This window comes from Megalops cyprinoides, chromosome 17 (genome assembly GCF_013368585.1).
Source record: "Megalops cyprinoides isolate fMegCyp1 chromosome 17, fMegCyp1.pri, whole genome shotgun sequence".
Taxonomy (NCBI): domain Eukaryota; kingdom Metazoa; phylum Chordata; class Actinopteri; order Elopiformes; family Megalopidae; genus Megalops; species Megalops cyprinoides.
In genome coordinates, this window is record NC_050599.1 from 18,582,989 (window position 1) to 18,654,877 (window position 71,889).

General features: G+C 42.9%; 3 protein-coding genes across 3 annotated transcripts; 2 read left to right on the forward strand and 1 right to left on the reverse strand.

Annotated features, from left to right (window-relative positions):
* Positions 1 to 7,931: 7,931 nt before the first annotated feature.
* On the forward strand, positions 7,932 to 21,697 carry tmem63a (transmembrane protein 63A). The gene is made up of 23 exons (XM_036549692.1): positions 7,932 to 8,024; positions 9,790 to 9,959; positions 10,577 to 10,656; positions 11,574 to 11,652; positions 11,763 to 11,800; positions 12,723 to 12,865; positions 13,133 to 13,184; positions 13,461 to 13,569; positions 13,783 to 13,853; positions 14,590 to 14,670; positions 15,119 to 15,242; positions 15,662 to 15,795; positions 16,004 to 16,180; positions 17,175 to 17,328; positions 17,850 to 17,956; positions 18,046 to 18,132; positions 18,900 to 18,965; positions 19,094 to 19,256; positions 19,364 to 19,469; positions 19,771 to 19,938; positions 20,099 to 20,214; positions 20,335 to 20,391; positions 21,074 to 21,697. The coding sequence occupies exons 2-23, from the start codon at positions 9,798 to 9,800 to the stop codon at positions 21,227 to 21,229; spliced, it is 2,430 nt and encodes an 809-aa protein (XP_036405585.1). The 5' UTR covers positions 7,932 to 8,024; positions 9,790 to 9,797; the 3' UTR covers positions 21,230 to 21,697.
* An 8,896-nt stretch (positions 21,698 to 30,593) lies between these two features.
* rsph9 (radial spoke head component 9) lies at positions 30,594 to 35,891 on the forward strand. The gene is made up of 5 exons (XM_036550617.1): positions 30,594 to 30,820; positions 31,380 to 31,548; positions 31,732 to 31,861; positions 32,178 to 32,324; positions 35,701 to 35,891. The coding sequence occupies exons 1-5, from the start codon at positions 30,594 to 30,596 to the stop codon at positions 35,853 to 35,855; spliced, it is 828 nt and encodes a 275-aa protein (XP_036406510.1). The 3' UTR covers positions 35,856 to 35,891.
* A 122-nt stretch (positions 35,892 to 36,013) lies between these two features.
* mrps18a (mitochondrial ribosomal protein S18A) lies at positions 36,014 to 39,646 on the reverse strand. The gene is made up of 6 exons (XM_036550438.1): positions 39,474 to 39,646; positions 39,067 to 39,098; positions 38,419 to 38,523; positions 37,683 to 37,806; positions 37,506 to 37,578; positions 36,014 to 36,602 (listed from the first exon to the last, which is right to left on the reverse strand). Exons 1-6 carry the CDS (start codon positions 39,625 to 39,627, stop codon positions 36,458 to 36,460), a joined length of 633 nt encoding a protein of 210 aa, XP_036406331.1. The 5' UTR covers positions 39,628 to 39,646; the 3' UTR covers positions 36,014 to 36,457.
* Positions 39,647 to 71,889: the final 32,243 nt, after the last annotated feature.

Sequence of the window (71,889 nt, forward strand, 5' to 3'; positions counted from 1 at the left end):
GTATAAATACACAGACTGGTGATGAGAAAACAGGGAACAGGTGTGCAGGATGGGCTTCAGGTGGTGGGTGTGGCAGCAGGGCAGATGGGCGGGACAAGGGGTGGGGTTGGAAGGGCTGAAAACAAAAGAAAAGCACATGGACACAAAAAAAAAACCCAAACAAAAGACTCACCCACATTGATAGATGGGACGACAGAAACAATACAAGCAGAACCTCACGCGGAAACAGATACAGTAGTTTGAGTGTTGACGGGATGCCTAATATAAGACATGGATTATTGCCCATTTTTCCCCAGATGTAAGTTACATTACATTACATCATTTAGTAGACGCTCTTACCCAGAGCGGCTTACAAATAAGTGCATCAAAAAAAGTTCAAAAAGTTTAATTTGTCACTTTTATTCCAGATTTGAACAAAATAGTATTGCTTACATAAATGGTTAAATCTTTTGACAGTCACTTAATTGTATAATATATTGAGTGTGTATATATTTATACCTGTATTATATGTTGCTGCATGTTGTCAATGTCTATATAAGAAACACATTTAACTGTACGTTAAAGTACAAAGTACATTTGGTTAGCTACATATAATTCGGTCAGTGCTGATTTTATGTTTGATGTGCATTAAGTATTTGCAGAACGTGTGTGCGTGTGTGCGCAATGTGTCAGTGGTAATAAATGCGGTGTGTGAGGATGTTTTGGTCAGTGAGAGCTGAGGGGTGTGAAAGGCCCAGGTTGCTGCAGTAACCAGGCAAATGAATTCAGCCTCTAATCAATTGTTTCGGCTCAAACTCGCTGGAGGGAATGTTGGGAGGGGACCAGATCCAGCCTTAACGAGATTAAAGCTGCTTCAGCTGCATATCTGGGCTACTGTCAGCTACTCCAGCACACTTGAGAGCGTGGTGGAGCATGGGAGGGCAGAGCGAGCACGAGAGAGAGAGAGAGAGAGAGAGAGAGAGAGAGAGAGAGAGAGAGAGAGAGAAAGTGAAGGGTGGAGCAAGGGTGAGAGAGGGTGAGGAGAGGAGAGGATGGGGATAAGACTTCTTTTTCCTAAAGATAGATAGATAGATAGATAGATATGTACTTTATTAATCCCAGTGGGAAATTAATAATTAAAGGCCAAGATTGTTACTCTTTTAAAGCACACAAACAATGTCTGTGGTCAATGCATCTTACAAAACAAGACAAATTGGTCTGTAATGTTAATCAGTGGAGAGGAGGTGACATGTAAATGCTTTTTTCCGTAAGTGTTGACCCCCCCAACACACACACACACACACATGCACACACTCTCCTACATTCATCAATTCCTTTATTCCTTCTGTCTCTTCCATCAATGTCCCCATCCCTCCTTCCATCCTCCCACCCTCTCCTCTTTTCTCTCCCTATAGATCTTTTAATTCTCATTCATCCTCTCTTGCTGGGCATAAAGTGCTTCATCTCCAGCTTCAGCCTGATCTTGACACCAAAAAGAAAACGGCTGTGATTGACAGCTGATCAGTATCCTGGTGATATCCGTGAGCTCACGAAGACCTCGCTCACCAGGGCCGGCGCACGCCCCCCGTCACACATCCACATGATGCCCAAATTAACCTTCTCTGCGAGCTGAAGGAGGCACAAACTCTCCTAATCAGCCCCTGATTACGGTGCCGCCGCCTGGTTAAAGGGTCGCGGTAATTGTGCCATCAGAGGCCTGATTGTTTTCCATCAGACGGTGGCCAGAGTGACAGCTGGGGGCCGAGCCTCGGCAGCCTAATCAACAGCGCGGGGAGGAAGGCATGATTGTGAAAGTGAACAATCACACTACTCAACACTTTCTGACACACACACACACACACACACACACACACACACACATACAATCTCTATCTCTTTCTCTCTCTCTCTCTGACACACACACACACACACAATAAATATGTATACTAATTCTCTTTCACACATATGCGTATTCACTCTCTCTCGCTAAAACACAAAAAACACACAGGTACTGTGGAGCAGCGCCGTCTTGCATCTTTCACAGTTCTGTTTGGTTTACCTTAGAGTCACGCGGCATCTGCTGTGTCTGTATCTGAATTCTGTTCAGATAAGTAAAGTTTAGACACATTCTGCTGACACCACCACAGACCCAGCAATGCCTTTGGAGAGAAATTACACTGTAGTCAACTGTGCAATCAACTGACAGGGTCTGTTCTCCACGTGAAGCAACCTCACAGTGAATGTGAAAAAAGGATATAACATACTGACAAATGCCACTAAGAGTAATAATGATTCAACATTTTTCAAAATATTTCTGCTGAGGGCTGTCCAAGGTCATATCTAGGGTTGTATGAGGCTTATGTGTCATAGAACAGATACCCTGTCTACAAAGTCAAAACATTATCAAGATTGAGTTAATTGTTAATACCTGCAAATACAGACTCTGCAACTCAATGGTGCACCTGGCATCTACTTGTAATATTGTTTTTCTAAAAGCCTAAACTGAGTGGATCAAAGATACTTTTAGGAGGGATAATGGTGGAGGGAGTCTAGTCTTCTCCATACTGAAAAAAGTCAGAAAATTAAATTTGTTTTAGGACAGGACATATTTCCACTACCTGCTTTCAATCCTCCTCATTGGGGGTTCCTCCAAAAGTGGTTTCAGATCTTTCTCAGTGTTTTTTGGAAGAACATAGAGCTCTTCAATCCAGCAATGCTACCACACTGGAGCTAATTTCTTCTTTCTGGTTCCATTTCCTCTTTTTTTCCTGAATTGTTCAACTCAGGGCTGAGTTCCCTGTTCGCTTTGAACTTAAATGTAACAAATTTCATAGAGGTTATCTGTTTTGATTTTAGTTTTTTTTTTTTTATCTTTCACCCCTCCCCCTCCATGCAGAATAGAAACAATGAATGGCACTGTGACAAGGAGCAGAGTGAATCCAAATGTCAAGACACTCAAGACACAAGATGTTTGGTTCAAAGAAATTAAAGATATCTTCACTGGAGATTCCTGAAACCCAACACAGGCTTAAGCAAGAGTACACACTAAGTATGACAGCTCAAGACTAAGCAAAAGCATAACAAGGGGCAGGGCTTAAATTACAGAGAGAACAGGTGTAAACAATAACCAATCAACATTGACAAAAGACATTAACTAAATGTGACATAGGAAACACAGGAATTTATGTGGCCATCTGGTGGCTAACCCGAGAAGCAGCAGGTACATTTCTGACCAGCACAGCCAGAAGGAATGTCAAAAAGGACGTTTCCTGACAACCATAATTAGTGCATGGATTTTTGGTTCCTACTGGGCTGGTCAAAAGGCATGAGGAATTAAAGCAATGAACAATGATGACAATGGATACATTGACATTTGCAAGGAAGCCGATTATCCAGACTCTATGGCCAGACACAGACAATCCAGTCAGATGGGTTTTTCTTTGAACAGGGGAGTATATGAATTCATAAAACAACAGAAAACATGATGTAAAATCCTTCTGCCTTCCCGTCAGCCTTTGTTTTCAATTTAGAAACTGCTTCCTGAAGGACAAAAAAATATAGATTTTTCATAGAAGTCTTTGATGGGAGCCAAAGAACAGAGTGATGATGAGAATTCCTCAGCCTGAATAGATGTACAGATGTACAGTGTTAGTTACAGTATGCTGGTGTTGTGATAGTTCTGTTTAACAGCACATTCTGCAACAATTACTGCATCTTTCATAGTATGACTGTACTGCGACTTGATAAATGTGTGCTACTCCTCATCTACACTACAGCAGAAATCCACACCAAAGAGTCTTTTATTTATTATGCGCAGGTGGTGTGTGTACCACTGTTGGTTGATGCACCACACTTGTAACAAACAGCACGAACAAAAGCACAAAAATCAGATAATTCATTTAAAAAAAAAAAGCCACAAACAAGCTGCTTAGTGCCAAAAAAAAAGTCTTTTGAGTTGCAGCCACATACCTGCTTTAATCAGCATTCTTTAAAGCAGGTGGAGCTTGTTGACCATTTGTTGGGCTCTCCGCATTCACTTTTACAATTAACCAGTTTGAAGACAAAGTAGATGGAACGAGTTCAGTTATTGACAAAGCTGCAATGAGAGAAACATGGATCCTTATGAACACAAACCTACATTCATTTACACATAAAATGAACAATTTCAATGCCATGACCAATGAACAATTTCAGTGTCAATAAAGTTTTTTGGGGGAATATATCTTTGTTTAAAATCAGTGAAGGCTTCTCCTTCACAGTGTGTTTGACAGTTTTTACTTGCTGTCCTTTTTAATTTTCAAAACAAGACACAAACTTGACTTTGAGCTATCTTCTCATTACCCAGAGCCAGCCATAGGAGGGAGCCCAAGAGCAAGAAGCTCATTTACTCCTCTGAAGAATCTTGAGATCTTAAAGAATGAAGAAAGAAACCAGAGACTTTTTCTACATCTTTCCTTGATTCTTGGGCACAATTTAAAGCCCAATTGTTATATAACTTACAGAAAACAAAACTTGACATCTCCTTCATGTTTCTGGATATTTTTCTTGTTTCTGTTTCCTTGTTACCTTGGTAGCTGTCTGAAGAGTGAAGAATGAGGTGTTTTTATGGATATTACATTCAGTTCCATTATCTTTACATTCTGTCAGATTCTTACATTCTAGCAGATGCTCTTACCCAGAGATATTGAGAGAAAAGAGGATATGTGATTGTAAAAATGCTACAATAATGAAAATGTGCTATTTTCACTGCTTAGTAACTTAAGGTTGTCTTCACCTGTTAACTTCCTCACTAAATGGTAGAATACCAGAGCTGCTGGGTTGGCTGTCTTGTTTTTTGTCTTGCCTGTTAACAGTGTGGAGTTGCAGGATCTACATTTCACAAGGGGATGTTTAAACCAATTTTACTACTACACATTCAATATGAGCACAAAAAACAATATGCAGTAGAATAATTTACATTTCATGTTGATCAGATCTAATTCCAAATGTAAGAACTGTGTACTTAAGCTTAATGTAAGTTTGAATGATCTTTCCATAAAACCAATAATATACCAATATTGTGGTCAGTATTGATTGTTTCAGAAACGATTATGACGTCGTGATCATTTCTGTCTGCTTAAGGAGATGGAACAAGATATAACTATTGAGAGGCATCAATGTGTTATCATAGGAACTGTGTAGAACTAAATAAATAAATTGTTAGATATAACTGGTGTCCTAGTAATATGCTCTCTACCTGTAATATATAGTAACTTCTAGGAATGAAACTGGTGACATAGTTTAGCTGCATTTGATGCATGGGATACAAGTAGCTCTCTGTTACACACTGCCTCGGATGAGGCTGTCTTAAGTAAGAAGTCCTTGACAAAAAAGGACCCAAGTTAGAATGTTTTGCCTGTGAACTGAATATTTGCGGTGTGGCAATTGGGGCAGGATGTTAAACATGTGTTTTCTCGTTGCTTTCTTACAAAATGCAGAAGTTAAACACATGCAAAGCAGTAAACACAATTCCAAACAAATGACACAAAAATCATTTAAGTAAGTCATATTAAACAAAACTGAGGAGTTCTGTCTCAGCTGAAAATGCTACCAGAATTGTAGATCTCTTCTGTGTGTGTGCAAATCCTCTGAACATTTATTTGCTCAACAATCAGTCATTACACATGCATAAAAGAGATCACCTATAAATTGGCATTTGCAAGAGTAGAGCAAGTTAGAGACAAAGAAACTTACAGAATAAGGGAGCTTGAAGCCAATGCAATGCAAAATATATCTATATATGTGGATGAGGCAGACCTAAACTTGTAAAACATAAGGAGACATGGAAGCATGGAACGGCACTTGTCAAACAGGCACTTTAAATGTGCCACAAAAAAGGGGGCCAACATAACCGTGTGTGCTGCAATCCCCAGAGAAGGTGTTCTTACTTGCATTCCCACGATTGGACCATACAACACAGAGTGTCTTATTACATTCCTTCATGCTTTGAACCAGAGCATTTTGCCACTAGAAGACTAGCCAGGCCTGGTATGTCATACTTTGTAATCAAATTAGACATTGCTGGATTTCATCACACCCATCAGGTCACTGCATGGTTTGCAATTCACCTACGCGTGATGATGCAACTTCTCCCCCAACACTCTCCATTTCTAAGTCCTGTTGAGGAATCCTTCTCTTCACGGAAGCGTGAGGCATATGGCCACTGTCCATATGGCCAGATGTTCCTCCTTGGATGCAATGCATGAAAGCAATGAAGCAAAGAATCACACTCCTCTACAGAAATGCAATCTTCCTGATACTCTCAATACACAGAGTGATAAATCTGGCATGATGCCAAGCAGAGTCCCACACATGCTCACCCTGCACTTTATCACTTTATTCTTTCTTGCTGCCTTTTCTAATTGCTGTTAGCAGAGGGGCATAACAAAACAAAAACAAACACAGCCCCATCTGCTTGGGCTGTCTTCAGTTCTTCAGAGCTTTATGCATGTATGGCATGGGGTTGTGCTTGAATAACATTATTAGAATTACTTTGTTTAGCGCTGAAATTTGTGTTTGCTTTTTTTGATTACTCACCTCTGTCTTATCAACTTCTTCTTGTCACTTCCTGCTGCGGTAGCCCGCTCTGTGTCTCATGACTCCACCTCATTCTACTCTTCGTCTGATCTTTGCAACCCCGCCATAGCGTAGTGCTGCGTTTCGCCTGGATTAAGCCGCAACTGTCCCCCCAGATGACCACAACCTGTCCTGCAACCATTCTCTGTCTTTGCAAACATTACCATCCAGACCAAAAATGTGGTGCTTTGTCTGGAGAGAAAAATCTTATGAGAACAAAAACATCCACCAACAGCAAATTGGATTTTTTCTACTGAACTCAGAAAACTTGGTCAGTTCCCTACTAAAGCCATGATGATCTATGGTGACTGTCATGTTGCTGACATCACTGCACTCCTGCGTGCTGATGCTGGTTCAGTCTTGGAGACTGTTCCCGTAGGCATGCGGCACACGCTGCTTCTGTGTGCTAGGACAGCTAAGCTCTGTCTAAGGCAGCATGTGGTGGTGAAGTGTCTTGCAGGTTGGTGAGTTTGACAGCACCATGCATTATTCATGGGTGGACACACAGCAACACAGCCTCAGAACGACTGCAATAACCAACTGGATAATAAATCTTTACAGCTGGATGGGGAAGCATGTAACACAATAATCCAAACCATGGCAGGCCATCTAGCGAGTGCTCTTCAAGACCTGTGAACCAATTCTGCAGCTTTTATTCCTCCCAAAGTATATCCATGGACCAAAAATGTAAAATCATACCATTGTGCAGTATGGGTGTCGCCCAGTCATAACATCTGACAGCCTCAAGACAGTTGCTCAGAGGCAGTGACAACTTGCAAATTCATATCCTGTTGCCATTTCTACTTTCAAAATCAGCCACAGACTTTCTCCATCTGTCAGTTATTGGTAACACTACTGAAACGGTTAGGTCAGTAAAACCAACACTCCTGCTGCATGATATTTTGATGTTGGGAAACTATCATTAATCCAAATAAATGAATAATTATATTCCAACTGGAAAGCTGCCTGCGCAGTACACAAGAAGAAAAAAATACCTTTACGGTTACCGTACAAAGGGATGTGAGCGGTAGGGTTGTAGGAAGATATAAGATAGGAGGACATGGTTTAATTTAATTATGAGCATCAGCTTGTTGACTAATAGTTTGGGATAGTATTATAACCAGTCGTGTAAAAAGGTCAATTGCGTTTGTAAGTACGTGCTCAAATGTGCATAAGTTTCTCAAACTGGCATTAAAAAATTACTGTTACCGAAAATAAACATCAAAACCACACAGTCTACTGTAAAAGTTTCACCGACATCCACGTCTACAGTCCAAAAAGTAACTGCAACTTGCGGGCGCTGTTTCGGATTTGGTCTAAAATGCGCATGTGCGGATGTATAACTCTCCGAACTTTTCTACTGTTTTAGCGGCCGCCCGTTGAAAGTACCGTATTGGAACTACATAAAGATCAAAGTGAACTGAATTCAGGTAACATCATGAACGTTCATGTTGTGTCGCTCCACGTCTAGAATCAAACAGATAGATAGGCATTAACAATTAACTCATGCCATGAAGTATGACAGGCTTTATGGGTGATCAAGTTGGGGGTGGAAGTTAAAAGTACTGTATATCTACACAACCATTGGCATTGCTAGTTAATAAGAAGATTGAACTTAGTTTTCTTTTAAAATTTGTTTTCATAAAGTTCAGAGAAAGGCGAAGTATTAAGATCAACACAAGACTAACATGTGCAACAATGCTACATTTTACAGGACCTCCAGCAACAATGGCAACAATGTAACAGCTGTTTTGTGAGGTCTTTAACGTTAGTTAGCTAGCAAATATTAGTCTACATATTTAAAGAAATCACGAGGGAGAAACAACGTAGAGGAATAAGTTTAAATCATGCTATGTCTTTTATTTGGTAGCTAGCTAGGTAGCTTGCTTGCTTAGTAGGCTAACTAGCGACACTTATTATAGGTATATTTGGTACGCTCAGACGGATCAAGCAAATCTGAATTTTTAGCATTGCACCAGGGCGAAAAGTTTCCTTAATAATCAGCTGGTGTAGACCGGCAGTTGCAACAACATGGGTAACGTCAGCTTGCTTGTGAAATTAGCCTACTCTTCAGAGTTTAAAGTTAATGATAGTTGCTAAACGGGATGTAATAGCATTGAGAGGCTAGGCTGCCTGTAGGAGGTTTACCCGTGACTTCCCGTCACCTTTCTATTTCAAGAGAGGCTGTGTTCGCTTCAATGGGATTTCGCAAGCAAACTCGAGTAGCTAGCTTCGCTTCAAAGGTATGGCTGTCTTGTACTACGTCATGCTGCACTCACTAATGTTTTTTTTTTTTTGTGGATCAGCTGAAGCGAGCACAGTAAATTAGATTAACCAATCAAATCGTTTAAGTTCAAAAGTGAATCTGTGTATGTTTCTGCGTAGAAGCACCCCTAAAATTAAAAGTGTTTTGCGGTTTGAACATCTCAAAGCCGTGGTCATTATTCTTCATTTTAAAGTGATATGAGAACCATCACATCGAGACGGATAGTGTCCTGTAGCGAGTACAATAACATCCCAAAGTTCTTTTTTATTTCGCAGATTTTTATGACGATATTCAATTTCAGCCGCGACGTTTTGCATGTCCCACTGCTTTTAAGAGTGAAAGTGTAAGTTTTATTATGATTAAAAAGTCGTGTCCAACAACACACCAATGAAATTTACTGGGAAAGAAATCAGAACGTTCTGATCACGTGGATTTTGTAAACGGCGACTTGAAAAGTCATCCTAGCGAAAGCGGATTTTGCAGTAATAACATTTACCACTAGAGGCAGTAGAGGACGAAGAAAACACCATCAGAAGAGTCACAGCCTATGTCAACAGTGTCTGTATACGTGGCTCTCATATCAACGCTTGAAATAATCGACGAACTGTCCTTGAGGTGATGAGGTCTGCCTCAGCTCTGACAGGGAGACTGCAGTCGATCGTAGCAACCATTTAATTGGTTAGAATTGAACGATGCCAGTGGAAGACATAGTCAACAAGCCTATGATGTTCACAAACATATGTGACGTTCCTGAGGTGAATGTTGTTTGATGGCAAATGTTGATTTGCGTAATGACAAGATCTATGTCACGTTCATTTCAAATAGTGTCACTGCATCCTCTACAGAAGATATGTTTTTGGTAACTGTTTGTATATACAGGTTATGCTGTGTTTTGATGCCTAAAGATCTGCCCATTTTGCATATATCAGGTTGGCTGATGGGCTCCCCATGGTGGGAACGGTTCCCCCTGCTGTCGGACAATGGCACTGTGCGCAAGGATAACAGCTGCTTCAGCGCTACAGAGGAGAGCACGGTGCTTGGGGGGGTCAGCTTTGGTGGTGTCCCCGTTGTGCTGTTGCTTGACTTCATCGTCTTCCTAGTGAGTGTGCGCTTTGTGTGGGTATGAGGGGGTTGGTAGGAGTGCGGCTGTGTCGATCATATCTGCCTGGCGCAGGGCAGGGAGTAAACACCGGGTGATAGCTGCAATACCATGCTGTTTACTGGTCAGCGTTCAGCAGTAAGTCCACCTTTTAATCTGCTGTCATCATTCACCTGATTATTAAATTGCTGATGGCAGAAGACAACATATTTAAGGCACCAATATGATTAGATATTGCTAATATATATTGGTATAGGGAAAGGGAGTTACTGACCTATGGTCTCACAGCACAACACCAAGTCCCATTTTCACATGTGCCAGTAATAGCTAACTGCTTTTACTGCAAGTGGCTGGCCAGCAGAAACATTATGCAGTGATTGTTTGCTTGCTAGAATAGATTGAAAAACCCAGACAAAAGGAGGCATGTTAAACATTGTCTGAGTAGGGAGTTGCCTACAGTCAAACCAGTGCCCCTCTAGCTATGCCCTTATTTTAGTGGTGGGTTTTGTACCTGCAATTATAAGTAAGTTATGTTGGCATGCAGTTCATTGAAGTGGGCAGTTCTTCTTTCTGAGTTCTGCGGTGGATGATGCTTGATTTGTTATTTGCCCTTCAAGGTGCTGCTCGGCCTTTTCACTTGCATCAGGAGGAAGCTGTGGGACTATGGAAGGCTGGCCCTGGTTGCTGAGAACAACGGGTCAGTGTCACTCAAGATTGGTCACATGAACAGGTTGCAGGTCTTTTAGAGGCTTTCCCGTTGTTCTTCAATGTATCTACCACCCATAACTGGGTCATATGGTGTCTCTCTGTGGTCAGGTCAGTCATTATGCATCTATGGTGAGGTTACATGGTGTGGTCACAGGGTGTATCTCTACAGTAAGGTCATGCAGTCAGCTCACAGTGCCAGACACAAGGTACATATCTGTGGTCAGGTTCCACAGTCAGGTTATATATGACTGTGGTGAGGTTAATTTGTCAGGTATTAGGGTGTAGAGATTTTTACATAGCTTAAAAAAGCAAAACATGCAAAAAAAAACATTGATTCATGCATGCATGCCATCAGTGTGCCCGAAACAAATTCTGGTTGAAAACAGTATAGTTTTCAAAATGCTGATCCCAGCACAGTGTGAAAAGAGTGATCCATAACAGCTAGCCAGCACTTGTTTTTCCTCTTTTGCAACAATACTGTGCATATTCCTTGACCCTAAAGTCATCTTTACTGGTCAGCTTGTTCACTAAGCCTATTTTCTGAGCCAGTACACAGCAGTGATTGATGAACCACCATATTATTGATCCAGAAACAGATTGAGGTTGAAAATATTCACCTGTTTCAGACTCTGTCGAACACAAACAAAATGTATGTGCCAAAACTGGAAATTAGTTCTAGTATTCAGCCATTGACTTCATATTGTTTTGTACCAAGCATGAGAACGTTTATTACAGTGAGTACATTTGCATGACAGGATAAGTTGTTAGCTATGCAAATTTTGAGGTGTAAGCTCTACTGTAAGCGCAGGACAGACCTGTGTTCCCTTATTGTGCATTATTGTGTGTGAAACTGCAGTGACATACTCTTCCTTGTTACTGTTTGACTGACCTTGTTGATGACCTTAGGTTCAATGGAAACTCGCATCATCGCTACGACCGTATGTCATCCTATTTGTCCAGTGCCGAGGAGCATGAATATGAGAGGGTGAGGGAACGACCTAATCTTCATTCTTCTCCTCCTCATTCTCATTATTATTAAGAGCTCTACATTAAAGTAACAGCAGTTATACTGAATGCTACTGTTCCCTCCCATAGGGTTTCTGCTCCTGGCTGCCTTTTGTGATCCGTATGGAGTAAGTACTGATCCTGGATCAGCCTGATATGATCTGCAAAGTGTGACACATCTTTATGGGGCCTTTGTGATCCATGCAGGTTTACAGATCCTGGGCCAATCTGTGCATTGTCTTCATTCGAACCTTGAGGCAAAGTGTGTTTGGGTGCCTAATTTGCAACTGTATCTTGGTTGCTAGAGACTTGATGTTTTCTGTGTCAAGATCCTGATGGCTCCCTTACCTGGAGTCAGCTCTCATGTAGTGTAATCGGTAGATCAGTGCTCGACATCGCACTGACAGTAGTGTGATTGCAGTATATGTAGATCTTAAGGTTGACTTTAATGTTGGTTGTTCCTTTGTTAGGTACTGTCTATGCTGTGAGCTGAAGAAATGGCTTCTTCTCCTTTTATAATTTTAAGGATCTGATTATGGAATAGTTACATATTTAAATTGGCATTGACTTTTGGCTGTCTGCTTTGAGAAGAGGGATGACATTGAATCTGCATTTTGTAGTTTTTCTATTTGTGCATTTTTTTTCTTTTTTATCTCAATCTGGAGTTATCAGTTGTACAGTAACCATGCCTGCAAACCTCTCTGCGGAAGTGGAGGGCATAGCTTGTGTACATGCATTCCACCCTATGCTACAAGGAGACTCTGTCAAAGCTGTGTCTGAGAGCTCTGTGATATTTTCATGGTAGACTCAGTGGGAATGTGGCAACTACTATTGATAACTGTTAAAGGGCCTGTTACCAGCCAAGCATATGTTGTACTCCACCACATGGTTCAGAGAAGAGCTAGTAATGGAAATGTTACTAAATGCAGGAATGCACAGTATTGTCTCCCCTCCACCCCACTGCAGTGTCATCCAGCATATAGTGCATGTCGCCTCACTCCCAGATGCGTGGTGTTGGCTCACCTGTGTGGTGTGTGTTGTGTTGCATAGCGAGGAGATGGTCAAGGACAGGTGCGGCAGCGATGCCGTGCATTACCTCTCCTTCCAGCGTCACCTGATCGTGCTGATGGTCATAATCTGCGTGTCTTCCATGGCCATCATCCTGCCCGTCAACCTGTCCGGCAACCTGTTGGGTGAGCCTCACCAAACTGCCAGCACGGCACTGCCAGCACTGCACTGCACAGCGTAGCATAGCATGGCTAGTAAATTACTACCAATAACTCTTAGTGTAATTCATTCAGTACAGCACTAAAGGCAGAATATTCTGTATATAGCACCGTCAGTACCTTACCTCCATCAATACTATCCATGTTGTGAGGAGTACACTGCTGAAGGAGTCTTTACTGACTGATGTCGTTGGTTCTTCATTTGTGAGTGATATAAAGGCATGTTTGCTCCAGGTAATGATCCTTACAGCTTTGGAAGAACCACCATTGGCAACCTTCAGAAAGAGTAAGTGTGTGCTTTCTGATCAGTGTGATGTGTTGATGTTTTAGTGTTACCATAGTGGGGTATTATTCTTCTCAGGTAAAAGAGACAGTTTTACCACAGTCATGTCTGGGCCAGTGTTAGGTGGGAAAAGACGTTTAAAGCAGGTGCCAAACCAAAGTGTGTGTACAACAATCCATTTACGTTAACCAGAGTTGTTGCATTTTGCCCAGATCAGAAGTTAGAGATGTTGCAGCGATCTTATGCAAATTATAAAGCAACATGTCCACTGCATTCCAGTGACAAACTGATGTGGCTGCACACAGTGTTTGCGGTTCTCTACCTGATCCTCACAGTGGCGGTACTGAGACATCACACCTCCCAAATGAAGGACATACATACGGACACAGTGAGTCCCTTACTTCCCTTCCCGCTGGACCACATGCCCTCCTTCCCCTACACAACATTCACTGCATCTCCCACCTTTCCTTACACCCTCCACATTATACCCTTCTCTTACCATGCTCTTATACAAGTCCCTCCACATAGTCACTGGTTGTGCAGCACAGTGCATGCTGGGATATTGGATCCTATTCATCCTATACTGTGATGTTCTCCTCAGGACAGAAGAACCCTTTTTGTGTGCTCCATTCCCAAAGATGCCAGTGAGGAGAGTATAAAGGTACACTTTAAGTAAGTGGCTTTATGACTGACTGTGTTAATTCTAAACATGAATTTTGTTGCATTATTGTGTATGCATGGTCAGCTGTGCTTTTGGCATGTGGCTTCCTCATACTACATGCATAGGCTGTATGCATACATGTGGTACATCCATTTCTGGATTTCCATCTGAAGTTGTAGGTTTAGCTGAGGTTAAGTGTAACTCACTGTTAGGCATGTGTGCACAGATTATCTCTGTCTGTAAATATTCTTGTATGTATAGTAGTTTGTTCTTCCAGCAGTTAAGGAACCTACAGACTTGAAGGTGAAGGTTTTTGCAGTGGAAAATTTGCAGATTTTATAGGAATACAGAAATGAAACTTAAACATTAAGTGTCATAGGAACAATATGCGTTAGGATATTGTTAAAGTTGTTATTGATGTGCCATTAGATGGATGTTATTGGGGACAGTAAACAACTGGATACTTTAATCATATTTTCAACTTGTTTCCAACATTCCTTTATATCAATATATCAATTCAAACAGTTAACAAAGGAACTTTTTTTGGAGCAATATATGTAATGGTGTGGGGTTTGGAATGGTTGTTTTATTCCTATCTAATCTAGAAGGATTCACATTGCAGGATATTGCTCTTTGTGTAAGGTTAAGCACAAGGAGGCTATGAGAAAAATTATTATAATTACGGATGGAGGTACACTTGAAGTTGCTTTACCTAACCAGGCGCTGTTCTGTCCCCCTTCAATACAGTGAGGCATATCCTACCTGTCGTGTTTCAGAGGTGCGCCTGTGCTACGATGTCGCCAAGTTGATCTACCTGGTTAAGGAAAGGTATGAGCCGTAGCACTTATGTGCTTTTGTCTGTTACCTGTTACCCTGTTACTCTCAATGGAGTTGGATGTCACTGTCAGAGTAACTGACAGTCATTACTGCAAATTCATTTTCACCCTCAGGTTGACTGTGAAAGTGCTACTTCATTAGTTCTGGTGCTTTGAACAGGAGTAGCTGGGATTGACTCAGCAGAGCAGTGTTTTTGTTTTCTTTTTGGTTTGTGGTGTGATGTCAACATCCATTGCGTGTTTTAGCAATGTATGTTCCACTCAGGAAGTGATTCTAGTGATAAATGTGTAGATAGCACGTGTAAGTAGCTTGTTTAATCAGTCATTTGAGGATATACTGCTTTCGGCTTCTTTTATGTCGTGTGGTTATCCACTGTGATGTCGCTAGTTGCTTGGTGGTGTCTGCGGGCTGGTTGAACTGGAATGGCTTCTCCTGGCAGGAACCGTGCAGAGAAGAACCTGCTCTACTACAGGAAAGTGTTCGATCGTCACGGCAAACGGGAAGTGATCAATCCCCGTCCGTGCGGACACCTGTGCTGCTGCGACGTCCAAGGCTGTGAGAGGGTGAGCTGGGCTGTACCATTCAGTGTTAGACAGGGGAGTCAGTTTGGCTGTACCATGTTGAGTTAAGCAAGGGATGGACTGGGCTGGTCTCTACCATGTTGAGTGCTGGATTGTACCAATGTTAAATTAGGAAGGGGATGGTACGGTACACTCAGTTTATCTTGAGTTAGGCAGGAGCTAAGATGAGTTTGACAGGGGATGGGCTGAGTGGACTGTTGGTTGGAGTGGGAGGTGGAGTGAGCTGGCCTGTACAGTACAGTATTGGGCAGTGAGGACATGGGAGTCAGTGGCATCAGTACACTGAAGGTTTGTTTCCTGGGTCTCACTAGGATACAGTACTTGCATTACTCAAGTGTGTGGCAATGTGTAATATGTCTTTGTGTGAGGAACTGTTTGTGGTGTGTGCTCACTTCTGTAAGGTGGATGCCATTGACTACTACAGTGCGCAAGAGGTGGCTCTACAGGAGGAGGTGAAAAAGCAGATGGCAGAGGTGCCACAGCGCCGCCTAGGAATGGCTTTTGTCACTTTGCACTCTGAGGCCATGGCAGCTTAGTGAGTATCTCCTGGGAAGGACAGACAGGGGCACAGGGATTGGGCTTCCTGTATGAATTTTCTGTTCACAATCTTTTATTAGTTCCTTCTTTTTAATATCTTCATCATACTACTGTCAACACTGTGTCCCTCGAATGAGGAGTTTATCTGGGATCATGAATACTTGTGTGCTGTGTCTGTGAATGACAGGCCTTGTCTGTGTTACCAGTATCCTGAAGGACTTCAATGCCCTGGACTGTGCGGGCGGGGCTGGGGGTGTGTCCTCGGGAGGTCTGAGCGGCGGGTGTGGGTGTGGTCGAGAGCCCCAGCCTTCCTCCGAGAGCCAGGCCCTGAGAGTGTCCCGCTGGAGGGTCGGCTATGCCCCCCACCCCAGCAACATCTACTGGTCAGTCCCCTCTCCTGTCCGCTGCCTCTGTCCACTAAGCCTGATGTCTCTCAGGGCTCATCTGAGGCCTCTGTGTGTGCTTTGAGATTTAACTGTTTTCAATCAGAGCCTTCATTTAGGTAATACGATATCGACAACAGCTCACACGCAGTTTCAATGTCAATGCACATCACATCACACTGGCACGGCAAACACAAGCATTCAATAGACATTAGCCCGCAGGTGAATCGCTGAATTTGAAATTGTAATTAGAGGAAAAGCCGAGAACCATCTCCCGGTATTTAAACCGGTTTTCCCAGTAGAGGTATTTGTGTGACATTTGCACCAGGTGATCTCTTAATGATCACTTTTCAGCCTCTTCAAGCAAGATTTTGCCAGGCCCTTTTGTGTCTGTTGATCTGATGAGCCAGTCTGTCTCTCCCCCACCCTTCCCTCCCTATTCATGGATTCAGTTCTTCTCTCTCCCAGGTCCCTACTGAGACATAACACTGAGATAGACTTGCGCTAACCGAGAGACATCAGGATAAATGGGTAGTCATAGAGATATAATGAGAAGATAATAGTACCATTGTTGAGTTACACCAGGATAAATGTGTGGATACAGAGCTATACTTCATGAGTTATACTGTACTTAGATAAATATGTGGTTGTTGAGATAAAGGCAGAAGAATATGGTTATTTAGATACACAGAGATAAATTTGTAAGGTCAGGAAACTAAATTATGAGTCCTGAATTACTGGTTTTGTACCCTAGAGTAAGGTGCTTAACTTGAGTTGCTTGTGTAAATATCCAGTGCTATCAGTGTATATATTACATGGGAGCTTTCTGAATTAGCCTGCACAAAGACTAAGCAAATAAATAATGTACTACTAGTGGAAATGGTAATGTTAATGTTATGAACATATAATTTTTTCTGACAACAGCCTCTCAGTCTTGAATTTTTTTGACTCTGTTTTTCCCTTTCTAAACCTAACATTTTTCCCCTTCTCCCAGGGAGAACCTGTCATTGCAGGGCTTCCGCTGGTGGCTACGCTGTCTGTTGCTCAACTTCTGCCTCTTCGTCCTCCTCTTCTTCCTCACCACACCATCCATCATTATCAGCACTATGGATAAATTCAATGTCACCAAGCCCATCCACTACCTCAATGTAAGTATGCTGTCACTAAACAAAACCTATTCACAACCTCAATGTGAGTATGCTCTTACTAAACAAAACCTATTTGCTACCCGAACACAAGTGTAATGTCTCTAAAAACACCTATCTACCACCTCGCTGTGAGTGTGAAGTCAGTTACATTTACATTTTTTTCATTTTATCCAGAAAGACTTACATAGGTTGCGGTTTTACCTATTCATACAGCTGGATATTTACAGAGGCAATTGTGGGTTAAGTACCTTGCCCAACGACAATGCCCCAGTAGGGAATTGAACTGGCAGCCTTTCGGTTATGAGTCCTGCGCCTTACCACTATGCTACAGTGCTGCCCCAGTTAATGTGACAGTTGAACTTGCAGGAGTGTAACCTCAGGCAAACTTTCTGAAGTAGCAGAACTATGGAAGGGGTGTTTCTGTGTGCTGCTGTGTCCCTTTATCTGTGTTACCATGTGTCTCCCTGTCTCTGCGTGACAGTGTGTCTCTGTCTTTTGGTGACTGTGTGTTTCTGTGACAGAGTGCAGTAATCAGTCAGTTCTTCCCCACGGTGCTACTGTGGTCCTTTTCTGCTCTGCTGCCCACAATAGTCTATTACTCCACCCTCGGGGAGTCTCACTGGACCAGGTAACGGCCCGACACCTAGGGCGCTGACCCAGATCATACTGCGGTTTGTAGGGCAAGAACACTGGTGCATGACATCTGTCTCTTAACAGGTCTAGCGAGAACAGGTCCATGATGCACAAGCTCTACATCTTCCTCCTCTTCATGGTGCTGATTTTGCCTTCACTGGGCCTCACCAGGTACTGTAACATCACTGACAACGCCAACCAACCACACCAAGTATCCACTGACACCTCCCACTAACCTTCCCCTTCATCAGGTACTCACTGGTTTCACCCTTTAACCACACCCTTCATAAGGTAATCACTTACCCTCCCAGCCAAATGTCAACAGCAATGGCATTCATTTTATTGATGAGAACCCCTGAAATAGAAAATGTAGTTGGTTTCTTTGTTTTGAAGAATGTTTGTATGTCCCCCAATGCACATAATAAAGTCACTGTTTTATTATATTATATTATATTGTTATTGCTATTATTATACAGTACCAGTCGAAAGTTATGATACACCTGATTAAGATAATGGGAAACAGGCATTCAAAGACATTTTGATCTAAAGGGTTATGCTTAAATGCTTGAAATTTGTTTTTTAGGCATCAACTTCACTATTATATTTGTCTATGTATTAATTTCGTTCCAAAAAGATATTTAATTTAAAAAAATATTGAAGTCTCCTTTGAAGAATCTAAAATATAATAGTTTTATTGTTTAACACTTTTTTGGTCACTGCATAATTCCATTTGTGGTGTTTCATAGTTATGATGTCCTTACTATTATTTTAAAATGTGGAAAATAGTAAAAATAAAGAGTAAAATTTGTGTCCCAACCGGTACTGAACATAATTTCATTGTTGATAAAGGCTGAATGAGTGTACAGGTAATGTGGGAAGATGAATGGATGTGGGGTTCTACCGGGGATAACACTCTAATATAAGCCTCTCTTCTCCAGTTTGGACGTCTTCTTTCGATGGCTGTTTGACACAAAGTTTTTGTCTGACGGAAAACTGCGGTTTGAGTAAGTCACCCCCCCCTTTCTGTGTATTCCATAAATGCTCCTCTCTCTCTTTACCTGGTGCATGTGTGTTGTGTGAACCCCTCTCTGTGGATGTGTGTGGCGTAACCCTAATCTCTGTCTTTCTGCAGGTGTGTGTTCCTGCCAGATCAGGGGGCGTTCTTTGTGAACTACGTGATTGCGGCGGCGCTGGTCGGCTCAGGCATGGAGCTTCTGCGTTTACCTGGGCTGCTCCTGTACACTGTGCGCATGGCGCTGGCCCGCTCCGCCGCTGAGAGGAAGTACGTTAAGCAGGTGAGCCCCCCCCTCGCCGCCCGCTTCCCTTTCTGCCCCTCCCTCCATGACTCAGCAGCGGTCTAGCAGCTGTCATTCACTCAGGGCTCTTCTCTTTCTCTCCTCAGAGTCAGGCGTATGAGTTTGAGTATGGCGCCATGTACGGTTGGACTCTGTGTGTTTTCACGGTTATCATGGCCTATAGTATTACCTGTCCCGTTATTGTACCCTTTGGTAAGTGGCCAACAGCTGCCTGCTCCCCACACACACACACACACACACACACACACACACACACACACCACACACACTTTGTGTCTGCATACATGGTTATCAGTCACACACACACACACCACCAAATGCTCCTATGCTCCATTTCCTGTGGCCTGTAAGCTCATGAAGAATTTCAACATGAACTGAAAACCAAGAAATGAAACTGAGACCCGAGTCTCCCTCCGTGGGCCAAAGATAGTCTTCTCGCTAAAGAATCAAGATGTAGCGTCTCAACTTGTAGCTCTCTGTGTCACATCTCCAGGTCTTCTGTATGTGATGCTGAAGCACTTAGTCGACAAACACAACCTGTACTTCGCATACCTGCCCGCACGCCTCGACAGGCAGGTGCACCTGAGCGCGGTCAACCAGGCGCTGGCCGCGCCCATTATCTGCCTGCTCTGGCTCTACTTCTTCTCCGTCATCAGGACGGGTGAGATTCCCAGCTGTTTGTGCCTTCCAGTGCCGAGGCACCTGTTGATCATGGGCCTCCTGTGTCATGTGACTGTTTCTGCTCCTCTTTAGCCGAGCCTCAGACCCTAAGCATCCCGTGCTGCTGGGTTTACTTACTTGCTGTGTTTTTCCTGAGTCAGGCTTCACGACGGACACCTCCCTCTTCACCTTCATCATTCTTTGCGTGACCGTCGCTATCGGCATCAGCTACACCTGTTTTGGACACTTCAAGTACCTGAGTCCCCACAACTACAATGTGAGTGCTGAACTCACCTACTGAATGTGTGACCTCTGACCTTACCCCCAAAACTGTTACCTCTGACCTTACCTCTGAATGTATGAGCACTGATCGTAGGTCTGTTTGGCTCTCTGGAAGGTTAAAGAGGACAGCAGTGAGGAAGTAGATGGAGTGGAGTCAGTGGAATCATCTGCGGTAAGTAACCGCACACGCTCAGTGGCTCCCCTCTCTACATGCTTAACGGCTCCCCTGTGCACATGCTCAGTAGCTCTTCTCTGCACATGCTTATTGGCTCCCCTGTGCACATGCTCAGTAGCTCTTCTCTGCACATGCTTATTGGCTCCCCTGTGCACATGCTCAGTGGCTCACCCTTTGCACACACTCACAGTAGCCATGATTCCAGGGAGTATGAAAAACGAATCGCTATTACTTATATACACCCACCAAGACAGGTGTTTCAGTTAAAAATAGCTTTATTTCAAAATAGTGGACCCACACGCTTTGAGAATAGCAGATTTTTCCATGAAAATTTTTAAGTTTCGCATGAATTGCAACTGCTTCCTTTGTCCTTCGTGCAAATTAATCAGGTTAATTCAATACATACATTTTTGTAAAGTTGACAAACCTTAGTTTTCATCCACACAATCCACATTTCCTTTGCTTAGTTCCACAAACTGAAACTTGACTCTGAAGTCTCATGAATTCACAGCATGAAACATAGCTAGTGACCCTCTTGTTTATACAGAGACTCCGCTGTGTTTGCTTATACCAGGGGACTTGTGTCTGTTTATACATGCTCAGGCGCTCCCCTGTGTTTGCGGACTGTCGGTGGCTTCTGTCTGTTTGCACATGCCCAGTGGTTGCTCTCTGTCACCAGGCCTATCTTCCTGCGGTGCTGCAGTCGTCTTCCCCGACGGCTTCCCCTTCCCAGAGCAGACAGGACCAGTCCTATGGGACTTTGGAGACGACCCCGCCCTCTCTGCAGTTCACCGGGGTGGAGCCAGGAGGCTCACCAGTGGAACAGGACCAATGACTGCAGAGAGCTATGAGCTATTCAGACGTGCCCTCGCGATCCAGGCAGTCCAAACTGCGGGTCATTCACACAGGACCAGAACAATCAACGTAGCCTGTGCCAAAATCAATGTGTCAAATGGAATAGACCAAAGCAAGCAAATAATCCAGTACATCACATAAATTGCATAGCGCCCTGATTTAACGATCAGTACTCAAAGTGTCAGATAGACTGTTGTGCAGAAATATCTCGGTTTGTCCTTTGTTTCGCTTAGTGATTTAGCTAGTGGATCATGTGACCATATGAATGTGTTTCTCTATGCTGTAACTCCCACATTCTGATCCCTTCCACTCTCCCCTCTCATTTTGACCCCTTCCTGTGCTCCCGTTTTGCTGCGACCCCCTCACCGCGTCTCCCTTGCTGGGATCGCCTTAGTGTGTTGGTGTCTCCCCCCTCCTTGTGCTCCCCCTCCCTGACAGTCTGACCCCCTCCCCCCACCCCCCCCGTGTGACCCCCCCCCCCCCCCCCCCCTTTACCGTGCCCCTTCACTCTTCACTGCCCCCCTCACTCCGCTCCGTCCTCACTGTGTGCCCTCTCGCTGTGCCCCCTGCGTTTCCGTGACTATATCTGTTAAATTGCCTCGTCCTTGACCATACTCTGAGAAATGGAGTTGTACTGTTAAAACGGTTTATGATCACTGTGTAGTCAGACTAACAGAATAACGTTAGCTGTTAGCTTTTTAAAACCTGTTAGAGAAATGAGGAAAACTAATGCATATGTTGTATAATGCTGAGACATCTATAATGTCCCTAATAGCGCACATATTGAACCGAGAAGTTTGTGTTCAGAAGGTAAACTGGGCGCTGCTGTTCCCAGGGAAAGTGTTTCTGTCCAATGCATACTTTCACATCACTCCAGAACCCTGCATCTGGCACTATTTATGCAGGTTAATTAATATTTATTTCTTTTAAACAAAATTGTTTATTAAATTAATGTATATATTTAAAGACATGTTGAACTGGTAAAACATGCCTTCAAAAATCCTATTACAAAAGTGTTAACTTTGGTATGTATTTTATAAAGCATACCATCATGTATAAATTATAAATTGTGTTTTCGATAAGTTACCCAGTGTTTGCAGCAAAGTGCATTCTGGGATTGACATTGTGTCACTGTTGAAGGAAGTTTGTCAGTATCAGTCCTTACCTTTTTGTATTGTGGGAATATTAACAACGACAGAAATATTGCCTTATTGTTTTGAGCCTGAATATTCGTCAACCAAGAAAATGGAGTTTGTTTCAAAAGACGACACTGTTACTAATGTTACCAGTCATTCAAGAACAATTAATATTATTTGATTTGTGTGTGTAGTGAGTGCAGTGAAATGCCATTACAGAGTGAGTGTATCTGTTATGAAGAGCTGACATTTTTGTCCAGGATGATGAAAGCCATGCCCTTTGTTTTGTTTATTTTAAAGGAGAATTCTGGTCAAAAATGAAAATGTTATATCATTTATGATATGAATCAAGTACTTGCATGAATGACAGAGCAATCAGAACCATGTCCTTCTTTTGTAGTCAGTGAAGCAAGCTGGATGTGCTTTTTTTCAAGCTTTTCAGATGAAACACAAAAACTTATCTGAGTAAAACCCACCAGAGTCACCAAAGAGCCATGCAGAAAAGCTTTGGTTACTGCGACTGACAGTAGTGACAGTTTCATTTCATAAAAGAGTCCTGTGATGACAAAATCCTGACTAAAAATCCTGTCAAAGGAAAATGACTTGCCAGAAGGCCTTATAGTCCTCAAACCAATCAAATGGTTGTTGCTTTGATAAGCAGTACAAATCTCTGTCCATTCCCGACTGTCAGTGAGACTGGATCTATTCACACCAAAGTAATATCAAACATTTTGTTCACTAGGGGGCACTGTTGGCCTATGGATGTTAAAGGGCTGTGTAACCGTGTACTTGGCCCTATTTCGCTGCAAGTCCCTATGCTTCCTAATCTCGCTCTCCCTCTCTTAGGTCTTTCTCAATTATTAACCTCTCTTCTCTATTCCAGACCCAGTCTCCCTCTACTCCACTGAGGAGACGTTACTGTGGTTAACTTGTGAAAATAACCTAGTAGCTTGAGCGTGAAATGTGGGCAGAAGAGATTTGGATATTGTTCCTGATTGTTAAAATACTCTGACAGGTTACATAACTGGCATTACTCCAACATTACTAATAAATCCTCTTGCATCAAAAAATATGAATGTTCTTGTGACACAATCAGAGTTCAGAGTGTGGTAATTACGTGTGAGGCTGGCAGAATTAAATCCATCAATGATGATTATGTGCTGAAACTGAGACAGGTGGGTACAAATATGAATGGTGGTGTACAGTCCTTGAGAGTACAGGTGTGAAGTCTCCCTGATAAACCATTACAGATGTGAAGTAAAAGAGTTAGATATGGGTGCAGGTATGTGGTTTCTTCAGATATTACCATATGTAGTTTATTTCTGATAAACCGTTCCAGATATCTAGTCTGAACAGGTGTGTAGTTTCTTTTAGAGATCTAGCTGTCTAGCTGTATGGTCCCTGAGAGACATTACAGTTGTGTGGTTTCTCTGAGAGAGACACAGGTGCACAGCTTCTCTTAGTCACTGATTCAGGTGAGTAGTGTCTGGGGAGAATACAGGTGTATAGTCTGTGAATGGCAGGTACAGGCAGAGGGGGGTGCTGAATTTCTGTGGGAACGCATGGGCAGGTTTCACAGCTATACACTGTTTCACTGTATATTAAATCCTGTTAATTAGCTGTGAGGTGAATGCAGCTCTTAAGTCCTGTTAATTAGCCGCAATGTGAACGCAGCACAATCTTTAAATCCTCTTGTAAAACATTGTAATCTGAAAAACTTTAGAGAAGTACTCCAACTAACTGTGTGGTCATATGAACAGTGGTTATCAAGGTTCCACATTCTTTCAAAAAAAAAAAAATCTACTGAAACAGCACAAATGGGTCCTTCAAATGACTGTTTAGTGGCTGAATTGTTAGAAAATCTGTCTGACTGGGAAAGTAATGCTAGATCTGCTCTGTTCTCACAGCTGTTTCTTTGACTGTACAAAGACTAGGTCCGCACATCCAGGAGCTCATCACAAGTGATGGCATTGGAACTACAGATTAATACACCATACTCAAACACACATGTACCCTGGTACACTGGTGTACTGTGTAACATGTAATACACCTTATTGTTTTGTAATGCATATGATGCACCTCCTTAAACCTACCACATCTGCCCTGGTGAGGGGCTACACTGAAACTACTTTGGATTCATGTGCGCAGGGTGATTTACATTGTTGATACCTGTTTGAGGAGCCAATGTTCTCTCTCACTGTTGGGATTTGTAATTGCTCTCTTTGTCACTCATAATATTTGTAGCCGCTGCCTCCCATGGTTAATGTGACGGTATTTTCTACACTTTCTCCTCTTCCTGTCATCTTGTCTTTCCCTGTCTGTTTTTAAGTCTCTGTCATAATCATACACTCTTCCTTCCCACTCCTCTTTTCTCTCTCTTCCTGCCTTTCCACATAAGGCCTTCAGGGTAATTTATTGTAGGTTTTGCAGTCTTGGCTGCTGGAAGAGCATTCATTGCGAAATGAAAGCTGTTGTTTTGTTTAGATTATCCCACCCCCACCCCCCCTCGTGTGTGTTCCTGGTGTTAATGACAGACTTCCCTAAGATGGATTACTCCCACCCCCCCTGCAGTTTTCTTCAAATAATTTAGAGGCTAACCTCACAGTAAGCTATTTAGAGTGAAATCGAGACCATGAGCGTTAGGCCGGCAACACTTATAACCACGCTACTTCCCAGTCCGACCCCTCTGAATCTGCTCACCCTCTGTGTTCGGATGTCCTCCTTCCACAGAGCCGCCTACTCTGCCAAACCATATCCAGACCCTGCCCTGTCAGTGGCCACAGTATCTGAGTTCAGCAAATCAGAGACACGAAGAAGACACTTCACCTGGGTACAACAACCAATGGCCCTTAAAGACTCCATAGAATAACCAGTGACTACACATACTTTAGTCAATAATTATTTGCTCTCATGCACGTGGTCAATAAAAATCAGTATTTTAATGTGTTTTGGTTTGAAACAATCCCCCAAAGTAGGGGTTGGTTTTAAATCATGTAGTTACTAGAGTTAATTAATCCATCTACTTTTATTTTTCCACATCATTCAAAGCTGCCTCTGAAGGGAGCAATGGGAAAAAGTTTCGTTGGCACGATAAACAATCTGTCAGAAGATCCAACAGGGACTGATGATGAAATGTATTCATAATGGCTAAAAGAAAGCAAGCATGGGTAAAAATAGAAATCAGAAGGTGTCAAGGTTCTGAAGGACTTTATTATCCACACACAAATGTGCACATTGCTCATTAGAAGGCTATGGAGTCTTTAAACAACGAGCAGCAGCTATTGAACCTTTACGCAATAACCAGTGGCTATAAATGTAGAACTTTACACAACAGGGCAGGGTAGAAGTGAAAAGATTTATTGATTTTAGCCACAGAGACAAAAGGCAGGAAACATGAGCATAGGGGGTGTAATTGCTTGCAGGCCTGTGCTGGCTTTCTGGGGGTGGGGGGTGGGGGTGGGGGTGGGGGGGGGGGTATGGAGGGGTCGGTCGACATCGAAATCTGTCCTTTAACCAGAACAACAGTGTGCAGGAACTCGCCCTCAAGAATGCTGAAGTGGACAGGGTATTTCTGGGGAAGTTTGGCTGCACTTGAGAAAAAGCCACCAGAGGACTGACAGAAGAGGAAGTCTCTTCATTTTTTTTTTCTTTTCAGTTCTTTTTTTTTTTTTTTTTTTTTTTTTGCTGTAATTGAATGAGGATCCAGCCCCTCACTTTTATATTCTGACCTCTGAGCAGAGATATCTTGACATCACCAACTCAAAAAAAGAAAAGTACATAATGTACGAACAGTATTGACAAGGTAGGATTATGTGAAATTGTGCTCATGATCATTCCTCTAACTGACACTGTCTAAGGTGTTGCACTTACACCACCCCCACAGACACTGTATCTCTGGTGTTCTGGAGAATGGGTAAGAAAGGGATTGTATAGTCTGGCTGGCACTGTACCAAGGCTGACATGAACAATTCTGGTCAATCAGACAGGATAATTAACTCAAACTTCCAGCAGCCATCAGCCCTCTTCCACAAGGCCAGCTGGATCACGCCTCACTGATCTGCTTTCTGTCTGAGCCTTTTCCACTAACAACAGCAAGCCCCCGAATGTGATTATGAGGAGAGACAAAGCAAACTGGCCCATCTACAGCACCAGACTGTGGGAATCCCTTAAATACTGAATTGCCACAGACAATGCAGAAATACTGTAAAACCTGGAACACCACGGGCACTGGAAGTACTGTAAAAAATGTAACACCACAGACGCTGTTTACATACTGTAAGAACACCACAGACACTGTGAAAATACAGTAAAGCCTGCACCACAGGGAAGCCTTATGTGAGAGCTATCAGGTAAGTTTTCCTGGTCTGCTATGGGGGGTGCACACCACAATGGGCAATGGAGCTATTGGGGGCGGTCTGTCAGTGTCACAACGGTGATCGATGGTACTGACCTTGTGACTGGGTTCTAATGGAACACAAGCGGCAGCCAATCAAAAGTTGGGCATGCGAAGTAGCAGTGCCACACTCCCCCATGATACCCCCCTCTGTGCGCCGTCTTTTTTTTTTTTTCTCGACAGAATTAACTCTATTGTCTGTCTTTGGCAACACTGGCTGTATGCGAAGTGACTCCACAGATCGCTCGGGTTTCCCAGCTGAGTGCCATGACAGAATGACCAATCGGTGCCAAGTGAGGAAAACAAGCCACTGAGGAAAACAAGTGCAGAAGTCGGGGGCGCTAGAAAACTTGAGCTCCTCTGCATCGCCACTTCTCCCCTCTGCTTGTTTACATACAGGGCCTGATCTCTTCAGGATACTCACGTGTGGGTTCATACTGGCATGGGAACAACAGCACGTTTGGTCCTGGCATCAGGGTTTTTTTTTTTAATGGTTTAACAGAGGAGAGTCTAAGATGCCCAGGGAGACTGAGGAAAGTTTATGTGCATGTGTGTGTGCGCGCAGCATGAAACTGACTCCTGCAGCAGTCTGCGTGCAGAGGCCCAGAGGGACCGGGCCGCCTTCTGTTCGCCAGTCAGGCCGTGAGCTAGCAGGCCGGAGACGGCGATGGCGTGGAGGTCCGCTCCGCCGGAGGCCTGAGGAGAGCAGGATTTATGGGTGCAGGCCAGGAGGCGGCGTGCTGCGGCGGGGAGCAGCGCGATACGTGGGAGACGCTGACAGCTGTGTCCTTCCTCCTGCTCTGCAGAAACAAGTCCGGCACTGAGCAGGAGGAAAACAAGTCTAGCCAACACTCACTGCACAAAACTAACCTTGACTAGCAATCGCTACAGGCGCTAAGCAAGTCAAAGCGCTTTGTTTAAACACAGATGTAGTTTGATGCCTCCATCACTGATCCAGGTTATATGAGACCTTATTGGTCTTCTAACAGAGTTCTGAAATAGAATTTTCTGTAGCTCTGTAGTATTTTTTTGAGTACTAACAATTCATGATGTGTAACGTATCAGTTGTGTAAAATCAACATCTGCAATGTTTATGGTATGTTTTTGTTACGGTCTGTACAGACTGGTGATTAGATGGTCTTTGACCCCTGTGACCTGCAGGGGAAGCTGTTGATCCACATTTTTTAAATGATAGTAGAGGACAAGGCCTTTTGTTGGGTATCACAGAATTCAGAGACATCAGGAGCTGTCTAAAAAGCTCATGTGTTTTCATATTAAGAAAAATAAGAGTTGCGTGGCACAAAAGGAAGATTGCTCAACATGTCCAGGTCTCTTCCAGTTTATGTATGGCAGGGGGTGTGTTCTGCTTGAGGACACTGATTGGACATGGAAAGGTGAGTGACAGCCAGAGCACCCTGAGTAAGATGATAGGAGATTGCACAATGAACTTTTGGCTAAAGAAAAAAATAATTAAATATTTATAATCAAATTAAGTGGTCAACATTGTGCAACTAAGTAGCTGTTCTTGAGTTCAAAATACTGCACTAACCCCTTCCTCAGATTTCTTACTGAGGCCTCACTGGTCAAGAGTAAAATGCTCTGTTCCAACATCTCTTCTGTCTCTTTTTTTCACTCTTTCTCTCCTCTTCCTAATCTCACTCCTTTCCCCCTTCTCCTTGTTACAAAGCTACGCTGTGAAAGCTCACACAAAGTCCTAGGGCTCTGTGACCCCATCACTTACAGTTGTAAAAGTGCCATTTCCCACGGAGACGTTTTCTGATCCTCAGTGGCCTTCTTGCTTCCTACTTCCTATCTCTTTACAACAGACCATGCAGCCTCAAGAAGGTCTGTGACATATCCACCTCAGGCCCATGTTCACAGTCAGACAGCTTTGTCCACAAGTAACCCCTTCTTCCCTCCCGCAGACACGCTGAGAACTCGGTAATGCCCTGGCAGCTGTGCAGGGGAATCAGCCTTCTCTGTCTCGGGGGGGCACAGATTGAGGGCTTAGCGGTGAAATGGGGTCTCATCGAAGTGCCGACAGGCCCCATCCATCACAGTCACAATAACGGCTCTGAAACCCGTCTTTTGTAACTGGATATAATGGATTTAGACCCCGGCAGGTCCCTTTCCCCTCTTTTCACTCTTTCAGCAAAATATTACACTGGAACTGTAAATCACTACACACTAATCTGAATTTGGCTTTTCTCCATGTAATCTGGTCGTGCAGTTCAATCCTGTTTGAGCTCCTCATATTGTGGATGTGTTCTGTTACCAAAAATGGTGTTGTAAAAGAAAAATAAATCCACTAATGAGCATCGTCTTACATGTACATTTTGCAATGTGTCCTTTGAGTGTAAAGAGGCAAGTATACGCTTAGCTACAGAATATGATGAGTATCACAGTGAATAAATTGCTGTTGAATATAGCGAGTGTGACAGTACCACTAGAAACAGCTCTGTGAACAAATATGAGGGTGATAGATTTAGCAGACTCTAAGCACAGTCTATTATATGCAGTAGGTGATATGAGGGGGGATGCTATCTCCCTTTTAGCAAAATGACCAAAATGCATCCCCCTTGCTAACCTGCCATCCCCCCCTCTCCATCCCCTAGTTAGTAGCAGAGAGAGTGATGCGTGTGCATCTGCCATCCCCCTTGTTAAAAATTAACAAATCACCTAGTGCTATTATGTGAGCTTTCTATAGAAGACATGCATATAGTATATGGTTCAGTCAGTGCAGGCATTGCTGTGATAGACAAGCACACTGGTTGCAGAGGCTCAGTAAATTTGCAGCTGAAACATTTCCCTGAAAAAGTATGTTGTTGAGCTCAAGCACAATACAGCTGTTGCACTTTTTTTCTATCTTCATAGAGCTGGCATGTGTGTGCTTGTTTCCCAGTTGTAGTATGAATACTCATAAAAGCCAAAGAGAGCAGGGAATTATGTGCATGAGATCATGAGATGACCGCCAGCAGCCAGTATTGTGAACACAGTTTTTGTACCATGTGTTAGTGGTATTCTCAAGAGTGACTCTGTGGTGAGTATGAGTATGTAATGAAGACCCGAAGGATAAGACGATAACGATCAAAGGAGAATCAGTCAAGAAAAACAACTCTAGTCGTAAACACACATCCCACTCTTTCTCCTCTAGACACACACAGACAGCTATCAGGAACTCTTAGTGAACAAAGACCACACCAAATCTACGTCAGATGATTAAGCACATGCGATGAGGAAATTTTAGGAAGATGGTCAGGCAGCTCGCCAAATCTGCGGGTAATTACGCTGTGTAGATCACAGGAGAGGGGAGGTACCGCAAAAATGTTGAAAGATAGTTAGAGCTAGATAACTTACTTCTCACCTAACACTTGTGGCTTGCAGTAGCGTATTAAGTTTACCAACCTAATGCTAGGTAGCTAATTCTGTTGAATATTAGCTGACGTTACTACTGTCGGCAGTTGGCTACTTTCGACTGATTGTGTGTCATACAATCAAAATTAAAGTCATTTAGCTGCATTGCTAAAATAAATAAATAAAATCAATAACTACCACATCAGACGGTTAGTACAGTACTGTTAATTAGCAGAACAGCAGAAACTCCGCCTTCACAATACTTCCTGGATGTTTCCTATTTTGTTTACTGTATCCATGGCAACGCTGGTAGCAAAGTAGTTTGTTCGCTCATTTCGACAAAAGAAGTGGCTAGATTTTCAAGGAAGTGAATTCCCTGTTTCGACTGTTTAGGGTACATTAGGATAAATATTTCTATAATTAGTGCATAATTATTTTTGCGGTCAGTATTAACGCACGACATGGATTCTAATGCGCTATACTACTCTCTGGAATTGGTTTCTGGGAATGGTTTAACTCTGAGCTGTGAACAGAAGGCAGCTCTGCAGACATCCTTAGTAATTCTGAAAAGGAACTACAGATTCACCCGTGTGCTGTTTTGGGGCAAGATTTTGGGTATAAAGGGCGACTACTTTATAGCACAGGGTATAACAGAGGATGAGATGAGGGACAAGAAGACTCTGTACAGGTGAGAACTGAATACATACACATTCATCCAGCATGGAGCTCGCTATTATCAGCTTTAAACATGGAGGTTGTAAAATGAAATCCATAACACCAGTAGAGCAGGCAGCTTAGCTGTCTAAACCATGCTCATTTTTCACTGAGACATTGCACTACATTATTGGCATTTAGCAGACACTCTTATCCAGAGTGACTTACATATGTTACAATTTTTTTTGACATGTTATCCATCTATAAAGCTTGATATTTACTGAGGCAATTGTGGGTTAAGTACCTTGCCCAAAGGTACAGCAACAGTACCCCAGCGGGGAATCAAGCCGGCAACCTTTTGGTAACAAGCACTGGTCTTAGCACTATGCTACACTGCTGAGACAAAATATAGTGATAAACTCTGACTGACCTGTTAAAGCTCTACCATTAATAATGGATGTCAGTTAACATTCACCCACATCACATTTGTCTAAAACAGTGAACTCAAATCAGGAAGAAGTTTCTTGAAATTGCCATATGCTGTTTCATGCCCTAATGCCCATCTTATAACCACCCCCCACCCCTCCCATCAGCTTAAACTGCATGGACTGGCAGCTGTTGCCTCCCCCGACAGACACCATGCTGGCAGAGGTGTCAGCAGCGGCGAAGGGACGCTTCACGGGGGACCCCTCTTTCGAGTATGAGCGCGTGGAGACACGGAGGCAGGGGGAGGGTGACGAGGCCATGAAGGAAGAGTTCACGGTGAGCTCAGAAACCAAGGTGGAGCACAGGCAGAGCACAGCACACCTGTAGGGGTGTGGGTTCAAGTGGCGTGCTGCGGCTAGGGTAAGCGCCAAGCGCGCATTGTGATGCCGCTGCTCTGAGGGCGAGCGCCTGTGAGGAACGTTGCGCAAACGTTGTTTCCGCCGCTGGCTTGGGTTGCAGATGAAGGTGAGCGAGGAGAAGAGGCTGGCAGCCACGGTGAGCGCCATCGACAGGGAGGTCTCCGTAGTGCCACGCGGTGCCTTCATCAGGAGCCCCCATGGCACAGTGCAGACCAACCGCAGCTTCCAGGGTATGGGATACTCCTCCCTGTGTGTGTGTGTGTGTATGTGTGTATGTGTGTGTGTGTGTGCGCATTTGCATTGAGTGTTAGTCCCAGCTGTGCCCGTGGCTCATTACAGAGAGAGACCAGCCTGTGTGTGTGACACACATTTGCAGATATTTGAACACCTCTTGGAGAACAGTGGATGATTTTAAAAGCCTTTTTCCTTTGTGTATGTCATTCTACAACTCATTACAGAGTGAGAAGGCTATACTGTATGTGTGACTAATCACAAATAGGCCTGGCTATGTTTCACATTGCTTATTGCTGTCTGTCTCTCTCACAGGGCTGTCCTGTTCAGAAGCTGGGAAGCTAAACAACTATCTGCACTTCACTGAGCCTAAATACTTGAAGAAGAAATCCATTCTGGAGATGGCTGATCTTGACCCCTCCATTGACTTCCTGGACCCCTTAAGTGAGGATATCCCAAAAGGTAAATACACCCCCACTGCCTGTAATATCTGCAGCTGTGTACAGGGAGCTATGTATAGATATCCTTGCATGATAGGGTGACTCTAAACATCAGAGAGTATCATGGACACCCAAGATAAACTGTCTTAGCTTAAGCTGATTCCACAGATGTTAGATTCACTCTTTCCTTGTTCATATATTTTTTTAATCATGCTTTGGAACAGGAGTATTTGGGGCTATTAAAGCCATTTACAGAGTGAAATAGAGCTCATTGCCCTCATTCATGAATGTTTAAAGAAAACAGGAGTACATAGAAATAGCATCTGGACACGAAATTGTTTCTGCCATGCTCTGGTAACCCGACACTGTGAACCTGGACTCAGTCCCAGAACTCTGATTTGATGCAAGCTGAAAATTGTTCTGCTCTCAGTAATTGGCAGTAGAGGCAGACATTGGACCAGTGAAGTAGGATTCCTGCAATAAAGAGCATTATCAGAGTCTGAGTTGTAGTGGGCGTAACCTGCAGCTTGCAGGTTGGATTCTGTTCCAGGAGAATCTTCATGTTAGTGTTATTATCATATTATCATATGATGGTGCTATGATAGGCAGTGCTGTGACTGGAATCAGTTCTGATCTGGGTACTGACAACGCTGTCCAGGACAAAGTCTTCCAGTAAATCAGTATTCAATAATTCCTATAGATGTCATTTACTGCCTGCACTGATGAAACTGATTCATGTTTCAAACATCACAGACAAAATGCATATGAGCTCATCTCAGGACATGTTCTTACGTCTTTGATGAAAACTTTACTGCGAGTTATATGTTCTGTGATGAACATATCACTGTGAGCACAACCTGCTCTCTGTTGGATCCCCACTGTAAGCAGTTTGAGCTCCAAGGGAACACAACTGTGAGCAAAGTCGGTTGTTTCTACTTATGCATTCTTGCTACACTGAATGCATTGTGAAAATATTAAAATTTCCCAAAGCGGTGCAGCCTTCTTTGGCATGCATTCCATTTAGAGATTGACAACAGTGGTGTGGTTCCTTGAGCTAATGCTCTTGAGATCACTCTCAAGAAACAGCTGAGCCTTTGCACTTTGCGGTTCGGCTGACATTAAGTTGCAAATTACAGGAAGTGTCTTTGTTTTTGTTATGCTACATTCTTGCCTCACTAAGTCTTAGAATGGACAGAAACATTGTGTACAATAAAAGTAGCACTCTCATTATTCATAGCAAAGGCCAAGCCGCAGAGTACGCACAGGCATTCTAATGTGACCAGACATTCAGCTCCTGCATGCCTTCTGTCCTCCATCTAGGATGTGCCGGTTTGTAACGCGAGTTCTGGTGCTGTCTGCAACCCTAGAATGTGTCTGGATGTTGTAGACCATGCATCTTCAAGAATGTTCATAATGAGTTAGCAAATTAGAATGCAGAATGCTGCTGTGGTAGCGTCCTGCAGCTGCAGCAGAATGAAGCTGTGGTGCAATGCCTTCTGCCTGGACTCATGTAACATGTACCCATAAAAGCCGTATGTGAAGTGGCCGTGTGCAGCTGTTAGATTTATATGCTGATGTGCTGCCAGAGAGTGGCTTTCTCACACTATCATTTAAATCGCACATCTGTTTCAGTGACAGGATAATGCTCACTGTGTCTAGACTGAATATTCACAGCCACCCCCACCCCCCCCTTCTGTCGCTGAAAAGCGACTGCGTGAAAGTCCTAGCAGGCCCGGCAGGGTCATGGGCCTCTTCTGGGCATTGTCTTTTCCACAGAGCCCGTCTCTCTCTCCCACCCCAGAGACCCTGTCTTTATCTCCTCCAGACCCAGTCATGCTCTCCCAGACCCTGCCTCTGTAGTTTATATGCTTTATGGTATAACTGCTCAAGTGGCCAGTGCTCTGGAACTACACATAATGTTTATAGGTCCAACTGGAATGGGAAGATGTCTCTGCTGCCAAAGGCCTATACATTCTTTAAAAATTCCAGATTCCCTTTTTTGCAACACTTCCAACTGTAAGTGTGATATTGTTAACACGTTCCCAACTATCACAGAGATCCATCAATAACACCCCAAACCTGTAACAGCTGACTTTAATGAGTAAAACTGGGATGGAATCCATGATTTTCATTCGAGATTTGTCCCGTTCTGGCACAGTACATGCTGGCTTTTAAAATGGCAATGTTACAGGCAAAATGAGCCGTGGTGTTTAAGCACATATTAAATGGGCATAATTTTACATCTGGAAAGGAGTGTTTAGGATCATTACACTTGTCTTCATGACTGTCACTTACAATTCTAGATTTTGTTCCTTTATAGAATTGCAATTATGTCATGGACAGGACTTAAGCCTCAAAAAAGGCTTCTGCTAAATGACAGTAATAGTAATAATAATGCAACAGAATGATACTGTATAAGAATTGCACACTTTTGCAGCATACACCAATCATGAAAGGCATGTTGCACGTTGCCTATTCATGAGTGCTAGGCAAAGGTGCAGATTTCATGTTTATAGACCTTTTTACACACTCCATTGTGTTCCACCAAAGGGCTGTAAATGGTGTAAATGTACAGGTCCGTTGGTCTCCCAGGTTTGTAGGTCATGAGAAGGGCCAGCACTCTAACCCTGGGAGCCCAGAGGATTCCGTGTGGAAATGCCCAGAGAGTCATAACATGACCCTGTTCCAGCAGAGTGGAAAAACCTGGCCTGCTCTGCACTGCCTCTCCAACAGATGCAAATTCTTTTTTACTGCTAAAACTGGGAGCTCTTTGGGGGCCTGGAGAACGTTAACAAGAGTCCTGTAACCGAATGCTGCATTTCATCCTGCTGTTTAATGCTCCACTTTGTATCGTTTTCCTGGCCAAATCCCGTGTACAGAACTCAGCATGGTCACATGATCTGCAAGTGCTCCTACATTTTGGTCTTTGGTGAGATCCTCACTTGGCCATCTACCCTAGTCAGCATAAGTTTATCTTACCTCTCTCTGTCCTGAGCCTATTGGGGCTTGCAGTTCCTTCAGTGTCCATAGAACAGAAAGCATCTATTGTTGATTTAATGTTTTCTCAAACCTATGCATTAACCAGCGTAAAGGAAAGGAAATGTTCTCCCATGGAAAAAATGGGGGAAAAAGTGTGCTTTAGTGGCTTTGAGAAATACATTTTAGACAAGGTAATAAATGAATTCAGTGCATGACCAAAATGCACTTATATTTCAAGGGCAGTTGTGTGTGAGTTTGCATGCACTCTTTCCCTGTCTTCTGCAATGGAGGCTGCAGTTAGTGGGCATCTGGTGTGTGTATTTTACCACTCTTTCCCTGTTCTCTACAATGGTGGCTGCAGTTATAGGGTAGCTGTGAGTCTGTGAGTGCATGTCTAACTGCTCTTTCCATATCCGCAGGGTCATGGAGCCTGCAGTTTGAGGGCAATGTGTGTGTGTTGCGCAGTCTGCTGTGGCTCGGTCTGACCTTCTTTCACGTGCCAATGACCCCACAGCATGGCTACATCTACATGGGCGACGGGCTAAAGAACATGGACCTGCCCTTCATGCTATAGGAGGACGAGAGAGCGCCGCCCTGCTGGGACCGCACCCAGCACACCGTTTTCCTTTCCTAATAAAAACCTGAAAAGTTCTCTTCAGTTATTACAGAATTGCTTAGTTCCTGACAGCTGCACAGTGAACACAGTGACACATCGATGAGCGGTCATGGGGGAGACCTGGTTTTAATCAGAGATGCCTCTTGGAGGGCAGGGTTTTTTTTTTTTTTTTTTGCATTTTGAAAGTGACTTCCATAATAATCACAACAACACTGCAGCACTGACCTAGCTCATGTAGATGGGGGGGCGACTTACACACACAAATAACATTCACAGGAGATTCGGCAGTGACGTGCAGCGCAGTTCAGTGCAGTTCTCACGGTTCCCACTTCCGCACTGCCACGCACTGGACCTCCTGAGGGAAGCGATCCTTGGCACAGGTGAAGAAGGGTTTCACCATCCAGCCATTACCAATTCACTGCACGCAGATTCGGCCCCAAGCCCTGACCCTGGATCAGTTCCAGTTCTTTCACAGAATGGGGCCGAGATTAGCCGTCTTAGCTGAATGAAATGAGTGTTTATGGGCTGAGCTGCAGAGCGCCTGGTTGTTCTGGCAGTAGTCAGTGCCTCAGGTAAAGGGGCTTTTTGCCGTAGCGCACGTTGTCCTTGAGAAGGGGGCTGCCCACTGGCATTCGGACTTTGCACCACTTCAGTCCCCTCTTCCAAATGGGCTTCACGGTGTCGATGGACCAGCGTGTCAAGTACCTGCAAGCACATCATAGGCGTGTGACAGGAGGAAATTGTGTGACTGTGCCCAAATTCCTGCACAAATGAGCATCATGTCCCCAAAAGCCAAACATGGGGACAAAAAATGGTACCAATCCAATCTATGGTCTTCTTACGGAAGCACAAAAAGAAGTTTAAATGACCATTACATGTGGTTGTGCATACATGAATGTAAGTAATAATTACAACATGTTTTGTAAACCGGCCATAATGCTGTGCTGATGACTGAGTAAAATAATGTTTTCTGTAATTACTACCTAGTTCCGTTGGCAGGTGACATCGTCATTGCTGATGACCCAGTATTTTCGCATAAACAAGTGTATCCACACATTGGATGACAACTAAATTGTACACCGTTTCAAAACGAGTGCCACCCACTGATCCACAGAAAGTGCATCTGGGGGTAATGTTTTGTGACACTGATTTCAAACCTACCCACATAGATATTGACAGGATATAAGTAACGCTTTTAAGTTAAACGTAAGCACAGTTAAACCGGTTAAAGCGCTCAGATGTCCATTTCACAGCTAGAGAGTCAAATCCCTGTATATTCCTGTGTTCAGCTTTGTAGTATTAGCCAGGTCTAAAAAAAGGAATTTCGTGAGTCACGGTCCCGCGCGGTCAGTATTCAGGGAGGGGTGAGGAAGCTCTGTCCACAAGGCGGCGTCCCCGCAGGACACGTGGCCGACCTCATTCCTCTCCTCTGTTTATCTCATCTGCCTCTTTCTGTACTTTCACTCAGCTTTTCCATTAAAGTGACTATAAACATCCGTCCTCTGCCTCTCTGAAGCCCAGCCAAACTCCAGCTGCGCCCAAGGTCAGTCCCTAAATTAATCATCACAGCACTGCTGCAGGGGAGGTAAGGACAGACGAGGCGCTCACCTGTTGAGCTGTGGCTTGGGTTTCTTCGGAACGTGACCCTCTGGCAGCTTTGGCTTGTGGTCAGGGAGTAGACCTGGGAAAAGGAGACACCTGGGATCACACCTGTACCGGCCCACTGTCTGCGTATCTTATTATTCACCTGCGAGCCAGTAGCCTCACCTGGGCAGCGGGACTCACCTGCGCGGTGGGCCATCTGGACACAGACGGCTACCTTCCGGTGTTCTGTGAGGCAGAGGCCGGTGATGCGGCGCGGCAGCATCCCCCCGTCGGGGCGGATGAACTGACTGAGCAGAAGGACATCCTGTTTGGGCAGCGTGTGGGGGAGGATGGTGGACAGCATAGTCAGGCTCGCACACACATACCCACCAATGATGACTGTGCTGCTACCAAACTAATGAGCCCATTCAGACCAGAACACGCTAAATTAACTCTAGGAAGGAGGGGGTGGCCTCCAGAATAGAAATACCAAGGGCACAAAATAAGCCATTTGAAGAGGTTTTTGACAGCTGTTCAGAGTTCACCGCAGGCTGCCGTGCTCCTCCCGACTACATTACTGACCTCTTATTTCCTCATAAGCCAGTGTCTCTCCCACGCAGCCACGCACTCCATGACAAAAAGAACAGATCCCTGCCAAGCCCCTAAAGCCTGACTGTGGCTGTACTGGGACACTACACTTTGTGCTCAAGTCTGCGGTATTTCAAGTAGAATTCAAGCACGACAGCCCTCACTCCAATGCTACCACTCCATCCACAATGCATGATGAACCACTTTAATTACAGGGCTGTATTTCTGTTTCATCAGAAGCTATAACACACAAAAGAGGTAACTTTCTTAGTTTCTTATACTTTCTTAGTCTCTATAATACTGCTGTGTTCACTCTGTGGTTGTGTAATACTCATTCTGTCATACTCACAGTGTAGTTGTATTTGTTATTTAGGTTCCACTGGCAAATGGGACAATCCCCTTCAGGGTTGGGAGGGGGTGGCCTCTCAGGAGTCTCCAATATTTTTCCTTCTATCTGTAAAACACCCAATGATGTCACAGGTATTCCCAACAGCACCCTTGAATGCAAACAGAAAATTGCTGTATATTGGTGGAATATTTGGTGGAATTAAAGTGAACTGTGAAAAGTATGTCTGATGTCAAATAAAGCATCTATGTTATATTTACTGGGGAAAAAAAACACTGAGCCCATTTATGGTGCTGGGGTTACTACTGGGAACACATGCATATTAAACACACATTGTCACTTTGCTAAAGCCAGGCCTGAGAGCTGTGTACTGATGTCTCCAATAATTTTCTATTCAAATTACCAAAAATTGTCATCAAGAACGTAGAAGCATAGAACCAGCAGGCTTATGGTGTGTCTTATACACCAGCTCATGATCAGAAATGCTTCCTTTAGTACATTTAACCTGTCACTACACACTATACATGGGTTTTACTTCATCAAGATTTGACTTTGAGTTTTCTTAAACGCTTATGTTAGGTTATTGTCTCGTGTTGTCTCATGTCCTTGCAAGGGGCATTCTCTGCCCATGCGCACGGCACAACTACTTACAGTTACTGTGTTCCCCTCCTTCTTCTCCACAACTAAAAACACAGAAACAATGGTTATATTTCACGCAAACTCCATTCTTATCAGTTACAGTTTACTTAACTTAGGCGATCAATTAAACCAAGCCACACAACCCTGCAAAGCACTTCCTTTTGAAACATAGCTAGGCTAGCTGTCATCACAGCGAGAATAAAAACAAATACAACTTCGGTTTAAGAACCACAGCTAAATAACCCTCTGAAGATAAGGAAAGGCAATGTATTCGGCTATCTATCTACCAAATACTGAATTCGCGAGCAAACTACCTAGTAACTAGATTAGGTACAGAAAACGCTCGCTTGCTAGCTAGCTAGCTAGCTAACTGATTACACCACTAGTGTATGCTAAGAAATGCATGCTTCCCGTCTCACTTTGTCGGACGCCTCTGCTCTGAATATTCCCTAAAACTGGAAACACCGGCGCTCTGACGATCTTCTTTAAAATGCTGCTGTTAGAATGTTGGGCTAAATACTGTACGCCTGACAGAGACGTCCACACGGACCTCAGCAAACACCGCATTGCCATTTTGGATTTGACTTTCCTCCTCTGCGATTACATTGAGAATTTCCGCTTCCTCTTTTAGATAGCTACTTCCAGGTCGCGAAAGGCCATCACCGATCCGCTGATTTGTATAGTAGAAGGACTGAGTAATATTAGAGGTAGTGTATTCGTTTCGCTGATTCATATGACATGATTAGTAAAGAGTCTGTTCAGGGCCCAGAATTTGTGCCGGCTTTATAGTAGACGCCAGAGGCATTTGGGTCACATATCTACGCAATGTGGTACTGAAAAATTTCGAATCTCACAAAAGAGTCTAATGCTGGCGACAAATCACCCTAAAAAAGCTATACCGTATGTTTTATGAGGAGATAAAAATAGTCATTCTCATCCTGAATCAACAACCATATTTAAAAAGTGAAGCTTTATGAATGTGACAAAGTTCATTAATTAATTAGCATTAATTACCCATGGCAGCAATATTTAGATCCAACACAGGCACATTGTTGAATTTCATCTGACAATCAAATCAAATCAAAGTTGATCTTGTGAGCATTTCTTGCCATCTGCAACCAAGGAGTAATTCATGGCAGTAAGGTATGCTGTGTCAGCAAGGATGGCTTTCAGACTGTGAGTGATGGGTCATTTTCATGGGTATGCCATTCTAATTCATTATTTCATCAATCTATTATCAAAAAATTCCTTTAAATTGACACACTCTACAATGAATATTTCAGTTAGGCTGTCCTGCTGATCCTCCCATGGAAGATAGCTGTATTAGTGGGCATCAAATTAGGCAGCTTTCTTTGAAAACAGGCACATCCTCTGTCCTTGCTTTCAGACAGAGGCTTTGAGGAATCCCTGGCAAGTGCTGTTACTGTCTGTAAATGGTTGCTATGACATAATAATCAAAAGGGTGAACTTGAACAGAGTAGCAGTGTGAAACCTTTCAGGAAGCAACATAGATAGTATTCTCTATAATTCATATGTTTAGGGGTTTTGTCTATCAAAATTACAAATGGGATTAAAAAATCCAACAAAATTTACAAAATTTAATAAATTGGGGTGATTGTCAGTTAAAGGAAACTTGGGAATATTTCCCCTTACAAAAGCCATGAATGACAGATGATACTGTTGTACTGTTTCACTCAAACATATGATGTTTGTTTTGAAAGTTCTTGGTGTTACTTCCTTGGTTCCATTTTTCCTTCTTCACTGTAGGTTGAATATTTTTAAGGACATCACAATTAGACATTCATCGTATAATTACAAATGACTGTGCTGATTGTTTTAACATTATTGATAAATGTGTGTCTACAGCAAACATGGAGGATTTAAGGAAATAAGGAAATAATTAATGAGGAAATAAAGATTGAAACACAGGTTTAAACCCTGCAGTTCGAGAAAAGCTAAGGGCCCTAGCAGTAAGTGCTTGCTCTTTTTCTGCAAATGCGAGGGGTCAAAAAACATCTATCAAAATGTTCCCAACAGGGTATACCCTTCTCCAAGATTAACCAGTGTATTTTTGTACTCGATGTAATACTTTTATGTGCATTCATTTTATAGGTATAGTGTGGAAAATAGCCATGTTTGAGTGAAAGACTCCATAACAGTGGTGCCGCTCTGTCTGCTGACAATGGCAGGCACACAGACTCATGACCTTGGCGTGGCAGGCAGACTCACATGACTCCCGAACCAAAGGTCACCTGTAACTGTGCATCGATGACAGTGGTAACTGTTGTACCGTGTGATGAAGGTGACGTTTGGAATGTCTTTGACTGCGGTTCACCAGTTCACTCTCGGCACCAAAGGGGCCATAAAACCAGGACCCTCCCTTACACAGCTCACTCTCTGAGGTGTAAAACATAGCGATTGGTTGACATCCGATCCATGCTGGTCTTATCGTACAAACTGTAGACATCCCCAGGAGAGATTAAAATGAGAGATTTGCAGGCCTTGTGAAGATCTCCTCACGTACTGAGCCTGTGAAAGGGCCCGGCCCTCATCACATGGTGTTCCCTTTGTCTCCTGAAGAAGCTGGCATCTGATGAATGAAGTTACTAGAATTCAAGTCCTGAAAGCTCACGATGGAAGGCTCTGAGTGAGATTGTGCCAACCTCTGCTCAGCGCTCTGGCTTCAGTGAGAAACAAAATTAGAAAGACTTTTGAGGAGCCTTTGCTGGAGTGGAATATCTTTGACTAATCCAGACCCAGAACACTGCTTATGAGTCTAGAAAGAACACAAACATCAACAGGAGAAGTACCCAGAGAATCCGGAGAAGAATCTGGTTTAAATCGGGATGAAGAGCAAGGGATCCACCCATGTCCTGCTCCAGCCCACACCAAAGAGCCAGGCCAGCGATCCAACCTGATCCAGCAAGCAGAGAGGGGCAAAGCACATATAAATTCCTGATGTGCCCAACCAGAGAGAGAGCCTGAACATGACTGAGTATGACAGTTCAATCTGAATGATTCTCCATGTGTTTAAGTCCTTCTCACTTATGGTTAGAAATACCTATTCAGCACACAACCACTTAGGTTATATTTTTGACTGACTGTGTTTTCTAATAAATGATATTTGTGTTTATGAAATGTGTTGTCTTTGTTGCTCAGTAAATTGACCGCATAGATTTGTCCTTCCCCTTCAGATTAATTCCTCATTTGAATGAATCTTTTCAATGTTTAGGTGAAATTCCTATACTGGTGCTTCTATAATTTACAAGTGAGAATTTATATTCATAAGAGGAATTCTATATTTACTACATTAATTGGAGTCCATGTGAGGATAGCCATATTCACTACAATTGTGTGCTTGTACCAGCATTTCATAAATTCATGTGATTGTGGCATGGCTTTCTGTTTTGGTTCGTCAGTGCTGATGGATTTTCCGTGCTTGTAGGCTGGAAACTGGCAAGCAATGCAACAGTAATCAAGCAAATCAGAGGGTTAGGCAGGATAAAAAGTAATATGGAGACAGTGGGGGTGGTGTGGAAAACACTATTGTTATTGGCTATGATGGAATGTGATTTTTTTTCATTAAACCCAATGAAAAATTCCCGTTTTTGCTGTAGAGGCCCTATCCAATGGACAAACCCATTACCCTTGTGTTGAAAACTTTGTGTAGATGTGCTCATGACCTTGTGGCAGGCCAGAACATGGGTCTGTGAGGCACTGATAGATGGCAGAGGTCAATCTGGGGGTGAGTGTGAGTCAGTGGAGAGACATGCCTGAATTCTTTCCAGAAACCTGCAAGCCACCGAGTGTTGACAGAGTTAAGTTTGAGGATGTTGTGGAATCCTATCTCTTCCTTTTTCTTGGCTATTAAACAGACTCACTAGCATTACATTACAGTTTATTTTTTCTCAAATGATCATTGCACAGACATGTATGGCTTTTACTGCCAGCCTCCCATATTGCTCACAGTTCTGTGAGTGTATACATTGGACTTTAATTGCATAGGTCATAGTATGCATGTATTGATTCCCAACATGTAAATTCTATTTGTGCTACTTAAATTTAGGAAATTAACTTACCTAGTATGTTAAAAGTGTTCGTGATGAGTGGTAAAACCTGAATGTGTCAAAAAAGCATGTAAAAAAGATTAAAGGAAGCCTATGTGGACAAGAAGGCAGATGCTGGCTAGTTTGTCAAAATGGAAGCACTTTTTGAGTTGTATAATTCAAGTTGTATTGTCTTACATAACCAGAAGATGGACATCTCCACTCCCTCTGAAACTACAGTCTTCATGCAGTACACTGTCCAAACAGGTCTAATGCTCACATTTATCTTGTGTCCTCAGACAGCACACCACAATATTTTAAAAAACACAGAGGCGGGTATTTTGCTACGATAACCGTAGTTTCTGCTGTGGCGGCATGGTTAGCGTGATTGAAGATGATAATCTGAGGAGGAAAGAAAGCAACACGACAGGGCTTTAATGGAAAAGCCTGTTATCCTTCGATCACAAGGAGAGCAGGTGGGCTCGTCTGTGTCAAAGAGTGAAGCCAGCTATGTTGTTGGGGGGGGGGGGGGGGGGGGGGGCTGTCTGAGTGTCTGAGTTAGAGGGAGAGGTCAGGTATGTTGTGATCACAGAAGGAATGGGTGAGGTTTTCTCTGTCACTTTTGAGTTTGGATATTTTATCATAGAACGAGGAGGGGAATGATTGTCCATCTCAGAATGTAATTGGGCATTTTATGAAAACATAAAAACAAATGTAGGGTTGTCTGGTTAAAGTAAAGCTGGGTATTTTGCAATCCTACAAAGATGGAGGGAGCTTTCTATGACAGATAATGCAGTCAAAGATATAGTGATTGTAAAGAGGCTGGAGATATCCCAGCCATATTTTTCATTATCAATGCCCTTTTTATGGCACAGCTCACACATCTGTTCTATTTTTGTTTTTGGGTGCATCTTACATTTGGCCTGTATATTCCTTGTGTGGTAAATGAATGTAGTTTCATAAGGCCTACCATGACTGTCTTTGAATAAATTTGATGTGTAGCTTTCATTGCCACTCATATAATCTGCTGACTTTAAATGGTCTTTTACTATGTTTTGGGGTTCATTTGGGGTTTTTTTAGCTTTGGTTTTTTTTTTTAGCTTGTTTAGATTCCATTTTAGGGATTTTTTTATTAGATGTTGTTAGATTGATGTAGGCAGTAACTTAGCAGAACACATGCATACAGTTAAATGTGCCATCTTCATTATCTCCTCAACATGCAGTTGTTATTCAGCGGGACAATTTTGGAGACAGTACCCCTATTCACAACTACAAGAAGAAGTTTTTTTTGTGTGTGTATGGAATGGGAGCTTGTGAACAACATGAAGATGGTTTGGGAGATTAAAGAAACAAAGGGCAATTGACAGTATATAAATATTCTTTGAAAAGATCAGTAAATTTCAGATGAGTGGTCTCATAGGAATGAGTGTAAAGAAATCAAAACAGATCAGAAATGAAGGCATGACGGTCTCCATAAGTAAATGCACAGAACATTCCTCAGGAAAATGAGTCATTAGCCATTAGCCAAATTCGTGTCACATATCACGCTCCCGATTTCTATCCTGGTTGGACTTTTTGCTGTTGAAGTGCCAATTGGCTACCTCTGGAATTAGTCTTTATGAAAAAATGGTAACAAAAATATAGGGGAGGACTGAGGAATAAGTGTCATGTGCTTAAATGGGTTCACTCTGGAGGATTAAAGCTTAAAAAAATATGTCCACAATGCTGGCACAAGGTTGAAATTCAATGTGTACAGTATAAACAGACATACTGTGTATCTGTAAGTGAACCAATAACATGGCTCAAGACCATGACTCCATTGCAACATTTGGGTTCTTGTACACTGGCAGTTATGACACTCAGCAAGTAAGTCAGGGAGCATCTGTCAGTAGCAGGGCCTATAGATAATGTTTTACTGCTTGGGTTCATGGCCAGATGAAAAGCTGAAACAGAGAAAGGGGTCGATGCAGGAACATGTCCAAGCCTGGTCACAGAGAGCTGAAGATAGAAGGGGTTTTTCTTTTGTGATAAAAGCTGTGTTGATTCTCTGTTGGAATTCTTTGAGCCGTGTTATCTCACCATCGAGTGCCTCCAGTCCCCCCTGCACCAGCGGAAACAGAAAGCACCCAAATGCTGCAGAAGACCGATAAAGTGACAGAAATCTTGCTTTAAGGAAACGGTGAAAAGAGCTTTTTCCTATGGTTGAAGTGCTTTTGTTTTCATTTTCTTGAACCCTACTGCTTAAGTAAAGAAACTGTGGTGTGAGTTTTTTCGCCATGGAGAGGGCAACAGAGTAGGCCCCCCTGCAGAGGTCTCGCCTTACAGGAATTGTGATTTAATGTGCACTACAGAATCAGGCCAAGTGAGAGCTGAACTCAATGTACTTTCACAGAGACAGTCAACCTTTATATGTACATAAAGTTACGTAATGTCACTCTCTTTCATTTTGTTTTTCTGTGTGACAGAAATAATTCAGCAAATCTATTGCTCCCCCTTGGCAAATATCTTGAAGGATTTACATAAATAGCAGTTTACAAGGTCAATTCTGTGGTGCAAATACCAGTGTATAAATCCATCCCAAAGATTACTGGTCTTTCAGCTCATAGCCTCTGGTTTCAGTTTCTCTTTGATTTTCGGCACTTTCATGCAAATAGTTATTGAAAAACAGGGTGTTTCTTTTCTCCAGGGCAATTTTGTGCTTTCAAACAAGACCAGTTGTTAAAAACCCCCTGAAGAGATGTTTCTGCCCTTTGAAAATGAAGACTCCTTGCCCTGATTTAGTGGTTTTGTCAAAATAACTTAAAAAAAGATGAAGATCAAATGCTAGAGTGAAGGTGTTACTGACCGGCCTTGTCCCTCCCTGTCCCTCCTACAGAAACGATTTGCAGTACTGATGGGGAAATGTGACCCCGTAAGGACAAACTTGAGAGCTCGGAGAAGAGCTGATAGAGTGATCAGTTCTGTGATGACGGCTGGGACAGGAGACCTCTGCCAGGGCTGCGCTGAACAGATTCGACATGCGTGTCGGATATTTTTCCAAGAGAAATAAGACATTAGGAGACTTTGAATGTTTCTCCCCCATAACAACTAGTAGCTCTTAACACGGCAGTTTTCTGGAGGCCCAGCCAGCACTGTGTAGTGAGTGGTGGAGCAAGGCTGCAGCAGCCTGTTTGCCAACACAACACAGCTGCAGAGCTCAATAGTCAGGAGGCCGTAAAACGTTTAACATTTTCAGAAGTTATCTGACGATAGAGAGAGGCCCGCGCTGTGAAATGCAAATGCGGCTTTCTTGTAATCGTTTCATCAAAGAAAAAAAAAAAAAGAAGAAAAAATGAGATTGCTGTCGGGCCCCCGTGACAAAGCACGTATTGTACCCGTGACCCGCTCCCTTCATCGTAGACACATTAGCGGTCACATTTTCTGAAAGAAGCCCAAAAAATGGGATTTAAAGTGTCTGGCCACCTTCTCAGGGGGCTTTGATATTCAAATGAAACATGGCGCTATACAAACAGGGCCTGCGACTGGGGGCAGAGGATAAATTGGATGGAATTTCTGACAGATGAAAAGGGTGGCCTGACATTTCACGGGGAGTGATGGGGGACAATGAGACAATGTTGGTTTAATGGGGTCGGTGGGACATTAGGGGTATATGCAGAGTAGCCTGCCCTCTGTGGACAAACAGTGCCAGTGCAGTGGAGGTGTCGCATTAAGACGGCTTATTTCCATGCCAGAGGAGCATTGGATTATGGGGGCTGGGAGGCATGACTATTGCACAGCATAGGCTAACTGTCCAAACCTGTCATAAATGATTTGTCATTCAAAAGAGGGAGCTGCGGGCCTTTATTCATCATTGTTCAAATGGGGATGGACAGAGACTGCGCTCGGAGACCGGGTAATGCACATAGTAGTAACACAGGGCAGTAGTGGGGCCAGGAGGAGGAGCCACAGTGAATAGAATAGAATCACATTGTTTCACTGTCACTTATTCCTTAGTCCATGATGGTTCCATGTGATTGGATGGTATCACCACTTCGGGACCTCCAGCTCAGCTTCCTCGCTGTCATTCCTGTGGAGCCCTCCATTTCCCAAGAACTGGACCCTCGAGGACTACATGCTATGCATATTCTGCTGTATAACTTTTAAGATTTAAGATTTACAAGACTCATTATGTTTTACGCACCATATATTGCTGTGTCTTACTACCTACATGTTTCACCATTCTTAAGTACTGTTAAGAATTTCATAGGAAACTCTTTCCTACTCAATTTGTCCACCCAGTGCCAGCCAGAAGCAGATGGGCTCCCCCTCTGACTCAGGTTCTGCTCAAGGTTTCTTCCTACTTTTCAGGGAGTTCTTCCTTGCCACTGTCGCCTTTGGCTTGCTCTGAGGGGGTATCAGGCCTGGAATACCGATGTAAAGCTGCTTTGTGACAACTCATGTTGTAAAAAGTCCTATTTACATGAATTGAATTGAATTGAATTGCATCAAATCTGAAATCAGTGGCAGAACCAGTGGCTTTGCACATCATAGACTGATATTCTGCTGAGATAAAACTCTAATTAGATTGTACATGCTGTAAAATCATGGTGAAACACAGGTGGGTTCAAACTGAATCCTGTCATGCTGTCTTGTCTGTGATAAACTACAGCAGTATCACAGTGCTGAAGAACAAGAACTAGTTTTTGGTGAAACCCCAACCCTATAAAACTGACAGCTGTTCATTCTCATTGTCAGCTGTCTCCTTGATGTGACTCTGATACACACCTTCACTTGTCACCACATCACCAGCACAAGTGTTTTATAACAACAACAGTGCAGATGCAATATCTGAATTTATCTTTCTCGATATAGGGAAGTGTGGTTTCAGCTGACATTTTAGAAGGATTATCTATATAGCTAAGATACATAACATATATTTATATATCACATTTTTAGCCTGGAAAAAATACAGATTTTCCAAAACATAATAAACTCTCTCCCCATCATCTGAAACTGAATATTAAAGAGGACATGAATGATTACATTCATAATGTCTACAATGACTATTCATACTCCTTCTCTCACGTCTTCCATTGAAGATTCAGCATGCTGACGACGTGAAACTTTGCCCCCATCAAGGCACCAACAAGGCCGCTCTTTCTCTCTCTCGCCCCGGCCGCCCCTCCCTGGATGTGGCGGACGAGCGGAGGGATTGGGGTGTACGTGCTGCTGGACAGAGTCCCTTTTCCGGAATCAATGCTCTTTGGACGGAAAGGGGGGGGTGGTGATCATGGGCCTGTGTCCTCCTCTCTCTCTCCTTTGTCCTGGTCATACACTGCGCAGTTTTTAGAAGAGGGAGCTCAAGCCCCATTAAAGTTAATGTCATGCAGGACACATCACAGTGTTACAATGAGCACTGAGCCCCCTGAGAGCTGATCTTTCAAAGAGTTTGACCACAGGCACCCTGAATAAGAGCATCTGACAAACAAATAATAACATCCCTTCTCTCACTTTTTGTTTATGCAGTCTTCTGAATCTTGAATCATTTAGGGCACGTGAAGTGAGCTTCATGTGTTCTTTCAGTTTGCGACAATATTACAACATGGAGATGAATAAACATTCACACAGAGTTGTCCTGTTTGAGATCTAAAGCCATTCCTTAAGGATTCCCTTTGAGATTCAGTTTAATGTGTGTGTGTGGGTGCAGGGAGGTTTAATTAGAATTCATGAGGAAAAATGTTAAGGAACAATAAGGTTCATTAAAGGTCAATGCATCTCTCCCGTGCTTGTGAACTGGCAGCAGTTTATGTTATGTTTCAAACGAATGATTTTGAAAAATAAAGCATGATTCAATTAAGTTGGAGTGCAGAGAACACGATGACAGTGTTTTCCTTCTGTGGGCTTCGGATCCCGTTTGGTCTATTCTTTTCGGTCTCCTTGTGTGTTACCATAGCACCCATGTGATGTTCTCATGCAAATCCCATGGGTCCTGCCACTGTGGATCTGCATGTCCTCTATGGCACCATGGATCACAAGCAGATGTCCTCCTCAGCATTGTGGATGGCAAACATCCTGTCCTCTGCGGTCCTGTGCATTATATACAGATCTACTTGTGCTCTGTAGTACTGAGAATAGCAAACAGATAAACATGCACATGTCAACATATCCTCGGTAGCACAGTGGATCATGCACAGACCTACATGATGTCTATAACACTGTGGCTCATACACAGGTCTTCACTTCTTCTATAATACAGTAGATCATCTACCATGGGCATGGCGTATCCGAGAGCGCAGCCTGACTACGGTGAGAGGTTTTTTCTTTTTTAATTTAATGTACCTCTTTGCCTCGCTACTCTCACAAGTGTGTACATTCAGAAACTAGAGAGAGACCGAAAAAATGTCAGATTGATACAGAGTGCATTATAGGACTGGAGCCAGCTAGCCAGTCTTCCAAACACTATTGCTCTTATCTTATTTTGCTTCGATGAATATCATCTTAGTTTCCACTGCTACTTGGCTCAGGGTAACCTTTTATTTTGTAAAGGCTTATAGATTTTGTCTGAAAGTTAAAAGATACCAGCTAGTCAGGGAACCCTTCAGATGTCTACAATCGCTCTGTATCAACAGATTCTTCGGTGACAGTGGCATTAGCTGACGAGCTGTCTGTTAGCTGTGTGTCACCCAGACGGATCCCTGAGGTAAAGGCTGTGCTTGGGCAGGTTCTGCCTGTGGTGTGGACAGCAGGGGGCGGTGGTGCTGCTCAGGTGGAATTTTTGCTCTCTTGGGTTTCAGGTCAGCTGGGCTTCCTGCAGCTGGTCAGACACAGTGCTGTCTGCAAGCCCTTGTGGAGCTGGATTCAGGCCAGGGATGGAGCAAAGAAAAGGAGGGGTGGTGGGGGGATGACTGAGGGCACTCAGGCTCAGAGAAACACCTGGGAGGTCAGCAGTGCTGGGAGCCTCTCATTTTCATGGCCCAAAAGGAACACATACATTACCTCCTATCAGAATAGTACCCTCATAAAAGTAAAAGCCAAGTAGTTTAACATTGTCAGCTTGAAAATCTAGATAGGGGTTATGCTGTACTTTTAGGTTCATATAAAATACTTACATTAATGAAATGTAAGGAACAAAATACATTGAATGAGGAACCTATTATTGCAAAGATAGAGAAAGAAAACTTTGCCCCTTTCTCCCATTTAAAAAAAGAAGTACTCTTCATGACCTTCCAAAAATCTATCTACTTACTACCACTAAAGAGCACTTCGACCAAGCTCTTGAAAGCATTGTTCATTTCATTTTGTGGACTTTCTTTCTGTGGAGGGCTCTGGAAGAAGCCATTTAAACTCAATATTCTTTTCGGCTTTGCTCTGGTTTTTCTCCTCATTCAGGGTTCATTCATTTGATCAACTTGACATTGTTTCCTTTTTTGCCACCATGTTCTATGCATTGTAAGCCCCAGGACTTTTAGCACTGGTTGATAATAGCAGTTTGAGCGCTTGGAGGTGCTGAGAGGAGAGCGGCGCTGCAAAGCCCCCTCAGCGAAGAGACCCGTCTGGTCTGAAACACTGGCCTAATGAGGGGATATTTCTCTCACAAAGGGACAAAAGAGACAGAGTGAAAAGAGCAGATCCGACTCCTCCTACCAAGCAGTCATGGAAACGTACAGTAAAATTCCATCAGTGGAGTGGTAAGGACCAGGAAGAGAAACGCACTCAATTCGTGTGGAGCGATGTATTGGTTTGAGAAACCACATACAGATGTAGAAAAAATGACTCATGCCAGTTGTGTATAAATACAATCTGAAAATGCTCTTTGAGTCAGATAACTGCATGCACATTACCACAATCACCCTGAAGAGATACTATTACAAGACGCTTCCAAGAAAGCACTTCCAAACGTCTGAAACGTTATGTTTTTACACGCACCATTGATCAGTGCTCCGCTTTCTGTAAAGATAAAAGAAGGCAAAAGGTTTCGTTTTCAAGGTTCCTGTATTTTGTTTCTCTTCCCCAATGCCCTACCAATATGGACCTAAGGATGATATATTTTTGATTTAAGCATATAACATCTTTGCCGAATGATGAACAATATGACAAAATTTTCCCCCATCCCAAAAATCTGTGAATGGTGGGAACCATGTTTATGTCTTGTGTAAAGTACTGATCTGGTCCACATGGTAAATATTTAAGTTGGAAGCACAGCCTTTGAAATGTCATCTTCCTGATTGATATGGACCGACCGCTGTGTTGTTGTGACCTCTTTTGGTCAGCTGCGATTTCCAGTGCGCTATTTGTTTATTTTTTTATGTGCAATATGTCAGTCCTGTGGATGCCTGATGCCCGAAGGTTACCTGTGACTCCATCCTAAATGGATTTCAGCTTGGCCGTCCTGAACAGTCTCCCTGGTCAGCAAGCACACTTTGCTGCAGCAAGGGTCTGCTCTCCAGGGAGACAGAGTTGTGTGGTCAAGTGAGTGACATATAAATGGCAACCAGATGTTTCCGATTTTTTTCCCCCTGTCCTATTTTTTTTTTTTTCGTTTGAAGTGTGGTGCAGACACACTGAGCGAGGAGGTCAGCCCCACTGCAGGCCAGGCTTAAGGGCCGGCCGAGAGCTGACAGCACTGTGGGCCAGAGCAAACTCAGAATCTAGTGCAAGATTAGAAAAAACAAGCACTTACTCTGTGTGGAAGTGGCTTTGAGCAAAAGGGGCTGTTCGGTGTCAGCCTCGCTCCATGAGAATAGTGATTTGTGGCAGATCCTTAGAGAGAGAGCTGTCTCAGCGCCGCTCCAGAGCAGAGAGCAGATATCAAACTGCCCTGCACTGTATTGGCCCTCTCAATGAGACAAGACCAGGTGTGAACACTCCCATCGCTGCGGGACAGGTCAGCATGTCATGCCTCTTGATTATCATTTTATTTATGTCATAGATGTCACGCACAGGCGCCAGTGGTACTGTAAAATACACTTGCCACTGTAAAATACCCTTGGTACGCTGTGTTCTCTAATATTGGAAGATGACGATACCCTTGCATGTGAGATGGGGAGACAGGGGGAAATGGCAGAACAGAGATTGAGGGTGAGCTGGTTGAACGTGGTGTGTGCTCCGGTGCCACGGATGCAGGTGGCAGAGTTGATAACACAGGGGCACAGCAGAGAGAGTGTGCGTTGAGGATGCTGCTGCCTACTACGTGCTGCTGGCGTTTCATTCTTCATTGCGTCATGCCACTGAGCCCCTGCTGGGAGCAGAGGGGGGTGCTGGGGCCCTATATGCAGCTGTCCGTGGTGCACTGAGGGCTCTGTATATCTAGCACACACATTTTAGCCCCGATTTAATTCTGTCGGCCCCACTTTTGAGGCTTTCACCATTTTACCACAACTGGAGGCGGACGGACCCTGAAAACGTACCTCAGCTTAACACCTTACATGTAGTAAGTCAGGTCCTGCAAACAAAGATGGTATTTCTTCCAAGCTCTTTACATTTTGCCAGGGGATATCAAACTGTCTTGATATTTTATTGTTATGTATTACGGAATCCTGTTTAGCACTAGGTTTTAGGAGCACTGAGAGCCTGCCAACAGCTAAACAAACAAAAAACAGCTGTGTATCCTGTAGAATGTCAGCAAATAGCAGGGAGAGAGTCCTGGAATAAGAACTATAACATGCAGATAAATGGAGTCTGGGAGTGGTGCAAATAACTGATGCAAATAAAATTAATCAGTGCACTATTCCCTGGAAAATAAACAGAAGATGAAGTATTTCGATGTGGCAAGAGTGTGAGAATTGATTTAATCAGTGGTGAACAGCTACCACTACAGCAATAGAATCATATGAAGAAGAAAGAAATCACAAGATAGCTTAATGCAAACAGGTCGGTGACTGTGTGTCCTCATCATAAGTGTTTTATGACCCCACAATGACCAGTGGGTGGCAGTGATTTCAAAATTAGTGGGGTGAGTCAGACCTGACTGGCCAGATACTGAAATGGCCCGCTCACAATGTCTGTCAGGTTCACATGCTGTACATTGCTGTGCAATCACTATTTTCAGGGATCGTGCTGTGTGTACCAAGAGGAAGAACAAAGAAATCCAACTGTAGGATGTTTAGGTGCTGAGTGGAAGTAACAGACTGTTCTACCCCTCTGGTCTCGGCAAGGAAACAGAAACTTGAAGAGGAATGTCTCATTGAATGCAAAAGATTATATTAATTGCCATGAAAATACACAAAACTCAGATGTTCAGCACTGTATTGACTCAGATGTTCGGGAGCAGATTGTCTTGATTGTCTGGTACAATGTGAAAGGCACGGTCTCTGTGAATGGAAATGAGAAACACACCCTGGATCAGTTTCAGAAGCCCTCATAAAAACACATGTGAGTCTGGCCAGCAGAGGCTTTAAGTTTCAGGTACAGGCACAGAGCAGAATTAGTGCACAGCACAATCACTTGATCGGCACGTGACTCACAGGTTCTGTGACCTGTATTGTTTACTATAACAATTTCCACCAAATCTATCTTCTACAAAGACTTCCTTAAACATTTTTAAAATATATTTTTAGCGCTGTTTTTATATAACAAAAAGAAAACCAAAGTCAATATATTGTCAGTAAAACCAACCTGACTTGTATAATATTATGCATTTTATTTATGCATGATTCAAAAAGTCTGAACTATTTTCTAGCTCAGGTAACATGACTGTATTCCTTCTAGTGTGAGCTGTGGCACAATCTTCTGTTTTTTGAACTATGTCACATGAATGACTGCATTTCTTGTCTGTCAGCCACTCAGGTTTATGAGCTTAGTGTTTTTTTCCTCCATGTCCCCAGCTGTCCTGTCTTGGCACTGTGAGGTGAGATTCATTTTCCAGTAACCTGCTAGGTAGTAGGGCGGTAGGTAGGGCAAACCACAGGTGTGGTTTTAGTATTCAGAAATAACCCATAACCAGGAAGATCATTCCCTTCTGGCTTATTGGGAAGATACTCCCTTTCAGGTTTGTGGCTGTGTTGGTGATAACACTTGTCACCCTTGTTTATAACATTGTGTTGATGGGAAACGTGTTCACCTTTGGATTTCCTTGCTGTCAAACTAGATGAGACAGGTCAATCCCCCATTTACAAACTGCACTGCCATGCTCTCATCTCTCTCTCTCTCTCACCCCTCTCTTATTCCCTGCTGCCCCTCAGTGTTGGGGAGGCTTCTTCCCCCTGCTGTCCCCCGTGAGGAAGGATGTGTCCAGCTGGCAGGGTTTGATCTACAAGGGTATTGTGGGAAGTGACATGACCCCAGACGTACCCGGCTCTGCGGTCGCCCGCATGCGGACACTTCAGAAAGACAAGCAAAAATGAAGAAGCTGGAGAAGAAAAGGACTTCACAGCCAAGGCAAACCGCAGGTCTTTATCCGCCCCGCTGTCAGGCGGCCACATGTGTCTGCTGAGGGGAAAAATAACACAAACATCAGAGGGCCCTCGCTACACTTTGAGGTGAGATCGCGGTACTCTTCCCTTTTAATGCCTGTAGCCTTACAGCTGTTGAAAAGGCTGAGGTTGATTCTGTTGATTTTGTGCTGGTGGAATTATCCTTAATATCTTCACCTTAACCTCTCGCGCAGCACTAATCTTTCCCACCTGGTTCTGTTCAAGGTACTCTCAGCTCAGTTGCAAATGAACTGCAGATTTGTTTCCACTCAAAGTTTGTTGGCGTGAAAGTCATTACTCTGTCTTTAGGAGGAAGAACTGTTTGTGATAAAACATACATATACAATATCTATCTATCTATCTATCAACATATCTATCTATCTATCTATCTATCCGTCCATCTAGCAAGAAATCCTGATTTAGGATGAAAGAGGTTGGGGAGTGAGGACAAGAGTGAGAAAAACAGTGAGCAAAAGTGACAAAGCACATGAAAATCATAAAAATGGGTGGATGAGCCCCAAAAATATAATTATCCAATAATTTTGAGCCAGTGTTCCAGAATGTAACACCCGCTTATAAAACTGCAATGATGACAAAATAAGATTCAGTTCACAATGATGCTGTTTACAACACAGTGTCCATGAAGGTATTGCATCCTAAACAGGGGACACTTGTATACATAACAGATAAAACACAATAGATACATGTATCATCAAGTGCCCGCTAACTCATAAAGCTCCTGAAGCTTGAGAAATGCCTCCAATGAATGCAATTCCAAATGAATGTGTTTGCCACATAAAGTCACAACACTTGCTCATTGTTTTCTGTTCCTTCAGAATTGATTTGGCAGCAGCACCAAATCCTCAAGACCAAGATAAACACCACAACATGCAAACAATTCCCCATGCTTATGTTTGTTAACTAAGGCTCTAGTTGGCTGACTACATTTACATATTGAACAGGTCTACGTCTCCCTTACGGGTGGTTTTATTTATGCACGTGGTTTCATTTATGCACATTATAATATCCGCAATGCCACATGCACCGTCTGCCAGTTAATTATACTTTTTTGGTATGAAACCAAATGAACCAAAACTGAAAGTTAAAAATTGCAGGCAAACTCTGTGTCGGTACTTCAGCCCCTAGCTGTCGTTTTTGTGTTCTCCCTGTCTGTCAGTGTCGTCCACGTGCTGTTGTTTACAGATCCCATGTGTTCCTGCCCTGCCCTGCTCTCCGCCCTGTCCCCGCCCACCTGATTTCCTGATGGCCTCCACCTGCCTGCCTGCCCACCTGCATCCCATCTCCTTGTCAGCCCAGCCCTATATATTCCCTGCTTGTCTCTGTCTTGTTGTTAGTTTGTCTCAGTGCTTTCTCTGTTATGTACCTGCATTGTTACTCCTGTTATTGTTCCCGTACTGGCTTCTGCCTGACTTCCTACCTTGTCCCTGCCTGCCGTCCTGCCTTGGTTGCCTGATCTGCCTGCCTACCCGGTTTTGACCCAGCCTGTTCCTGTCTTGGTTTGTTTCTGCCTCGGACTGCCTTCCTGGTTTTTTTTGACCGTGCCTGTACTGCAACCGTGAACTTGCCCTGTGATTCCAATAAAACCCCTTGGAACATGTACATGCCTGGTCTGCATTCGAGTCCGTGCATGTGCCTTGACACTCTAATTGAAACTAATGCATCTGAAGGAGGTGCAAAAGCTGCCTGTATGCGTGTGTAAGCCCGTACCACGTCAGTTGTCCACGTGCATCTTTGAAAAGCGCTGACCTCAACAAAAAAAAAAAGTAACCGTAACGTGTAGTCTTCTGCAGCGATCTCATGGATAACCGTTAATGGGGAGTTGCCTGTTGAGGCTGATCTTGGGAAAAGTACAGTGAGAGAGTAGAGCGAGCAGCTGGAGGGCCACTCACGGCATCTGGTTTCCATCAGCGTATCGCACACAGAGCGCTGTGGCAGGAAACACAGAAACAAAGGAGACAGTTGTTTATAGCTGTCAGACCCATCCCTGCGCAAGAGGCCCAGAAACCCTTCCTTGCCCCATTCTGAATCAGACTCTTACCCCTACCCCCACAACACCCCACCCCACCCCCCAGACCCAGCCCTGCGCAAGAGGCCCGATCAGTCAGAGGATGGACCAGAACCCAGTCACCACCTCCATCAGGGATAGCGTGATGACAGTAGGGATGTCCCCACTGGTCTGTTCAATAAGCTGTTCCCTTTTACCTGTCATGCTCTCACTCTTTTGCATATTGCGCATTTACTGACCGCGTTTGCTGTCTCGCCCATGACACGCCCACTGTGTCACCATCACGCACTCGGGGTTCCACCCATCACCCGCTTGCTGTTCCAACTACTATGCGCTTGCTGTTGCAACTACCACGCCCTCGCTGTTCAAATTACTCCACGCTTGCTGTCTCACCCATTACTTACTTCACATTTATTGCCATTTTTTCATGTTTATAGACAACCAATGCAACATTTTGCGTGAAAGCAGAGAGATTCCAGGCCACACAGTCAGTGCAGTAGGACTGAGTGGAAGCTGTTGATTTGTACCCCTTGCTCACAAAGAGTGCTAGATCCAAATGTGGATTGAAAAAAAGGAGTCACATTTAAGTAAGATACGTCAAGTTCTGCAAACACCAAGAGGATGACCTACAGAGGCAGCTGCAGCTCTCTATAGACGGACCCTTCATTGAGATCTGACAGGATAATCATACATACACTGTGTACATACATCTGTTCCTAGCGTTCTCTTCCTCCCAGCTCAAATATGGCTCTTATTAGAGTTATGGATGTTGTATAACCCCAGGGCAAAGCCAAAGGTGGTGTACTAATGTAGAGCAGACATACTGCTGCCACCATTTACATGCTGCTGACACAGACATACCCATCAAATCGTCATCCACCATATCGGCGTGCTTCTTCCCTCGGAGATCATTTTAAAAGGCGAACTTGGAGGAATATGTCACAAGGAGACATTATGACCTGATTCAGCCTTCAATATCAGCACACACAGGAGATATATAGGACCCACACATTCAGGAGCAATAAGAAGCGCTTTAGCCCAACATATGCATCAGAGTAGGCATGACCGATTGATTTATGGTAGTTTAGCAGTCCGGGGAAACACAAGGCCTAGTGTGTCCTGTGGAGAGACTGTGCTGGAGGGTCCAGGGGTCAGACCGCAAGAGAGACTGAGACCCAGGAGGAGTACGGGGTCATGTACCAGCACCTCTTGCTCTTTGGGAAGTGACCCCGTGAACTGTCAGGGGTGTTAGCGGGAGTTAGCGGCAATAAAATAAAAAACACTTTGGGCAGTTCGATTTTGGCCTTTAAAAGTGGACACAACTATTGCACCTTTATGGATGTGTCCACACCACAGACACACACACACACCACACACAAGCATACATAGTTCAACAATGCAGTTATCAGTGTTCAGAGGGGTACTACATGTTGTCAGCATACTCATTTATTTTGAAGAAACATTACACTTGATAATGATATAAAAACATATGGAACCAATTTCAGTGGCAAGAATATTCAGGAACTATGAATTCCCAGATGTGATACACAATAAATGTATGTGTTTTATAGGGTTATTTACTGACAAAATTTAACACAAATATAAGAATTCATAATTATTCATTTATATCATATCTTCATAAAAATCTTTTTTTTTTTTAGATAAGATGATATCACTTCAACATAATGTCACAAAATTATATATAAATAGTAATAAATCTTTCATTGTTTTAGAATGCGTATGTGAAAAGAAAAACATTTAACCTGAATATTTATTTCTGTCTTCAGTATATAATTTTGGGACAGAATGTTCAATATTTTATTTTTATTTAACACCTTTTAATAATTGTATATTCTGTCTCATTTTATATCGCAAAGGGAATTAAATTATTATTGTGTAATTATTTTGTGGCTGGACTAAAAGACAATCTCCCTTTGTTCAGTTTGCACTGGGGACCCTGAAAATACTGGCCCAAATCGAGTTTCTCACAAACACAGCAAGGGGAGCAGCAAATGTTTTCCAAATCCTAAAAAGTCTCCATAGGAATCACTGTTTTTATAAGACTGCCAGACCTCTTTGGTGCTCTTCTGTTCTCTGTGAGCTAATGAAAGCTGTCTTCTGAAGGTTGGGTTTGTTGGTTTAACGTGCCAGTATATGCTGAAGAGTACAAATAAGAATACACATATATGGTAACATGTGTATGCAAACATACACATGCACCTTTGGGAATAAAAAAGAACAGGAATGAAGGCATTAATACAATTTGTTATTAATAAAACATGCACTAGATATAATAGTGTTCAATAAAAAAAAAAACAGCTCCAGCATTTTTTGGCTCTTTTATAGCGTTATCATATTTTGCAGGAGGAGCATTACCTATAATGTGACCTTAGTCTGTTTTTGCAATTTCTCTCAAAAATTGGTGTCGACTTGCATTCATATCTAAGATTGTGACATTTTTACTGGCATCACTGTATCTAAAATAGTATGAAACAATGTTTCTCCACTCAACTCTGTCCTTTTCCAAAATAAATAAATAATATCCTTGAAGCTGCTCTAAGTAGCAAAATGCATATATTTCAAAATTGAGTGTTGTGCATATGGGGGAGGGGGGTTCATTTATATATTTATCTATAGATTTGCAAGATTTGGATTAAGTCATTAGGAATTTATTGACAAGTTACTTTTTGTATATACTATTTATATTTTGTATTCTTTTATTTTTATAGTCTCTTTCCATGATTTATATAAATCAACATCCTAGGTCCATTTTAAATGTTAAAATAAAATGTTCTTATTTGTGTAATAATTTCATTTACTCAGAAGGCCCAGAAGCATTTGATCCATTTGAACAATCAATTTCTATTTTCCTTTTTTTCATACAAGAAAGTGCCAAGATTTGTGTAGCTGGTAGCAGTCTGGTAAGAAAGAGTACCTGACTTTGCGTCATTGTTTACCTATGTTTAGACTTCCATAAATCTATGGTTTCCTCATAATAAAATCCAGACTTAATAACTGCACCAACAAGAATGAACACAGTGAATGTCAATCTATGATTTTACAGAACCCACTCTAAAGGGGACTGCAAACTGCTATCTCTTGAAAAGTTGATCACTTGTTTCTCTGTAAGGTCACTGCTCCAGTTATGACTGTAGCCCATAGATTGTGGTGACAAAGCAAAACCTGTGGATGATCAGTTTGTCAGTTTTATATCTGACAGACTGGTATTACAACCCTAGATTATTCACTTTTGCTAGCTCAGGTGGGTGGCAGTGAGCTGTAAAAGGCAGGTAAGACGTCAGCATGTTTATCAGTCCCACAGGACCTCTGTAGAGCAAGCACGTGGAGTACTTTACCATCTCACGTGCAGCCGCTGCAGTTTAATCCTCAAATTTCCCACAATGCACCTGCTCTATGTTGGACCCTTCTAAAAACATCAGTCATCAAACATCAGTTACACTGTTAAGTACTATCTCAAATTTGCAACTGTGCGTAGTGGTAAGTTGTATGGCTCATAACGTGAACATAGCAGGTTTGATTTGCAGGTTGGCCACTGGTGCTGTACCCATGGGTAAGCTACTTAACCCCAATTACCTCAGCAACTATCCAGCTGTATAAATGTTTGACAAGTACAAACTGTAGATTATGCAAGTTGCACTGGATACGTGCATCTGCTAAGCAAAAATAAAATAACAGTAAGGTCAATGAACCATCAGTTGAATTAAGGCATACAATTTAACGTTTTTTTTTTCTCATACAAAAATGCCTTCTACATATGAGTTCAGAATGTGTCAATAGTATTACCATTTACATGTGATACACGTCTCACTTGGTTGATGACAACTGCTCTTGGAGAAGTGCAAGTTTACAGGGTCAGGTTTTTAATGGCAAGGTATTGCAGAATAATTTCTGGGAATAATGGGAATTATATGACGATATAAAGCTACATATTCAGAGGAAAATAAACAAGTTGATAAGGACAATGAATCCATTATTTCACTTACGTTTACTGTTGTTTTAGGCGCTGCTTTTGATGTTTCTGTTTATTGCACCATATTGCACCATATTGCAGAGAGTTTGTGTTCACTTTAATGAGATATGAGGTCAAAATGCTGACAGCAGTTGGATTGTTAAAGATCCATGTGGATGAAGGGTGGGGGGAGGGGTGCACATGTGAGGGGGGAGCCATTGACAGATTTCTGGGTTTCCAGACACAACTGCGGCTGGCCCCCTGCCCACACAGCTGAACTGGACACCCTTCTCCCCTGGCCACCCCACCCTGACATCCCAGCAGAAAGTTAGTGGAAGTCTGTAATCTGTATGTCTTGGCAGGCTTTGCCGTGGACCTGTTCCAGCAGGGCTAACCACTAAAAGCTGTGACTCTGCTGGAAATTCAGCCATGCTTTCTTGGAATGCCCTCCCTGGACTGCAGAAGAAACTGATGTGTAATATTGCCATTGGTTCTATTTAGATGAGTGGGGACCTTTCAAAGTTATGTTTTCACAGCATTGTTTCCAATTCAGTTTATATGACATTAGCATGCACTCACTGGTGTGTGGTATATGTCACCTAATTCCCACCAGGCTACTTTTGCACAGCCGCAGACACACACAGCCTTCCTGTACAATAACAATTGAACCCATTTTGTTACAAATATTTAATCTAATTTAACCATGGACACGATAAGGAAAATAAAAGCAGAAAGTATATTTATATATAATCTGAAGTATATTTATCCTTCAGTTGTTAGTCTGAGTTTATTCCTAACCTTAAGCTCTACTGTAAATGCAGCGTATGAGCTTAGATGCCTGGGTGGCGGTAAGCAGCTGTCTCCCAAACGCCCTCATCAACAGAGTGAACACGCAACCATTTGGCGTTGGACTGAACAGTCTAAGTGGATGTGGGTGAGAATTGCTACACTGATAAAACCCAATTCTACTTTTCATTTAAAAACACTTGCCCAAGATTGCACATATTTCTCAAATGAGACTTGTGAAGGAGAACCTTCATATATTCCCCCACAAAACTCTAAGGATCCATGTCTTTCCATTTAACTTACTTGAACATAATTGAGCTCCTTCCAATCAATTGCATCTCACCAGCTAATTGTTTCATTGTTGTCCATTTCTAATTGTCTTTGTAAGCCAGCCAATGATTAACAAGCTTCACCTGCCTAATTAAGAAAAAGCTGAATACAGGTATGAGGCTGAAGGAGAGTAGTTTTGTTTGAGGAGTTTGGCTGTGAGCCGTGTGCCCCAAAGCTGGTTCTTTTCTTTGATTTTTACAATAAATAACTTGTTTTTGTAAATTTTGCTCCTTCTGTATCATTTCTCTGTGAGATGTACCAGCCATCTTCTCCAGAATGCTGTTCTTTTGCCATAGCCTTGTCTTTTCTCCCTTGGGTGAGAATCCAGGGTTTTTCCAGAATGGAGAGAAAGCGAGGTAGGTGAGCAGAAGCCACAGCTTTTCTGTGGTATCTGTCCACCATGCTTCCCTGCTGGCTTAAGCTCCTCTGTTCTGCTCTTTCGTCAAGCCACACAATGTTAGAGCATCACATCTTTCGCACCCAATAAGCTTGTCTTCAAAACCTCAAGTCTACAAGAGCAGAAATCATTTAGAAGCTTTGGGGAAGTGCCAGTCCTCCAGCACAGAAACATACTAACCGCAGAGCTAAGTGCCTCAGTAAGATTCAAGATTTAAATGGGCTCAACAATCAAAGGTCCTGTGCGGCTATTTGTTTGTGATAGCCATGATTGTTGCAGTGTACATCCATGTATTGCATAGTACAAACACCTTAAGGGTAGGTCTTCAAGGTGGATGAGGATACTGATCAATTATTCCCTGGGTAGTTCAGAAATTGTCAGTCATAGTGTGGAGGACATCACAATAATGAAATATGATTTTTTAATTCTAGTAAAATAATTATGGTGTGGAAGGCATGGAACTCAGCAACACACTGCACTGAACAATCCCCTCACCTAGAGATTCACCATTGTGAAGGACTTATTTCGCATTAGTAACAGTAACATATAGTTCACTGAATACTTATACAATGTTAACTAAACACAACCACAGCATTCATGGAACATGGAACACTTTGTTTAGCGAACAATATTATAGACTTACTGAACACCACTGGCTCTTAAAACATTAAGCCATTGTGGTGTGAACATTTATGCTTAATTCAATGAACACACTACAGGGCTTGCAGAACATGAGTGCTAGGTTATTTGAACAAATAACATAGATTTCAGTTTACACCAACACAAGATGGTGGAAAATACCATAACTCTCACAACATCTCTAAACAGATAAACAACAGGCTATGTGATAAAACTGCAGTAAATGTTGTTATTTATGGAGACAGAACTGCTGAGGAATACTGGCCAGCTATGAGGATAGGCTGACTGATGATTCCTTTTCCATGGAAGGGATTAGGGGAATCTTGCCAACTGCATGCACTTCTTGGCAAGTTTTTTTAATGTGTTAGTTTTAGATAGTCGCTTGCTCTTTAAATTTGGGAATAAATTAAAATATATTATTTAGAACATTTAACACCCACTGCCCCAATAATTCTGTCAGATCATGACAGAATTATTGGGGCAATTCTGAAATTGATGTGACTCTTAGGTGATGTATCTGACAATGTGATGGTGCCCCCCCCCCCCCCCCCCCCCCCAAAAGCTGGGGATAAACACATCTCAGGGTTGCCTTCGAGGTGCTGCAGTGGCTTCAGTGATAGGTCAGTGTTTATTAGTAATCTTACTTTAATAATAATACATTCACTGACATCTGATGTCAATTCTACATATTGAATCAGGAAGGATGGTCATCAATGACGAATGACTACATGGGGCTGACTGTAAGCGATGAACGAAGTATTGACCGATATTTTTTGACCAGGTGTGTGTGTCCCTAGCTTAAGATAAGATGCGTGATTGGCCCTGTTGGGGGATCTCCAGCGGAAACAACTATCAATCAAGCAATTAGCATTTTCCTTTAATTCTACAGCCTTCAGGCTTTCTAAGGTAAGATGCAGGATTTCCCCTGCTGGGGATCTCCAATGGAGACCACTGCTCCACTCAACTCACTGTTTTCTCTGAATTTCATAATGTTCCTGTAAGCTAAAAAATGTGCAGTTGTGCAATACTAAAGCACTGGACAGGCGCAGATGAAAAATTCTGTTTAATTACACAGATTCCAAGGAGCCCAACTGGATGTTGGTGGGAAAGTAGTGGCGAGGGCAAAATTAATATGATTTGTGACTAAGGTTTATTACATTTAAATGAATGAAAAACAACATATGAACACAAAGTACAGATATGGTTCCACTAAAGCACAATGGGTGAAAGTAAGGTAATGATGGCATGCCACCAACAAAATCAGCTCAAGTTATTAATTCATTTATATCCATTAAACAGAACACAGTGTGATTAGATACCAATTTTATAACCCGTATTAGATGTAAATAATACTTATTAAATTACATAATATTCTTAAAACTAAAATATTGTGCTTATGTTGTTTGTGAAATGTATAATATATCAGTGCATTTCATTATAATTTTCTTAGAACAACAAAGAGGCTAATTACATTGGGGTAGTTCCATGGAAAGTGGACGGTTCATACCTGTATCCAAAGCAACAGCACCAACAGACATACAGTCAGCTCAGGGTTCAACATCATGCACTGCCCATCGCTGCTGTTCAGCCTCAGTAATGACGCAGTCACCAATCATGTGACCACATCAGCAAATCAGACTCCAGAAGCACACAATTCATTGATGCCTCTGCACAGTAATACAATGTTCAGTGCACAGCTTTACCACCAGATTCAGATACCTGCTATCCCAGCATATGTTGTGCCCTGTAAGACCTTGCAAACAAGTCCACACCTTCATTCTTAGCATCTGTCTTGCTTCTGGCCAAACTTTTGGCCTCATAGCAAGTCATATCACACCAGCAGTACAAAAAGTGATATAATTTACTAATGTATTTCAGCCTTACAGCAAGTTATATAGCAAAATTAGTGTCAGAATGACATTCTTTGAATGATCTGTACCGCTGCATAAATGTTAGTGATTAATTTTGGACCTTGAGAATTTCACAATAAAAACTTAATTTTTGTTATTATTTCTGGACTTTGAGAACAAAGCACATTATTTTTCAAAGACAATCAATCACTCCCTTTCCCTTTCTCCAAGAAATGTTTGGCTTGCAAAACAGAGTGATAAATACCTAGGCAAATGTTTCTGGTTGCTAGACACAGAAAACAACAGAGAGCTGATACATTGCTGCCATCGCCAACAGCACTCCCTGTCACTGTCCCCAATGGACGGAAGTTTTATCTGTCCAATAAATGTGTGACTTTTGGTTTCCGAACATTAGAAGTCCAGAGTTTGGTTTGGCAGCAAGTCTGACAGTGAAATAGCGAGGGATGTTAGTACACTGTGAAATTGGCCCGGCCTTCATTCTGTTTGTTTCAGAAGCTGAGGAATGCAAGAGACTTTGACCCCCTTGTTCAACATGGCTTCCTCTGCTGGAACACATTCAGTTCTCTCAATATGTTAATAGAAACCAAACAAACACTGAACGCTATACAGAGCTTCCCTACCCTCACCCCACCTGCACTTTCCTTACCTGCGCACCCTTCATTTACACACCTCAATCCCTACACTTTACCCACCCACACCGACCTACACACACCTCACTCGACAGCACCTTACCTGCACACCCCACACTTACCCACACCTTATCTGCACCCACATAACTGACACACACTGTCTGCAGGGTGGTCTTGTGACTGCTTTCGTTTTTAATTGTGTTTGTGTGTCAGTGTGACCTCTGAAGTGGATTTTTATTCTACTGGCAATTCATTATGTATATATATATATATATATATATATATATATATTAGAAGTCATGCTGTGGTTATTGCAGCTAATTTGAGCATCATGCAGTATTGCAATCACTACATCTGCTACCTCATTCATCCTGATTCGCCATTGGAATGGGACAGGATGGAACAGACTGGAAACAGGAATGGGCAGAGGGTGAGGTATTTGGGTTTGAAGGGTGGCTTTTTAGCGTGGTATATGGGATCCTGGCTGCCACTCATGTTTAGTTTAGTCCTCCTATATACACCTGCCTACAGGGACCCCCCACCATCACCACCCTGCGTTTCCCCTGCCACCCCCCACCCCCAGATGTGGGAACCTCCACCCATCCCCCCGACCCTCTCCCCTCCTCACCCCCTCCTCCCACACCCACCTACACTGAGGCCTACACCCCTCCGCTCTCCTCTGGGACCCTCACATCTGGGAGAGGTTAAGAGGAAGGGCTTCCACCAGGCTTCCAGGATGTAAAGTCGGGAGAAAGACTTTATTGTCCCTGGTTCAGTACATTACCCTGGTGACGACTGCACTGACTCCGTGTTTGAAGCTAAATGTGGAAAGTTTCTGTCCTTACACAGCTTTGGCTGTAAATCTACAGAGAAAGCACATGGCTGCAGATTTCACAGCTCAGACACACATGTCTCCAGTGTCTGTTTTCATGTCCGTGTTGCCCTTTTCCTGTAATTTATCCAGTGCCACATCACTTCTGCACTCAGTGCCACATAGACATTGTACATTTCATTACATCAGAAGCAGAGAATTACAGCAATAATATTGTAGTAGTATAATAGGCAATAAAAGTATGGTGTGCTGTGAGAAGTTCCTGACACTGCCTGGTGAGGCCCAAGCTTGTTAACCCGTGTTTAAGTCACCACAAGCAGTGCCTGCTAGGAATATAAAGGTACTTATAGCTTTCATAAACTGAAACACATTTTTTAGGAAACAAAAATTTACAATTTTTCATAAAAGATGTATTTTTGCAGTTTATGACCCTAAAACAATGGAGGGGGCAGTGAACTATTGTGTCTTAAACAGCCTTAATGTTTTCAGTAGGGTTCAGAACAGCAGCCAAAGCCCGCGTTGGCGCGGAAGCCTCATTAATTCTGTCAAATAGTTAGATTTAATGACACCATATGATTCTCTTAGAATTGACAGCGGGGTCAGAACTGGACTTGTGCTGCGCGTGTCTCTGCGGATCTGTGTCTGCTTGTTGGCGAGTGTGTGTGAATGTGCGTCTGGCCGGGTGCGTGCTTGGTGGCTCGCGCGCCTGTGCTCTGAGAGGATGTGGTGTGAGGGACTCGAAGGTCACTGTGACTGTATGTTGCTATTTCTGGTGGCCTTGTTTGAGGGTGCCAGACCTCCTGACCAACCCACCTGGCACTACCTCCCCATTCCAGCCCCGTTCCACATCACCAAGCCTCTATTGATAGTGGCCCAAGAGGGGCTGGAGGGGCCCAAATCAGAGAACAGATTTACTGTCGCTGTTTATTTTGGTTTGAGGGTTCAGCAGGTGGGCCATTTCCTCATATGACATTGTGACACTAAGATTATGTGTACGCATGTGAGCGTGTGTGTATGTGATTGTATGCTGTCTCTTTTGCCACCCCTTCAACATCTTAAATTTTTTCAAGGAAAGTGAATAGAGGATTAAAGACAGAAGAGGTAAAACTTGCTTTAAGCAGATTATGCCTCTCATCTTTATCCCTACTTGATCAAAGCTGTCCTCTGCCCAGACAAGGATCCTCAGTCAGGTGGATTAGCATCATGCTGGCTTTCCATTTGCTTCTCTGTGACACTCTGAGTGGGGTGGCCTGGTGGGACATCACTTACAGAAGTTGGTTATGCTTGTTCTCAAGGACCTGTCTGTCTCATATTTAGTGATGTACTTATTATCTGGATGGAATGTTAGCAGCTATGGAGGAGCCATCTGGATAATTCACTCTGGATCAGTGAATCTGCACTTACAGCACAAGAAGCATCCCCACATAAATATGATGTCAATCTGAATTGTAGAAGATCTCAGTGTGTGCCTACAATCCCCCTGTGACACAGGTTGTACCCACAATTCATTGGGGCAGTATACCAATGCATTTAGCCATGATCCTCTAATGATACAGTATGTACACACTATTGCTTGCAGACCAGTTCTCTCAAGCAATATTATTCATGTTTCAGACATGAGAAAGTACAAATTGCTGTGACAAAATTGTGTTCCTCACACAAGCAGTATCACAAATAACATATGACTGACAGACAGGACCAAGTTCTACAACCAACTTCATCCCACACAACATTTTTCCCCACTCACAAAGACTTCTGAAATAATTTGAATTGTTCTTGTTTCCATTTTAGACCACACATTTGGCAAAAAAATCTATCACATCACTGCATGGGCATACACCAGTGAACCATTTCCGTTCTCCACAAAAACCCAACCAGAATAAATAAAATATTTTAAATTGATAAGGAAGACAATGAAGTTAAACAATTTAATTGGTTAAAATACTTTAACGATAAAATGTTGGCAGAATATTGTTTGAAGATATTGTGCCTTTCCTCAGTTTGGTTTCACTTCTGAAGAAGCTGAAAACTATGCCAATGTGCTGATTAAGTGTGTGCAATGATGTGCATCTGTGCTAAGTGTATCTTGGCACTAAGCCCACACAAAATCCATTTCTCAAAACAAAAGCTCTTTGACATGTCACACTAATCATGTTGACTGCTGCTTAGGGGCTTGTTCCTCAGTGAAAACAAGTTTGCAATTGGTTTCTGAGTTATCAAAGCTCCATTTACTCTCACATTATAAATGGAGTCAGGACCTCCTGATCAAAATAGTGTAGATAATGCCAACTGACCTGAAGGAGATATCTCGGGCTAATACAGGATTGAGTAATGCACTGCTTTCTGCTTGATGATGCCATGGGCTGTATGGAGTTAGGACACCAATGAAGGAGCACAACTGCCAGTTGCCTGCCGCCAGCCATTGCTCACAACAGAACTCTGTGTTCTGCTAAGCAAAGAGACATGTGTTCCAATCCCTATCTTAAACATTTTGATGTATGCGGAACATTCAGCATCCACAATAAATATTTTACCACTAAATGCAAAGGACAGTTACTGATACACTATATGGACAAAGGTATTTGGCCACACCTGTTTTTCAGGGTTTGGGCTAGGCCCCTTATCTCCAGTGAAGGGCAATCTTAATGCTTCAGCATACAAAGACATTTTGGACAATGCTATGCTTCCAACTTTGTGGCAACAGTTTGGGGAAGGCCCTTTTCTATTCCAACATGACTGCCCAAGTGCACAGAGCAAGGACTATAAAGGCATGGTTTGATGAGTTCGGTGTGGAAGAACTTGACTGGCCCGCACAGAGCCCTGACCTCAACCCCATCCAGCACCTTTGGGATGAACTGGAACGGAGATTGCGAGCCAGGCCTTCTCGTCCAACATCAGTGCCTGACCCAATAAATGCTCTACAGAATGAATGGGCACAAATTCCCACAGAAACACTCCAAAATCTTGTGGAAAGCCTTCCAAGAAGAGTGGAAGCTGTTATAGCTGCAAAAGGGGGACCGACTCCATATTAAAGTATATGTATTTGAATACAATGTCATTACAGTCCCTGTTGGTGTAATGGTCAGGCGTCCGAATACTTTTGTCCATATAGTGTATTTTTCCCAGCACATCTACATCTCCTTCTCTGAAGCATTAAATCTTTCTGTCTTTTGAGCTGGCATCACAAGATAGCCTGGAAGGCAGCCAATGACATCTCAGCATTACTAGCGATTCTACTCTATGATTTCCTGTGTAAAGTTGGTCGAAACCAAAACCAATGTCTGCTGGCAGATGGGATTAGCAGGGTGCATTGAATTTCAAACAGTAGATGAAGGCTCCTCTCTTGCATTGATCCATAACTTCACAGTTGACAATATTGTCATCTGAGGTACACATAGTATCTGGAAGGGTGAAAAATGAATGGTGGAGATATCTATTCTGAGCAAAAAGGAAAGGCAAGCAAGAAGCTTGCCAAGGGCTCAAGGTGGCGAGTGAGATATCTAGAAGGAAACTGCTTCTGCAGTGTTTAATGAATGATTCCAGCCGATCTGCTGAAAAGAAAATAAGTGCTAAATAAAGAGTCATTAGGGTGGGATTTGAACTGCTTTCTAGTACAATTCTTGAATGTCTGTGGGAGACAGAGCCACAGTGGAAGTCGAAGCACAGTGAATACATTGATCGCAGAAGGTAATTCATGTGAGATGGTAAAGGAATGCCATAATGGAAAGTGAGCCTGATTATATATAATGCATTAACATTATGGGTGAGTGAACCTACGCCCCAATCCAATGAAGAGATGTAGCTGCAACCACATGGTTAATTTCAAGCAACATCGAGGAAGTGGTGTTAGATGTAAGGGTATAGAATCTGCAAGCCAAAGAGATAATGGCTATGGTAGTCAGGTCAGCTCAAAGCCTCTAAGCCTTCAGAGGTTCATTGATTGGAATAGTCTTCATATTCAATCACCTTCAAATGCATAAAAATGTATTCACATTGCAATGTTTTGCAAACATTTCCCTTATAATCAAATGCAAAGATGAGTCTAAAATAGTGTTTGGATTCAATCCCATGACACAGCTGTGCTGGAGAGGGATGGGATGACAGAGGGGGAGGGCAGCAAATGGAAAAAAAAGGGAGTGGTCTTAGGGATGATTCACATGGCTCAGTCCGGAGAACCTGGGAGACTGAGTAAGTCACACTGGAAGCACAACTTAGAACTCAGGTGGGAGGACAAGCACGGCATGACAAGTTTGAGTTCTGAGCAGGGGAGAGAGGCAGTAAATTCAGTAGAATTAATACTAATACCCCAAACATTCCAATGTTGTAGTAGGGGGCTAGGAGCAAGACATGAACACAAGAAAAGAAAAAAGGGTGTAGTAAGATGAGAGGCAGATGGTGATTATTGAGCAAAATCCAGGACAGAATTTCATTAGAGTGTCAAAATCTTTGGGCTGCACTTACAACTGAGGAAGAGTTGTACTTCAGAATAAAATTTATCACGCCAATGAACTCAGAAAAGGTGCCGGGAAAAGGGGATTGAGAGGAATGAACCTAAGGGTACAAATGATATCAGATATGGAAAGCTGCGTACCACAACTACTGTGACAGATGCGAGTAATGTTAATGTTAACCTATCTACTGGAGAGAAAATGAGATCTGAGGATCATGCTATTGATCCTTACCCTGCCCAGTAGACAAATATATCATATAGGATATACTTGTCAGTTTGGAATGGGTCACTCTGTTGCACTCTGTTGGCATATTACATAAATTAGGTATTCATAGCTCATCCTCTGGGTGCTTCTTAGCCAACCACAATAGCTACATTTCCTTGTGTTGTTTTGCCATTTTAAGACAGATACATAAAAACACATGCATCACTGACCATAAAACACACAACCTTGTTTAAAAAAAAAAAAAAAAAAACACAGCATGGCCTTTTCTGCTTTTCCCTGAGTTATGTGTAACTGATAGGACGATAACCAATCACACACATCACATGAAATATACATGGATAATTGTTCGAAGAAGATTTTTCGAACTTAGGTGCCCTGACATGTGACCTTCACAGGGAAGGCACAGTGATGCTGGGAGTGTGTTTAATGTTTTGAGCAGACAATGGTAATGATGATAATCCTAGCCGGAGCACTTTTTAATTGCAATGCATTAATGTGGTGAATGTAAAAATATGAGGGTGCCAGGGATGACACAATTGCAATTATTTCTGGTTTAAAATTTATATACATATGAAAGTATATATTACATACTGTAAAATTTTATATGATTGGTTATCTTCAATTGAGGAAAAACACATAAGAAATATTTTCGGTTGTTGCTCGTATTTGGCATCCTGTATTCAGAAGAGTAAGAGCTGGTTGGAATGTATATTAATTTATTATTGCGTCTTCAATATGTAGTAAAAAAGAGCTTCTCTTCATTCTCTGTAGTTTTAGCAGTAAACCAGTCAGTATAATTTAGAACAGTAGGTTGCCGTTTTTGTTGCTGTTTAAATACTGAGATGAATAACTACTATTCTTTCAAAATGACAAGAAGTTCTTTTCTCTGTTGTAGAAGAGAATGCATTATGAAATAACAAGGTAGCTTGTGTATGATGCCCAAAATGGGTGTGTTGTAATCAAACATGCAAAGTAATATGATAGATGTGAGAAAAATGATATCTTTAGACTAATTAGACTAATAGACATATTTAGGCTAATTTGGTGTTTTTATGTGTTGGTGCACTTCCTCTGGCTGCTAGGTGACCAGCACACAATGCAGAACCCATGAATCTTTTCATTTCACAGAGTAGGAGTGGTTGCTACCAGACCACCATCAAAAGCTGCCAGGCACCAGATCAGATTAGCACAGCTCACACCTAGTACAGGAACACTATCACTATCACACCTGTAGTTGCCAGCT

Bases quoted from the DNA above. Each gene is read 5' to 3' on its own strand.
- tmem63a (XM_036549692.1), top strand. From the start codon at position 9,798: ATGGGCTCCCCATGGTGGGAACGGTTCCCCCTGCTGTCGGACAATGGC. The intron at 11,653-11,762 runs GTGAGGGAACGA...TCCCTCCCATAG, and splicing joins AGGAGCATGAATATGAGAGG to GGTTTCTGCTCCTGGCTGCC. The intron at 20,215-20,334 runs GTGAGTGCTGAA...GCTCTCTGGAAG, and splicing joins TGAGTCCCCACAACTACAAT to GTTAAAGAGGACAGCAGTGA.
- rsph9 (XM_036550617.1), top strand. From the start codon at position 30,594: ATGGATTCTAATGCGCTATACTACTCTCTGGAATTGGTTTCTGGGAAT. The intron at 31,549-31,731 runs GTGAGCTCAGAA...CTTGGGTTGCAG, and splicing joins CCATGAAGGAAGAGTTCACG to ATGAAGGTGAGCGAGGAGAA. The intron at 31,862-32,177 runs GTATGGGATACT...TCTCTCTCACAG, and splicing joins GACCAACCGCAGCTTCCAGG to GGCTGTCCTGTTCAGAAGCT.
- mrps18a (XM_036550438.1), bottom strand. From the start codon at position 39,627: ATGGCAATGCGGTGTTTGCTGAGGTCCGTGTGGACGTCTCTGTCAGGC. The intron at 39,099-39,473 runs GTGAGACGGGAA...CTGTGTTTTTAG, and splicing joins GAGCAGAGGCGTCCGACAAA to TTGTGGAGAAGAAGGAGGGG. The intron at 37,807-38,418 runs GTGAGTATGACA...CTGCCCAAACAG, and splicing joins ATAACAAATACAACTACACT to GATGTCCTTCTGCTCAGTCA.